Genomic DNA, 72,089 nt, shown 5'->3' on the forward strand with positions numbered 1-72,089 from the left:
ACCTCAGCGAAGATCCCACTAAACGTAGATTTTTTCAGGAGGAGAGAAACAAAATTAGATTGATTTTGCAAGATCGGGTGGTTCATCAAGTTACACCAACTTAATCCAAAACTCAAATCGCTATTTATCCAGTTCCCTTTTTAACTCCTGTTCCGGTTTAAATAAAAATTGTCGAGACATAGCCGATGTTATTCTGAAGGAGCAGACGAACATCACAATGCAGTTACAGATCCTCGAGAGAAATTATAAGAAGGACGACTGAGTACATATGGAAAAACGGAAAAAGCTGCAAGCCAAGGCCGATTATTGAAAGACGCTCGGTGTTCTCAAAGCAAATAGCCCATACTTTGACCTGCAAGAGAGAATGGAGGTGAAGGTTATCAATAGAGATCAAGCAGAACAACAACAGATAATTTAAGAACTGCTTCTTCTGCTATAACTTCAGGCAATGCCAATATTAGAGCAGAAAGTTCAAGGCCAGATTTGAGTGCCACTACGTTCATATACGAACAGCTACCTAAAGTGAATCCCTATCACCTACTGCCAATTAAAACACTCGTTTTTCAGCAACCAGAACTGGTACCAGTTCTTAGAACAGTGATCGACTTCAGTCCGTCGATTGAGAGCATTCAGAAATGCAATATCCCCTAGGTACTCACGTACTCGAAGAATGAATGACCGACTGCACACTAATCCCAAGTCGCCAGATAATTTGACTTCAGTTGTGTTACGATAAAGCAGTGTCATGGGGATTTTCAAAAGAAAAAGATGCCGGTTAGGAATACATCCACACCACAGTTTTATTCGACGAGACTCCAGTCACATTCCTCTCAATCAAGACATGATACCAGTTGGCTATGGGTGAAAGGAACAAACTATTGCGGCGTAGAAATTGGAAAAGATTTTTTTGCATCCACAAGTTCTTGGACAGAGCTGAGACAAGGAGGATGATTCAGTCCCTTAAACTTAAGAAAGTTGGCTGCAAATGATTTAGGATTGCTGTGATGAATCGGACAAAGTCGGATTGAACGAAATGGCATAAGAAACAACCATCACCACCCTATGACTGTTGTGGAATCCGCCGAGGAATGACATCGGATTCAAGGCAGTGAAATACAATTCAAAGAAGAGCCTAATGAAGCGAAAGATACTATCTAATATTGCTGCCATCTTCAATACTTCGCAACAACTTGCACCAATGATGATTGCAATGAAACTACTTGTTCAACAGATTTTGCAATCAGAAATTGGACAGTGTCCGAAATACCACAAGCTTCCCCAGGTGAAAGTTTAGCCTGCAGTGACCAGTGAGTATTCCCACTATAATGCGGGGGCTCTTCTTGGTGAGGTTTAAACAATCTTTCGAGCGCTTGGGTTGGATCCCCCTATGAGCACCCTGGTCTGTTCCATTCTTCGTAAGTTCGCCCAGTAAAACTCCTTCAGCCGTTCCTCTTCATTTTTCAATGTCGTAGCCATGAACCCATTTCCGACTCCACAGAAGCTTCTGGCGCATATAGCGCTGTCGCCACTCCCATCCTGGCTAGCTCGCCCGCTACCTCATTGCTTTCTAACTCATTGTGGCCTGGGACCCAAAGTATACAGACGTTATTGAAAAAACCGACCGTGTTCAATTTGTGAAGGCATTCCCAGGACAATAGATGAATATGGAAAGGGGTGTATATATCTACTTTGTGCGAGGACTCGTAGCAAGCCTTTGAAAGACGAGTTGGGCAGTTCCGGTTAGAACAGAGACTGAGTTTACTAAAGAAATCGAACATACCATGCAAGGAAACCCCAAATTCATACAAAAGAATATGGGATACCTGCATCCGTTAATCGACCATCAACGCCTGCTAAAAGTACCAGGTAAACTGCGTAAAGCTGACATTGCAAATGATCACAAACACCCATCTTGTCATCAGTCAAGGCAAAGAACATTGTTGGCACTAGCTAGTTGTTAATATACCTGTAAATACGAGTAAGGCCATATAGAGAATCAAGAATAAACTGCTTACCCACAGCTCAATGCGCTCCAACGACCCTGTCAATGGGCGTAACAATACGATATTCCTCCATTTCTTTCGCCAACATCATTAGTGATGAGGAACAAATCTAAGTAAAAGAAGACGCCACTGTTGTATGATGTTTATAGTTCGAAAGGGTTAACATAGGTACATTGATTGAAATTTTTCTATAAAAACTTTTCTATAAAAATAAATTATTCCGAAAATAAGTTTGCACATTTTATAACAGAGGCGAAGTTAAATTTTTGGAGACTTTACAAAGGATATATAAGATTCGATAAATTAAGTCCTTGTCACATGCAGTACAGAAATAGATCGTAATAATTTGGATCGTTACATAGCATAATACCAGGACCTAGAAAGAAATTGCACTCCCACGATATTAAGTTATGCGAGAAATCCTGCTTCCTTCCTCCCTCGCATCAGATCTGACTCTCTGCTCTTATTTGTCAATGTGATAAAGAATTTTCTTTTTTTTCCTCTAGTTTCTTACATTTTGTAAACTTTTGTCTATAAAACTAATGTGAGTGAAATTTAATACGAACACCTAAAACATGCTATTCATGGGATTGGGAGCATAGTGAAAATGTCTTCCAAATCAATCTATTCTATGGATTTTGTAGACTATGGCATGTACATAAAGGTTTATGAAAATAAAGGCACGGGTTCTGCGATCAACAAAGTCCGTTTCAACAGTTTCAGTAACAATAATCTCTGGAACAGAAACTTTACCACGTATCATGTTTAGCTATTTTAAATCGACTTATTCCAAATGACTGAAAAAAAGATCGCGTCACCTCAGAAAGATACATATTTCTATAAGAACCTTCACCTTGGCCCCTAAGTTAACAAGTACCAACTACTGTTCCGCCAAGTACCGGTTGAGAATCATTCTTCCTCGAAGCAATTGCAGCATCAATCACCACCCAAGCCGGTGACATTGCCATCAACCGGAACTTGTTCCTCACCGTCCAAGCACTTACTTATCTGGCTTGTCCGTTTCGTCCAAAACAAGCCAAAGCAGCTCTCCAAGAACGAGTTCTTGTAGTTCCACGTTCGCGGCTACATTCACGAGATAACGCCAAGATCGACCAGCGAAAACAATTATATTATTTTATGCCATCAAATGTGGAGTACTATGTACACACTCTCCAGTCTGCAGGAGGAGTGGTCGTAATCGTAAAATTGGATGATCAGTAAATTGCTGAGTCGGTCCCCGGTCCGCGATTGTACCCACGACAATGTATCTGGTTGCAAACCTTATGTGTAATGGCTCAAGTGGAAGAGAGCAAGGTAAGTCCAAGCCCGCGTGAGATAATAAGCGAAAGTGAACTTATTTATATTGTTTGTACGTAGACGTACGCTACTTATTTTCAGGGTCGTCAAGGTAAAATCTTAATGCGATTACGTGGATAATTTGAGTAAATGCACATATGGACAACGTGTGGCGGTGTAGGAATAGGAATAGGTTTGTGATGAATGACGCGGCTAACGAGTGCGCAAACTTGAACCCGGTAGAGGCAGGTCCGAAAAGAGTTGCAAACTGTTGCGGTGGAACTATAAAAGACTTGTGACGATCGATCAAAGGTATCAGTCAAACTTACGAGTTCGATTACTTCAGTGTTTTTGTCAGCACAGACCTTTAAACAAACCCTTCAAAATGTTCAAATTGGTAAGGATATGTGCACCCTTTTTCTGGATATCTAAAAAATGTTTTGAAATTTTTGTTTAATTTGAGTGAAATTCTACTTCTAAAATATGTCTTCCCTCAAATTACAGGTGGTGCTTTCCGTTTTCATTGCCGTCGCTGCTGCCAAGCCAGGAGTCCTCCTTTCCAGCCCTTTGGTCAAAACCGCTGCTATCGTAGCTGAACCATCCCATGTCGAAGTTCACGAACCAACCATTGCCAAGGTCGGAGAAGTAGTCCAAAGCGTCCCAACTGCCGTATCCCACCAAAGCTCAACCGTCATCCACAGCAAGGCTAATGTTATCACCCCAATTGTTGCCCCAGCTGTCAAGACCTACGCCGCCCCAATCGTCAAGACCGTAGCTCCAGCTGTTGTTGCTGCCCCAGCCCATTACGTCGCTGCCGCTAGCCCAGTTGTCAGCACCTACTCCGTTGCTGGTCCAGTCTTGAAGACCTATGCCGCCGCTGCTCCTCTTGCTGTTGCTCACGCTCCAGTATACAAGAGCTACGTCGCTGCCCACCCTGTAGCCTACTCAGCTCCCTTGGTTCATGCCTGGTAAATGAAAACTCGCGAAAACAAGTGATGTAATCTAGGACTGAAATGATCGATTCTATTGTTCGTAAAGGATTCAAATTGAACTATTTGCGAAAGATTAGGATTGTGAATAAATTGTCTATTTATTGAAATGAAATTTGACTTTTACTTAAGGCCTTTATGCTTTGGATTGTGTCTAAAGCTCATTACTTAATTATTCATTTTTCAAAGAATGATTTCAGGATATCGGAAGAAAATGGCAATTACCATCTGCTTCAAAAAATACCGTTTTAGGTTCTTCTTTTTTCTATATATGATATTGAATCTTTAGCTTTAACATATCGTCAAATCAGGATAGTAGGGTTAACAGTATTTGAGTAAACTTCTTCCTTGGCCATGCCTGAAAAAAAATGTACAATCCATAATAAGGAAAAAGCCAATGCTTAGAAAATTATGTAAACAAGAAGGTGTCTTCTTTGCACTGGAAATTGAGTTCCACCACAACCCACAAATAAAAACGCCAGCAATTCCCGGAGAACTAGGGATACATTTTTATTTACAGAAATACTGGACTAATCACCAAAGGACATCATTTCTTCGGGTGAAAGGATAAAGAAGAGTTTTCAAGCACAAAAAGAGAAAATCAGACAACTCCCATGTGGCCGCCAACTATTCAAATAAAACAGCGAGTTTATGCTGGTAAGGGTTTTCCATGTATGCGGATTGCACAGGAGAGGGGGGAGGGGGTGAGAAAGAAAGAAACTACTCAATTTTTAGGTCCTCCTCGATACAAAAGATGGTATATGATAAATACCAGTGAAACTCCCTAAGCATTAGCCAAAACTACAATTTATCCCAAGCCTTAGAAGGATATGTTGACAGGCATCAAGGGTTTCTAAGACAATAACAAAGTATCGCCAGCAAAGCAATATATAATTCGGGTGGCGGTTAATTGCACCTACGGTTAGATGAAAGGGAACAGAGAAAAGGGAGATCTTTCTGCCGGAAAGAAATCATCATTTTCGACCCCCCGCACTGCTCGCTTTTCCAAGGAATGTCAAAACTGAGAGTGGCATCGAAAAGTACTAATCGAGGCCTTGTTGGGTATTAAATACCCAACATGACTATATTCGGTGACAAAAAATGTATACCCCTCTTTTGCATGTATGAGGACCTCCTTGGAAAAATGTTACTCAGTGCATGTCTGGGCATTCACATTTTCCACCTTTTCACCAAATTTCGTGTCAATCGATAATTTGAGGATAAGAGCCAATTATCAAACTTAGATTAAGGGGGTCGTCCCGCGTGTCGAATCTGCGGAATCGATTTTTTTTTTTGGCATCAATTGTATCTAGATATAGTGTAGAATATATGGGTAAAGTGATTTTTTGATATTCGGAGTCGTTCGTTAAATACGTGGTAAGCCACATGCCAGATTTATGTCGATCGCCGTAATAAAGCTCGTATTTATCGATCCGAATGACGTTCGAATGACTTCGCTAAAAAGAAGAAACCTAAGGTTTCCGGACTAGGTATAGCAGATTAATGACCAGTTAAGGTTTTATGCTAAAAATCGCATTCTATTTTTTAAATTTGTTTTCCTCGAAACTACATGTTGAAAATCAACTGCCACCATAGCCCAAAATCTATCCTAAGAAATTCTTTGGAATTTTCACAACTTATTCAGAACATATTTCTACGGTCCGCAAATTAAGATAATTGCGATTCATTCAGTATTTCTTTTTATTCATTGAAGAAGCCATGAAAAAACACCAAAATTGACAAAAAAAAAGTTTAACAAGACACCAAAAATTTAGTTTTTAATATTTTTCAATAATCCTAGTTTGCGAACTGTAGTTAAGTCTGTACGTTAAAATGCCGTTTACTTTTTCCCTTAAGATGATCGCAGCGCCCTCTAGGGTGGCAGCAGAAAAACCCCTTTTTTTGGAGATGGGTGTATAAATTGCTCTGCATTTCAATAACGAACTATGCGATGGGGCTGGGAAACTTGCTATGCACGCCCAAGATATTAATAAGGCTAAGGTGAAAAATTAGTATTTGTATCTTTATCTAGTTTTTCACAAAAAAAAATCAAAAAAAGCCAAAAAAAACGCGCTTCACACGGGATGACCACCTTAAATTAGCTGTTGAGGGATAAAGGCTAAAACTGATTTCCAAATTTACTGAACGTTCAAACATACACCTTTTGCATAGCCCTTTGTGTCTTTTATGGTATAATAGATATTGCGGAGAAAAATTGTTGCTGAATAATGGATAATATATTGTACCTCATCTCAACTAATGTACCATTACTGTCTTAGCAAATCAAATGACGCGTGTCAATGCGAAGCCAACTTAAGCTCTATTCACACTTACCAGCAGGTAGCGTGTTAGACACAGTACAGACGAATGTATTTATACTACCTTCCAGCACACAAAAGTATCATCATCATCATCAACCGTGCAACAACCGTATCCGGTCTAGACCTGCCTTAATAAGGAACTCCAAACATCCCGGTTTTGCGCCGAGGTCCACAAATTCGATATCCCTAAAAGCTGTCTGGCGTCCTGACCTACGCCATCGCTCCATCTTAGGCAGGGTCTGCCTCGTCTTCTTTTTCTACCATAGATATTTCCCCTATAGACTTTCCGGGCTGGACATCGTCATCCATACGAATTAAGTAACCCGCCCACCGTAACCTATTCAACCGGATTTTATCCACAACCTGACGGTCATGGTATCGTTCATAGATTTCGTCATTGTGTAGGCTACGGAATCGTCCATCCTCATGTAGGGGGCCAAAAATTCTTCGGAGGATTCTTCTCCTGAACGCGGCCAAGAGTTCGCAATTTTTCATGCTAAGAACCTAAGTTTCCGAGGAATACATGAGGACTGGCAAGATCATAGTCTTGTACAGTAACAGCGAAACAGTCTTTGTAAGCTGAAATAGGCTCTGTTGGCTGACAACAACCGTGCGCGGATTTCATCATCGTAGCTGTTATCGGTTGTGATTTTCGACCCTAGATAGGAGAAATTATCAACGGTCTCAAAGTTGTATTCTCCTATCCTTATTGTTTGACCAATGCAGTTTGATGTTGTTGGTTGATTCGTCTTCTGTGCTGACGTTGTCACCATATATTTTGTTTTGCCTTCATTGATGTGCAGCCCAAGATCTCACGCCAATTTGCGCCTGCTCGATCTGGATGAAGGCAGTTTATACGTCTCGGGTGGTTCTTCCCATGATGTCGATATCGTCAGCATAGGCCAGTAGTTGGGTGGACTTAAAGAGGATCGTACCTCTTGCATTTACCTCAGCACAACGGATCACCTTCTCGAGGGCCAGGTTAAAGAGGACGCATGATGGGGCATCCCCTTGTCGTAGACCGTTGTTGATGTCGAATGGTCTTGAGAGTGATCCTGCTGTTTTTATCTGGCCTCGCACATTGGCCAGGGTCAGCCTAGTTAGTCCTATTAAATATGTCGGGATACCGTATTCCTGTGGCCGTGTTCAGTTTTACCCTGGCTATGCTATCTTACGCGGCTTTAAAGTCGATGAATAGATGGTGCAATTGTTGTCCATATTCCAACAGTTTTTCCATCGCTTGCCGCAGAGAGAAAATCTGATCTGTTGGTGATTTGCCTGGAGTGAAGCTCCTTTGGTATGGGCCAATGATGTTCTGGGCGTATGGGACTATCCGGCCTAGCAAGATAGCGGAGAATATCTTATAGATGGTACTCAGCAACGTGACACCTCTATAATTGCTGCACTGTGTGATATCTCCCTTTTTATATATGAGACAGATAATGCCTCGTTGCCAATCGTCAGGCATTGATTCGCTGTCCCATACCTTGAGCACAAGTTGATGAACCATTTGGTGTAACTGATCGGCTCCATATTTAACCAATTCGGGTTTAATTCCATCGGCTCCTGGCGACTTATGATTTTTAAGCCGATGAATTGCACGGACTGCTTCTCCTATATTTGGTGGTGGCAGTATGTGTCCGTCGTCTTCAGTTGGCGGGACCTCCAACTCGCCGATGTTCTGGTTGTTCAGTAGCTCATCAAAGTAGTCAACCCATCGCTCCAATATGCCCATTCTGTTGGAAATCAGATTTCCCTCTTTGTCTCGGCAGGATGAACATCGAGGTGTATAAGGCTTCATCCTGCTGACTTGTTGCTAAAACTTCCAAGCCTGGTGCGGTTGCTCCCTGTACTTTTCTAGTTCACAAACTTGTTGGTTCCCCCAGGCTTCCTTTTTCCGTCTGTGAAGTCGCTTCTCCGCTCGACGGAGTTCGTGATAAGTCTCTGCGCGTGCCCGCGCTCTTTGAGAATGCAACATTACTTGGTATGCGCCATTCTTCCGTTTCGTTGCTAGCTTAAATTCATCGTCAAACCAGCCGTTCCGACTCCTTTTGCGGCTGGGGTGATAACGTTCTTCAGGTGGTTGTGAAGATCATTTGTTGATGCTTCATCTCCAGGTCCTCTGTTGACTGCAGTTATTGCGACATTCATTTCCCTCTTACAGGTGTCGCGGAGGGTTGTGTTGTGGATAGCTTCAGTGTCAACTCCCACCTGATTGTCAGAGGGGATTCTAGGTGGTGTTGTTATTCGAGCTCGGAGCACCATGCCAATGATATAGTGATCCGAGTCTATATTGCCCCCTTATATCTTCTGACATTAATCAAGGCTGAGAGGGGGCGACGTTCAATCAACACGTGGTCAATTTGGTTGAAAGTGGTCCCGTCTGGAGAAGCCCACATATGTTTGTGGACCGCTTTCCGCGCAAACCAGGTACTTCCAACAACTATTTCGTGTGACCCTGATAATTGAATAACATTTGTATTTTCGTGTAAGCTATGGGAGCCAACGTATCGCCTGAATACGGGCCCCTTCCCTACTTGGCTGTTAAAATCCACAAGTATGATTTTGATATCATATCTGGGACAGGCTTCTAGGGTTCGTTCTACTGCCTCGTAGAAGGTATCATTCTCCGACTCTGCAGTCTCCTCTGTAGGGGCGTGAACGTTAATGAGGCTTATATTTCTAAACTTGCCTCGTAAGCGCAGAGTGCATAGCCGTTCGCTTATGTTTTCAAACCGGTCCCAGTCCAGCGCATTTCCTGTAACGCTGTTACATCAGCCCTGTATTGGGAGAGAGTATCGGCTAGCTGCTCATCAGCTTCATCTCTGTACAGGGAGCGCACGTTCTATGAGAAAATGCGCAAATCGTTATTCCGTTGTTGTTGTCGGGTTCGTCGTTGTATAATCCGTCCAGTCCGAGGATCCTGTTGTGGGTTCGTAACAAGTTGTTTTCCGTGTATGGTTGTCAGCCCAACCCAACCTCCAACCTGGAGGACCAGTTGGTACAGTTTGTCCCATTTTTAGGCGCGGGAGACTCGCTTTCATCCTTCTCCGTCTGCAGCTTTTCGTTAAGAAAGAGCTCCCAGCGTCACCACGTGGAGGTGGAGATAGGGTTTGGTAGTAGAGCTGTTGGTATTGGTTCAGCAGGCATTCCCCAGGTTTTATGCTCCATCGTGTGTACCAATCCACGTTTCGCCCTCGGACCTATACTACCCTTTGATCACAAAAGTATTCTTCCTTATATTCACTATGTGAGTGTCGATATTTACAAACAACGAGCATTACGTATACAGCACGGAGCGTGTCAAATACAGCACAGTTACAACTAAACAAGCCTCATCTTCCAATTTGAATTTGTATGGTGCGAGAAAATCATTGCGCATATACGCCGTTCTCCATTTTTACATCAATCATTTCATGAATGCAAACTGATGAAAAAGAATCCATGGAAAATTGGTATGGTTTTTATCGACAAATGTAGCTACCGTCTTTCTGCGTAAATTTGTAATCATTTGTTCATTTATCTTAGCTGTTAATATTAAATTCACTGATTGTACTACTCATTCTTCTAATTTTCCTGAATAATATATAATCCTTTGGGTAGTTCACTTGATTGCTGATAACTATGATTTAATTGATTACAAATTATTATAGATATAACTGGGGCTCATACTTTGTCAAGTCACTGATTTATAGACAAAAGAACGCTAGGTGCAACAATGGAGTTTCATACCTTAACTAGATAGTGGTCGATTCGGAAAAGTATACAAACCTAAGTTTCATTATGATTCAAGTTGATAGCAACTTTGCTAGAGAACAGATTCAACATAAATTCACGATATTTCTTTATCTACAAACATATACCATCACAACTCAAAAAAAAAAACTCAAATTCTCACCTCCTAGGCATGCAATGTACACATTAAAAAAATCTTTAAGATAAAATTAAAAAACATACCTGAAAAATTACAACTGGTTGGTATAAGATACAAGATATATATGTACATTTAGGATTCAGGACGGACAAAAAACATGTGACCTATAGGAAAATTTATATTTTTTCTACAGTCTTGGAAGAGAACTTAACAAAAATTCTAGGTGACAATAGCCATATTAAGAAATGTGGATGTAATTATGAAATTAAAATAACGAATTTACTACAGGATTCAAACGTGGAAGCGTTTAATGGTTGGCCAATGAGAATAATTTAAAATAGGATCTTCCCCAACAAAATAATTTTCGCTAACTCCACGAAATAATTAAAAACAATATTCGCAATTATTTTATACCATCCGAAATAATTGATTTGCTTAATAATTAAAAATGTTGAAGTGTTGAAACATTTCCATATAATTGCATCATAAATCTGTTCAACCTTGTGAATTTTAACGAATTCGCCTTCCCTTTTACTATTGTCTTTAAATGGAAATGGGCGTACAATGAATGCCTGATAAAATTAATATTTAAAAGTGAGAAATTGATGCAGTCAGGATATTGAAAAATTAATAAATAAATAAACTCGTCCTTAGGTCAACATTCAGTTATTTTCCTGTCATCGAAATTACTAAATGACATGAAGAAAAATTAATATCTCAATCTTGTGCTCATTCCATCAACAATTATTATTCGCTATCTGTAGACATTAATTTAAAATTTGTTTGCTTTCCAGTACAATATGATGAATTGCATTTAAGAAAAAGTTTTAATTAAGTATGTACACGCATGTGTAGATATTCATGCACATACGAGTATATGCTATTTCGAAAATTAAGTTTTTTGTTACTTACAATACTCTTAGGGTTTCCCCGTTGAATATCCATTATTTTCTTGAAGTGTATGTTTGATTGCTACCTACATACATAATTCATAAATCAATTTCCCTATATACTTTCAATTAAATATGCGATAAGATGGCTGTTCTACTTCCTACTTGTTGTTTTTTTTTAATTAAGGAAACAATGACGGTTTTGCCATCCCACCCGGAACTTCTTCTGACATTTTTTATTTGTCAAAAACTAGCCAATGGAATATATTTTCTGTTTTTGTTTTACATATATATAAAATTTATAAAATTTCAATTCAAAGTGTTGCTATTTAATGTTTTGTAGAAAGCAGAACCTTATTCAAATCGGTTTACTGTCTATATGTCTGACTGTCCGTCAATTGGTCTTCTTTTTTTTCATCGTTGAAAGAAGGAAAAGTTCACAACCTACCGCTGGATCTTGTCGTGTGGTTAAGTTAGACAGTTACTCCTAAAACCATATACGTCTTCTTCCACTCTCCCCGCGGGACAAATCTAAAGTCTTTCTTATTTTCTTCTCATTTAGCTAGTCTTGAATAACTCGCAACGCTCATTCGACTTTTGATCCCACCCACTCAAAAATTGTGCCCCCCCCCCCCCCCTCTAGTTTAATTCTCCACGACGAAAGGTATAGTACTTTTCAAATCTGTTCTCAGTCCAGACATTTAATGTGTACAGAGGGAGGGCGAGGTTGAAAAGTTGTCATTTCTTTTACGGACCCATTCTCAGAAAGTAAATATTCTGACATAGAAGGTCGCGGTTCAAATCTCACTGATGACGCAGAGATTTGTTATCATGACTGAAGTGCTCTAGCGCACTTCAAGACCCTGATCCAATATGAATTGTCGTGCAAGAATTATTATTATTAATGCGCAGTGATTGCATCGACAATTAACGCAGCCTTACGAAATCTGAGTTGCTTGTCAGAATGTCTCCTTCTTTTTTCACGATACATATGCACAGTATTTGTCCATGGAATTATGAACGGTAAATATGTAATCTTTGGGGGCATATTGGAGCGATGGGTTGGGTACTTTGATGAACTACTGAACAACCAGAACATCGACGAGTTGGAGGCCCCGCCAACTGAAGACGACGGACTAATACTGCCACCACCAAGTATAAGAGAAATAGTCTGTGCAATTCATCATCATCATCATCATCAACGGCGCAACAACCGGTATCCGGTCTAGGCCTGCCTTAATAAGGAACTCCAGACATCCCAGTTTTGCGCCGAGGTCCACCAATTCGATATCCCGAAAAGCTGTCTGGCGTCCTGACCTACGCCATCGCTCCATCTTATATCACACAGTGCAGCAATTATAGAGGTATCACGTTGCTGAGTACCATCTATAAGATATACTCCCCTATCTTGCTAGGCCGGATAGCCCCATATGCCCAGAACATCATCGGTCCATACCAAAGAAGCTTCACTCCAGGCAAATCAGCAACAGATCAGATATTCTATCTGCGGCAAGCAACGGAAAAACTGTTGGAATATGGACAACAGTTGCACCATCTATTCATCGACGTTAAAGCCGCCTATGATAGCATAGCCAGGGTAAAACTGTACACGGCCATGAAAGAATTCGGTATCCCGATGGAACTAATAAGACTAACTAGGCTGACCCTGACCAATGTGCGAGGCCAGGTAAAAGCAGCAGGATCACTCTCAGGACCATTCGATATCAACAACGGTCTACGACAAGGGGATTCCCTATCATGCGTCCTCTTTAACCTGGCCCTGGAGAAGGTGATCCGTGATGCTGAGGTAAATGCAAGAGGTACGATCCTCTTTAAGTCCACCCAACTACTAGCCTATGTTGATGATATCGACATCATGGGAAGACCGACCCAAGACGTACAAACTGCCTTCATCCAGATCAAGCAGGCGGCGCGAGATCTTGGGCTGCACATCAATGAAGGCAAGACAAAATATATGGTGGCAACGTCAAACCAAAAACCTACCAACCAACAACATCGAATCGCACTGGCCAAACGGGAAGAATAAATATAGAAGAATACAACTTTGAGACCGTTGATAATTTCTCCTGTCTAGGGTCGAAAATCACAACTGATAACAGCTACGATGATGAAATCCGCGCACAGTTGTTGTCAGCCAACCGAGCCTATTTCAGCTTACAAAAACTGTTCCGCTCGAAACGTCTCACTATAGTGTCAAAGCTCTTACTGTACAAGACAAGGATCTTGCCAGTCCTCATGTATTCCTTGGGACTTAGCAAGAAGAATTGCGAACTCTTGGCGGCGTTCGAGAGAAAAATCCTCCGAAGAATTTTTGGCCCCATACATGAAGATGGACGATTCCGTAGCCTACATAACGACGAAATCTATGAGCGATACCATGACCGTCCGGTCGTGGATAAAATCCGGTTCAATAGGTTACGGTGGGCGGGTCACGTAATCCGTATGGATGAGGATGATCCCACCCGGAAAGTCTATAAGGGCAATATCTATGTTAGAAAAAGAAGACGAGGCAGACCCTGCCTAAAATGGAGCGATGGCGTAGGTCAGGACGCCATGCAGCTTTTAGGGATAACGAATTGGTGGACCTCGGCGCAAAACCGGGATGTCTGGAGTTCCTTATTAAGGTAGGCCTAGACCGAATACCGGTTGTGGCGCCGTTGATGGTGATGATGATGATGAAATATGTAAACTTTCAACTTACGGCAGCAATAAAAACCAAAGTTTTTCATTTAAACTAACCAAACATGACTTCATTACTTACTGTGTCCAATATTGTTGAAACCCAAGGTAACTCCGCCCGCATTTCTAATTGCAACTCATGCGATCAGGTATACTGCGAATACAATTTCAAATTGTTGGTTTTAAATCAACGTCATTACACCATATATAATTAATGTTTTCTTTAAAATTTGCGGAGAATTGCCAGAACAAAGCAGTAGACCCAAGTCCAGTGAATGTTGATAATTCATGCTATGAATGTATGGCAAGATGCGACATCCTGCATGAAGACATATTCTGTACGCAGAGCGTGCAGATTGTTGATATATGACACAAATGCCCTTTGTATTAGGTTTATGTGCTGCCCAAATCGCAATGAATCTTGAATAAATTCTGTTAGATCAGGTCCGTCTTCAGAAATGCAGCCACAAATCATTATTGCTGGATATTTAATATTTTTAACAATACAGGCATCAGACAAACATAATTTGCCACCTCAGTCACCACCTCTAGACGACATTCGTCGCTAAAGATGACTTACAAAAAATTAAAAACAGGCAAAATTTGAAAAGAAGCCGTAAAAAAATATCTTTATTCAATTTACCTTTCTCTAATAAGAAAAATTATAATCCTCGTGCTAGCGGACACATAAAAATAGTCGTTGCATGAATTCACCCCCCTCCCCCCCCCCATCTCAGCGCCAGCGTCTCTTGCATCATCCAAATACTCTAGAAGGTTGCAATTTGAACCTATTGGGAGTTTCACAAAATTAGGCGATCTTCTTTTTTTACCGTTATCCCCCCAGTCTTTTTCGACTATTCTGAAAAACCTCTGGTTTATCATGCGAAATACTGAATTTTATCCCTATTCCCGCCACTAATAATTTGGAAACGCCCACATACATTTAAGGCAATCGATACAAAGCTTGACCTTCCCTCTTTCACAATTTCCCTCCTTATTTATCTTCTATTTTACCTTAATATCTCCTTTTTTACCCATTTTCTGTCAATTTGCCATTATCAGAAAACTAAGGTGTATATGTTAAATAAAATCAATATTTTTACTCGCGTGTACCGTTAAGGACACTGCCAACTTCGCAAATAACTATTCGAAAACCACAAAAAGCACAACAATATTGAAAAATCGACCAGCTTAAAATACGACTTTCGACAGAATGATGTGACTTCTAATTCTAATTCTATTCTAACATCCCACCCAGCCCTTCTAGGGTAGTAAACCTCCTTAAAAAATCATAAACTTGGGTGAAGGAATCGACGTACCTATCGGATGAATTATAGTGGCGTTGCACTGCATTTCAACAGCTCCTCACCGAATAGATTCTCTACCTTTGGAAGTAACCATGGGGTATTAAACCATAGGGAGGGGCTCTGTTGCAAGACTGATTGCATCTTTTAATATGACCCCAAGGTCACGAAGACAGTACCCAACACGGTTAAGATTCGCTCAATAACATCAGAGCAGCTCTTCGCTCTTCGATATTTTGGCAGTTGGCAGGGACGGAAGATCTATGCGGCGGCGGTTTGGGCGAACTAACTCAACGAATTTTTTGTCGGCGACTATCATCGTGTCACGGATTTGAAACGAAATTCCCTCAGGTTCAGACAGCGATTCCGTTACGCGTTCATAACCCAATTTCTGGAGCTAAACCATGTTCTGGAACGTAACGTCATCAACTAGTACCGGGTAATAACAACCGAGTCGCCCTACCAACTAGACAACAAATCTTCCATTACGTTTCACTTGAGCTCGTGGTGAAGTCATCCACTTACTAGACTAGACAAAGGAACAACACAAGTACTCCACCTGTAAGGCATTTTATGAACCCAGTAGTCAGGAGTAGTAACTGGGGTATGTCGACACAGGGATGGAGCAGTCCAGGGTGCTTATTGGGGGATACGAACCCATGCGCACAAAGGATTGCCTAAACCTCACCAAAAAGAACCCCCGAATCATAGTGGGAATTCTCACTGGTCATTGTCGGCTGAACTACCACCTAGGGAAGCTAGGGATATCTACGGACACTGCCTGCAGGTTCTGTGAGGAGGAGGACGAAACCTCTATGCACGTCCTGGGACAGTGTCCAGCACTTGTGCAAAGTAGGTCGATACATCTGGGAGAACACTTAATACCAGATGCAAAGCTGAAACTTCTGGAAGTGGGGAACATACTAAAGTTCCTAACGGTTACTGGCCTGCTTGAGATACTATGATCAACAGGTACACTATAACCAGTAAAAGGGGCACAATAGTTCTTCAAGGACGCGGTGCGACTTTCCCTTAACAAAATAATAATAATGTCGACACATTTTATAATGTGGCTTTGACCGCATTCCAGGTCGCATTCACAGAATATGCTGAGATTCTCCCAAACGCTAGGCCAAAGATCCCAAAACTTCAATTTTCTTCGGCAACTACCGACATCATTGGTGCCAATGACAGAATGACTGATCAAAATTGCTGCGACTACGGTTCATCGACTGGTCTACATTGCAGCTGCCACAATTATTCGTCACATTAATCAACAATTTGGAGGAAACAGCGCAGGGGAATTTATCGTTCTGGGTGTTTCGACTCAATAAAAGAGTCGAAAAGTTGAGAAAGAAGGTAGGACGTGTCACGAAAGCACTTCTGGGAATTTGAAATAATAACGCTAATGTTAATTTATTGGTCTTGCAAATACCCATATTTCGGGAACTTGTTCCCTTCATCAGTGCTAACAAGTCTGCTCATCAGTGGGTTTATTAACTATTTTTATACTAATCAAGTGATTCCCGAAATATTGGTATTTGCAAGATTAGCGAATAAGAACAAACAAGTTTTTATTATTTCAGATAATTTAATCACTAGAAATACGGCGCAATTATACTTCTTGGAAAACCATCACGAAGAGTGCACAGATGCATTGCGAACATCATCGAAGAAATCCTCGAGGTGCTGAAGCAAACATTTGCGGTATACTCCAATCGCATTCGTATGCATCTTGTTCTTCCCGAACCAAATGGGATTTTATAAAAACCTCACCAACTCAGGACGTGAAGTCGACCTATAAGCAACCCTTGAAAAGGCAGAGAATTGGAAAGCGCCAGCAGTTGATAAGGTTCAAGAGCACTCACAGGGTATTGGCAAATCATTTTAATCAGATGATTCATCATCAACATCAACGGCGCAATAACCGGTATCCGGTCTAGGCCTTAATAAGAAACTCCAGACAACCCGGTTTTGTGCCGAGGTCCACCAATTTGATATCCCTAAAAGCTGTCCGGCGTCCTGACCTACGCCATCGCTCCATCTCAGGCAGAGTCTGCCTCGTCTTCTTTTTCTACCATAGATATTGCCCTTATAGACTTTCCGGGCTGGATCATCCTCATCCATACGGATTAAGTGACCCGCCCACCGTAACCTATTGAACCGGATTTTATCCACAACCTGACGGTCATGGTATCGCTCAGAGATTTCGTCATTATGTAAGCTACGGAATCGTCCATCCTCATGAAAGGAGCCAAAAATTCTTTGGAGGATCCTTCTCTCGAATGCGGCCAAGAGTTCGCAATTCTTCTTGCTAAGAACCCCAATCTCCGAGGAATACATGATTACTGGCAAGATCATTGTCTTGTACAGTAAGAGCTTTGACCCTATGGTGAGACGTTTCGGACGAAACAGTTTTTGTAAGTTGAAATAGGCTCTATTGGCTGCCAGCAACCGTGCGTGGATTTCATCGTCGTAGCTGTTGCCGGTTGTGATTTTCGACCCTAGATAGGTCTCAAAATTGTATTCTATTATCTTTGACCAGTGCGGTTTGATGTTGTTGATTGGTTGGTTTTCGGTCCTGACGTTGCCACCATATACTTTGTCTTACCTTCATTGATGTGCAGCCCAAGATCTCGCGTCCATCGCCGCCTGCTCGATCTGGATGAAGGCAGTTTGTACGTCTCGGGTGGTTCTTCCCATGATGTCGATATCGTCAGCATAGGCCAGTAGTTGGGTGGACTTAAAGAGGATCGTACCTCTTGTATTTACCTCAATATCACGGATCACTTTCTCAAGGGCCAGGTTAAAGACTCTTTTTGCGGCTCGGGCCAAGTATGTTTGTAGCCATATTTATGATAACGTTCTTCAGGTGATTGTGAAGATCATTTGTTGATGCTTCATCTCCAGGACATCTGTTAGCTGCGGTTATTGCGGCATCCATTTCCCAATTGTAAGTGTTACCGAGGGCTGTGTTGTGAATAGCTTCAGTATTCACTCTCACCTGATTGCGCGGAGAACTATCCCAACGAAATAGTGATGCGAGTTTATATTGACTCCCTATAAATTCTGACGTTATCAAGGCTGAGAGGTGGCGGCGTTCAATCAACACGTGGTCAATTTGGTTGAAAGTGGTCTCATCTGGAGAGCCTCACGTATGTTTGTGGACCGCTTCCCGCGCACACCAGGAACTTCCGACAACCATTTCGTGTGACACTGGTAATTGAATAATCCGCAGTTAGTTATCATTTGTATTTTGATGTAAGCTATGGGAGCCAACGTATCGCCTGAATACGGGTTCCCTCCCTATTTAGCTAAATCCCCAAGTATGATTTTGATATCTTATCTGGAACAGACTTCGAGGGCTCGTTCTACTGCCTCGTAGAAGGTATCCTTCTCCGACTCTGCAGTCTCCTCTGTAGGGGCGTGAACGTTGAAGAGGCTGATATTTCTAAATTTGCCTCGCAAGCGCAGAGTGCATGTGTGTGTGTGTGTGTATGATAGGGTAGAAGCTGCAGCTTCTGAGCACTCAGGCCATGTTGGAATATTGTACTCGCCACCCCCGTCTAACGGAATATTCCGGACTCGTTAACGTATCGCAAGATTTCCGTTAGTGGATGTGATGCTACCCGTCGCAATTGAAGAACATCGGCACCAAAGATCTGATGTCTGATGCGTCCATAGGCGGGGCATTCACATAGAAAATGCTGCATGGATTCCACTTCCTCATTACAGGAGGGACACGTATCATCTTGAGTAATTCCTATTCGGAACATATGCCCAGCTAGTGAATTATGGCCTGTCAGAATGCCCACAATGCACCTGCAAGTCCTCCTGTCGAAAAACAGGTACGCATGTTCGGTTCTGGCAGGAAAAGTTTGGTGTGTCGAGCAGCATTTAGGCTCTGCCACCTGCCATTGTAGGAAGCTTGTTCCCAGTTTTTGAAAACAGACTTAGCCAATGCTACTGATACTCCAATTGCTGGCTGCGGTCCCGGCATAGAGCAGATTGACCCCTCTTTCGCTAAAGCGTGCGAGATTTCATTTCTCTCTACGCCACAGTGACAAGGTACCCAGAGTAGTTCCACCGTATTGAATCTAGACATAGAGTTCAAACGGTTTCTGCATTCCTGAACGATTTTCGAGGTGATCAAAGGACTGCTCAATGCCCTCAATGCAGCTTGGCTGTCACTGCAGATTGCGATGCGCCTGCCCTTCAACCACTCGTCAATCACTCAGTTTGCCGCCCTTAGGATCGGATAAACTTCGGCTTGGAAAACCGTTGCATATTGTCCCAAAGGAAAAGTCCACTTCTCGTTTTTATTCGAGAAGTAGACTCCGGCTCCAGAACCCTCTTCTGTTTTTGAGACATCGGTGTAGAAGACTTCCGTATATCCCGCCACGCTTTCCTCTGGGTCTTCCCAGTCCTCTCTACGCTTCAGAGTAACTTCATATCTTCTACCAAACAGATGTATGGGAACACGAGAATCGGAAGGCATTGTAAGAACTGGATTCAATCCTCCCAGTAACTCTTCCAATGCTCTGTGCCCCCCACATCCGTTGTTTCCCCATAAATTTAATCGAATTAGTCTATGAGCTGCTCTCATCGCAGTGGTTTGAATAAATATATCCAGGGGCTGCAAATTGAGTAGTGCATTCAGAGCTGCGCCGGATGTCGTGCTCATGGCACCAGTGATACCCAGACACACAGTTCTTTGCAGTGCGGCTAGTTTATGGTGAAAATCTTTTTGTCTCACCTTAACCCACCACACTACGGATGCATATACGAATATCGGCTTAATGATGGCAACGTATATCCACATTACCACATGAGGCCTGAGTCTCCATGTTGAGGCAAAGGTCCGTCTGCACAGCCCATAAGCTGTGAGAGCTCGTTTCATCTTTACCTCTACATGTTTATTCCAAAGAAGTTTTTTTATTTAGAATGACTTCCAGATATTTCACTTCTTCGGAGAGCTGAAGGATAAAACCCCTCATCTCAGGGAGGGAAAGTCCATCCAGTTTTCTCCTTTTTGTAAATAAAATCATTGTGGTTTTATTTGGATTAACTGACAGACCATGTCTGAGGCACCAGCTGTCTATCAAATCAACGCAGAATGCATAGCCGTTCGCTTATGTTTTCAAAGCCGACAACAGCAGGTTTCATTTTTTGGTTGACTAAGAAACCTACTCCGGCACATGGTTTACGGGATGGCCACTAGAATATACGGTGTAGTGACTCTCTTCCAGGAAACTGGTCCCTGTCCAACGTTGTCGTCGCCGGGTTCGTCGTTGTGTGATCCGTCCAATCCGAGGTTCCTGTTGTGGGTTCGTAACAAGTTGTTTTCCGTGTAGGGTTGTCAGCCTTACCCAACCCCCAACCTGGAGGAGCAGTTGGCACAATTTATCCCGTTTTTAGGCGTGGAAGACTTCCGCTCATCCTTCTCCGTCTGCAGCTTTTCATTGAGAAAGAGCTCCCAGCGGTCACCACGCGAAGGTGGAGATAGGGTTTGGTAGTAGAGCTGTTGGTGTTGGTTCAGCATGCGCACATAGAGCCAAAATAGACAAAAACTAATCGCGTGAAATACCACTCCTGATACTATTGGTATCGAATATACAGCTCGAAGCCTTTGATAGGACATTTGATTTCAAACAATTTGAAGACAACATCGATTCCTTCAACAGAACCGTCAATTGGTCAACATAGCAAATGTTTCCTTGAACTGTTTGTTTCAACTGTTTCCTTTCAACTGACTGTATCTCTCCAAAGCCATTTTCTCCTTCCAGTTCCCATGTTTGAAATTTTTATTTTAGTTTGCCAATTGACCATACCATACTACTCTCAGTTGTGTCCAAAGATCTTGCGCAAACTCATTTGCTTTTATTTTCTGTGTCCTTTCAATGCGACCACCGTGAGCTTTTCTAGCGTCGAACGAGAAATACTTTTTTCTTCACGTGGCAGTGAGAGCTGAAGCTATTGACAACAACAAAAAACAGGAACATAAATGGAAATTCCACTTCTGTTCACGACACTAACCTCGAATTTTAAATGTCCAGTTTCCGGTTTTCGATCCGTCTACTAAATCAAAGGGGAATTTGTTTTCTCCCCTATCCTAAATATATGCAATATTACCGATTTAGATTGAAGCACAAAGTCGATTCACAATCCTCAGTTCACATACCGTACATAAAACTCCTGAGATTATGCAAAGCATAGTAAACCGTTTTAACTTCCTAGACAACAACCTCCACAGTCAGCCCCTCCCAATTCCCAATTGCTACTTTCTGTGCTAATATTCGCCAAATCTTGAAAACCAACTTATCTCATCCTTTTGATCTCAACTTCATAAAGAGTTAGGATAAACAAGGCCTCCAGTAGTTAGATGACTTCAGATAGACTTCAGTTCAAATATTTACCCTAAGTCTCATTTCCATAAAATCTAATCCAAATTCTAAAAGCAAAAAAAAATGCGGGTTACGGTAGAAATTACGCTTGATCTCCGAAGTAAATGTGTCAATCAAGTAGTTTTCTTTTGCAATGAATGGAATAAAGAAACCAGTTTCACGTTTGCACATGTTTTTCTTTCTTTGTAAATAATATTATAAAAATTTCGTTAACAATTTAGCTTCTAACTCAGCGAATTTTCAATTCTTGACAAATAAAATTATTAAAAATATAAATCCACTTAGTTATGTACTTTGACATTGTAATTACACGAAAACTTAGTCGCTACAAAATTGGTGTACACTTGTTCCGTCTGTTGTTTATCTTTTGATCAGTTGTTCAAAATTGTGTGTTACATATATTAAAGGCAGTATAGATTTACTTTTCTCGTTACTTTATATATTATTGTTGCTGTATTTCTCTTATTATTAAATGCTTTGTATGTGTCCGTAACCGAATATTCTCCGCGTGTAACAAATTAAAATATCGCCAGATGGATACAAACGTTCAGAGTTGGAAATTTAATTTGTTTTCTTGCGTCCCCTCTTAAAAGTTAATCGATTCGCTTGTTTAAATAAATTATGGACTAGTATTGTATAGTTAATCTTAGCGTCCCATTTGTAAATGAGATTCATTGTAAATTTGGTTCTTGAACGTGACAAATAATAAGAATTTTTTACGGAAGAAATTGTTCCTATAAAAACAACTTAATGCTTTAGTTTTGGGGTTTAATTAGTAGTAATAGGTTAGTTTTAGCTCCAGGTCGAGATTATTAAAAATTCGCCTGGATAAAAGGCACATAACCAAAATGCAATTAAATTTTGGCATTATTGTTATCAGCTCTTCCTTATTCTCTCTAAGCTTGTGTTTTGCGTTTCATTTGTGCTTCTTTTTCAGAATCGAACCATCTCTACAAAAACAGCGCAACAATAAAAAATACCGTTGCCACCAGCTGCCAACTCTACTCAATTGTTTTTATAAAACACAACAACGTGTTTTATTCTTACGTTTGTAAGTTTCTTCGATTAATGGCCGCTCGGCCAATTGAAATTTCCGCACGATACGGACTAACTCATGAAAAGCTTGGTCGACGTTGACTCGTAATTTGGCACTACATTCAATGTAGGGAATTCCCAGTTGTCGGCTCATCATTTGTGCCTCCTCCAGGGATACGCGACGATTGCTCTCCATATCCGATTTATTGCCGACCATTAACATGGGGAATTCATCGCGATCCTTGACGCGTAGAATCTGTTTTTGGAATTTAGGAATCTCTTCGAAACTGGAGTGATCAGTCAGGGAGTAGACAAGGAGGAATCCTTCACCGGAACGCATGTACTGTTCACGCATTGCACTGAATTCTTCTTGCCCCGCTGTGTCGAGAACTATAAGAAAAAAAAACGCACGTAAATGAGAGATGATCAACTGAATATCTGGAGAGAGAAAGATGAATACTTACTATCAAGTTTAGCCAGCGTGTCGTCAACGATGCATTGCTTTGTGTAAGAATCTTCGATAGTGGGGTCATAGTCGGTTACAAAGTAACTCTGTTCAATAGAGAAACGAATTAGGGTTTAAAATTAACTTTACTTTGTCGTTGTGCGTGATATACATTAAATTAAAACGAATTACAGGACATCTTTTTCGGCTTTCCCTTAACTATATGTGCAGTTTAAAAATGCATTCAAAGTATTCCTCGCTTGTCGTAAATGGCGGCTAAAAAGAATAGAAATTTGTAGGCGAGCAACCTGAAAATTTCGAAACTCTATTGCTACCGAAACATTAACAGTTCCTCGGAAAGGGACTGATCTCACGACTACGACTTTTGGCTATCGAAAACGGCTAATGATTGGTTTTTGGAATGCTCGAAGGCACTGAGGACCGCCAGAATGCTCACTATAGATTCTCCGCCTAAGCTAAGGAACATGGTGGGGCTTTGGAGAAGACTCCTCTCCCTCTTGCGACACTGTTTGTATTCTGGAAAGTCTAGTGGTAGCGGGCGCAAATCCAATGTTGAACTATCTCTGACGACTACTACAAGCCACGCTCTCCTGACCTGAGAGACAGTTTTTGACAGGATCTTGAATGCATACGCAGGCCCTGACAACACTTTGCTCAGGCATGTGAAAGGGTGGCATGGTCTTGATGACTGGGACTTTCACCGCCTTGTCATTGACGACACAGTGTTTAGTTAAAAGACCAGTTAGTTTTCGGCTGACCAGCTATTAGCGTCTAAGCAGATCGGCCGTATCACGATCAGCAGCAAATTTAGAGTTACGTTATGAATGTGGGCAACAAAAGAAAGGGACAATCATCTGATAATCCATAACCTTCGGTTGGCAAAACGCGGGCCTTCCAAATTCAATATTCTCCTCGATCAGATTGTTATCCCGTCGTGTGTGTGTGTATGTGTTTGAGGTGGGAGAGAGGCAAAGCCTAGTGGTCCATTATCCTCGATTCTAACGAAATATTCCGGATTCGTTTAAATATCGCAGGATTTCCGTTAGTGGATGTGATACTACCCGCTACAGTTGGAGCACATCAACACCGGAAATCTGAAGTCTGATGCGTTTAGAGGCGGGGCACTCACAAAGAATAATGTTCCGTAATCATCTTCGAGAATTCCTGTTCTGAACATATGCCCGATGAATTATGACCTGTCAGAATGCCCACAATACTTCTTTAAGTCTTTCTGCTTTGCGGCAGAATAAACTTTGCCGTATATTTGTTTGGTTCTGACAGGAAGCTTGGTGTGTTTAGCAGCATTAAGGATCAGTTCCCAGTTTTTGATAGCAGCATTAACCAATGCTACTGAAACCCCCATTGCTGGTTCCGGTCCGGGTATGGAGAACAAGAAATTAAACCCTCTTTTGTAAAAGCAGCCAAGATTTCATTTCCCTCCACATCACAATGGCCGGATACCCAAAGCAGTTCCACCGTATTGAGTCAAGAAACAGAACTCAATCGATTTTTACATTCTTGAACGATCTTTGAAGGCTGTTTAAAGTCCACAATGCAGCTTGACTATGGCTGCAGATTGCGATGCGCTTGCCTTTCAACCGTCACTCATCCAGTTTTCCATTCTTAGGATTACATACACTTCAGCCTGAAAGACCGTTGTATAATATATTGTCCCAACAGAAAAGCCCACTTCTCGTTTGTATTCGAGATAAGAGTCCTGCTCCAGAATCCTGTTCTGTTTTTTAGGTATCGGCGTAGAAGACGTCAGTACATCCTTTCTCTTCGTTTCAAGATAGCTGCTTGTCTTCTACCAAACAAATCGATCATCTTTACCTCTACATGTTTGTTCCAAAAAAGCTTCTTGTCTAGAAAAACTCCCAGATATTTCACTTCTTCGGCGAGTTGAAGGGTTGTACCCCTCATTTCTGGAAGGCAAAGCCCATTCAGTTTCCTCCTTTTTGTAAATAATACCATTGTGGTTTTATTTGGATTTACTGAAAGTCCATTCCTGAGACACCAACTGTCAATCAGATCAACGGCGCGTTGTGTATTTCTACACACCATTCCGAGATCTCGACCAACAGCCAGTACAGCCACGTCATCCGCATAAGTTCGAACGTGTATTGGCAGATTTTGCAGTTCGCATAGTAGTGAGATGATCTGCATACTCCACAGAAGTGGCGATAGCACACCTCCTTGAGGGCAACATTTCGTCGTTTCGGTTGTTAGGTAGCGATTAACACCCACTTCAGCATACAACAATCTCTGCGTTAGCATAGCGTAGATCCACTTTATTAGAGTTTCGTCAACACCATGCTCTCTGGCTGCATCACAGAGCTTTCGGAAGGACGCACAGTTAAAAGTCCCGTCAATGTCCACGAACACCCCCATTGCGTACTCACCCTTCAGAGCTGCATCCTCTATCTTTGAAACCAAAGAATGAAGAGCAGACTCACAGCAATTTCCACGTTGGTAAGGAATTTTGGTTTTCATTTAGAGGGTGCGACTTTAGCTCAACTAGTCTCTCCAGACAAAAGCGAGCGAAAATGATGTTAGGCTGATTTGCCTGAAGTTCTTTGGATTTGAATAGTCATCTTTCCCAGGCTTTGGTATGAAGACTACCTTCACCTTCTGCCAAGAGGAAGGCCCATAGCCCAGAGCAAGACATCCTAGAAAAATATTTCTTCGAAGTTTCCCTAAGTGCTCTATACCCTCCTTTAGCATCGCTGGGTAGATGCCATCCATGCCAGGTGCTTTAAAGTGTTCAAATGATAGTATAGCAGCTCTCGCTTTTTCATTGGTATTTCCTCTTGTTCCGCTAGATGGCCAGCGTGAGGTTTTTAAGGCTTTTTTATAGGCCTACTCCTTTTGAGTCTGATTGATCCTACCTGCCACCCTCTGAGCCGTTCGTCTTGCTTGGTGACAGGTCGACAGAAGACTAGCCAGTTAACTATTGCACCAGGAGTTTTGTCTACTGGAAAAAATTAATCTCCTAGGCATGAATGCATCACACTCTTTGGCGATGCATTGCGTTATACGGAGAGACCTCAACAAAGTCGTCATTGACGCATATGATAATGTACCCTGGTGGAATAGGAACATAGACAGAACCGGGCATAACAAACGCGACACAAGGAACAAAACGGAACAGCTTCGGGGAATTCTGTGAAAGGACCTTACAAACCACAGAAGCAACAAGGTTATAAAAAGCTGTAGCCAAAGACGGGGCAATATCATTTGTCTGTCTGAAAAAGGAGGATGGGACATTTACCGAGAGTGAGGAGGACAGTGTACACTTGCTTCCCACAACTTATTTCCCGGGGTGCTACCCCATGGCGGAAGGCGACAACATTCTGCCTGGCACCCCAACAACGAATAAAAGGGGAAGAAAGGAGGACTGGAAACTAGCAAAAGAGATATGCTCGGAAACTAGGGTAAGGTGGGCAGTGGCGGTAGGTTCGTGCGGGGGTTGTTCGCTGCCAATGCAGACCTCCGCATCGATATAAGGTCACATGAAGTTTTGCAGAATGACACGTGAGTGACTGAAGTGTGGCGACGGAACACTTCGCTGGATCTTCAATATTTGCGGCCGAAATTTCACCTCCAATTTCGCCAACATTTTAAGTTGTTGGGATAGCTTTTCCCTCTTGGTCGTCTCAGACTATTCAGGATGGTCCTTTGACCCTCGACCAAACCCGATAAGTCATTACATGGTGTCAAATGAAACGCCCCGTTTAGTACTTTCCAGAACCGTTTCTGATATTTGATGCAAGAGGAGGAGTACGGGGCTAAATTGAAAGATCTGAAAGAAAATCTCGAAGTTGCCACTGTACAAATGAGCATGCAAATGTACAAATGAGGTAAATAACAATATAATATTTTTTTGGAAATCGGATAGGAACCCTCCTCAAATTCACCATAGAAACCTGAAATTTTATATATACCATAATAATGTAGGGCATAGTATTACTAAATTTGGTGGAAATCGCACTATCATTATCGAAGTTATAATAGGTCAAAATTGTCGCTTTTGTGCAAATTTCCAAGACTTTGAATGTCAGTAGCTTCACATAATATATACATACACTCGTACGTTATGAGTGAGACTCAATTAACTATTGAGATTGAATTTCGAAGAAAAGAATTGATTTCGTATGCACGCTACTTGCAGAAGTGACTATAATCTTACTGTACAGAACATTCAACGTCGAACTAGCCTCTTTTTCTTTAACCTTTGTTCCGCTCACAAGCGGGGTCTTCGTGATCAGTTGCGCCATTTTATTTTATCCAAGGCCTGATCTGAACGTAGTTGTGAGGCCTTCAAATCACCATTCAGCGTATTAAGCCATCGTTGTTTCGGTCGGACATTGGATGCCCTGTGTGGTGAGTGGGTACTTCATCGCTGAACACCGACTGAGACACGGATCGTGGTAGAGCAATTTAAAACATCGAACTTCTGGTAGAGGCGTTTCTTTTCACGGACCTTTATTTTAACATCGCCATTCCAAGTATCTCGGTTGATAAACCGCTTACTCGACTTGATGACCCTGCGGATTGCAGAGGCCGCTTTATAGATTGTGCCTTTAATTTAGTTCCACGATTCTTCCACATTCGTAATGATTGGTAATCGCGTAAGTGAGTTAATTTCGTCTTCCTTCTCAAGAAATCGCCATCATTTAATGCGCGGCGGGCCAGTGCGTTCCTCACGTCGTTTTATCGGTGGCTTGATTTGCAAGACGACAATTAACGGTCGATTTTGAGGTGCGATGGTCTCATAGGGAGCGACTTTGCGCTCAGTGACGGTAATAAAATGTCGGCGTCTTACGAGAATATAGTCGATTTGTATTTTACTGTTCTCACTATAAAATGTAAGAAGATGAAACAATCCTTTGATGAACCATGTGTTCATAATTACAAGGTCATGAATGTCCACAAAATCGTCTATACCCTCACTACCCTCATTGAGCGCTCAAAACCATTTCCCCCCTTGAAACCTGTTGCCGTCTGCCTTTCCACTCACATAACCATTAAGGTCGCCTGCGATCATGTCATAATTATCAGCAAGCACGTTACAGATTTTTGCATCGAGAAGTTGCCAGAAGGCATCCTTTTCGGAATAAGGTCGTGTTTTTTCAGCAGCGCTTAGTTGCTTGCTCTAAACACAGTCGATATCGTTGGGCCTCCGTGCAACCATAGCCCCAGGAGTATGTTTCATATTTACAGAATCAGCTAGCTAAACTACATGAGTCAGAATCATGACATAATAACGCTTTAAAATCCAACGCTATAGTTCGCCAGAAGTGCAGACTTATCGTTTTTTTAACGTCAAAATACGGTCATGCATATTTATATTTCCTTGTTGCCTCACTTAAATACTTGATATACTTTCAGAAACTGTCCAACATATCTGCATAACCATAAAAAGATATTTTCCTAGAAAACGTATGTATGTTAATTTGCCATGTGCAGAATATACATATATGAGTAATCTGTTAATATTACGCAACATTGTCGTTATAAAAAATGCGATAAATGATAAGAATAATTACAAGAAAATATTAACTTTGATAGTCGACAGTGATGGTATTTATATCAATTCCAAAATATTTATGACCAAACTTATACAAATTACGCATACGTAACAAAACAGTTTATCATCAATTCAAGGAAACTACATAATAATGATTACATTTTCAGTCCGTAAACGATCTTATCATGGTTTTAATTTATAGATTTTTGAAGCGTTTGCAGATTGTAGTATCTGATGAATGATCTTTTATTTTAGCAGAATTTTTATCTTCATAACTTCGCGATAGATGACCCAAAGCTCGTTTGGAAAAGGAGAAAGGAAAGTTATTATAGCTTAAATGCCTGTGTAACATCTAAGCATTGCAGAAGTTAGATGGGAATTAAGAATTCACTCAAAGTATTCCCTGCTGGCCGTAAAAGGCGATTAAAAGACAGAGATTTATGGACTAACAACGTAAAAATCTCGATTTTTATTTACGCTTTGTTAGTACGTTTCTGAAACGGCTACCATGCACTTAAGGCGAAGTGATTTCCGGCTAGGACGTTTTGCTTTCACCAACTATCTTTGAATGGATTCTAGAATTTTCGAGGCTGCCCAGAATAACCATTTGCTCTGACTTCAGCAGAAATTCCAACGTTACAACGGTTCTGGGGTTAACGCTTAATGCATCCGCAAGGTGCGTCCTCAAGTATGAAAACCACCATCAGGCAAAATGTTGAGCTTAAAAGCCCTGTGCGATAAGGTCATCCCGGAGAAGCTTATAGTATGTAGTTATCAGTGAAATATGAGAGTAATTTGAAGTCTACAATAAAGTCCGCCAGATTTGCATCCTGTCACCGATATTATTTTCCCGCATTATTGGTTGACGTTCTCCATGCGTCCTTATCCAAGCAGGTAGGGAGCTTCAATGAACTGGCGCTGATGACATCGGAGAAGAACAATGCGTAAATCTCTCAGCCTAGCAGGTCGTCGCACTCTTCCTATCTACATTAAGTGGCAGAGCAACGAAAGCGTTGATCAATTTATATGGCTAAGAAGCTTTGTTTCTGCCCATGGCAGCACTGAACTTTATGCCGATCGACGCATGAAAATTACTAAATTCGCTTCCGCTGTTTTGTCCAAAATCTGGAAATGCAGCTTTCTCAACACACATGAAGTTTCATGTTGAGACTGTTCCGTGCTAATGATTTTTCTAGGTTGCTATATGGGAGCAGTACATGAAAAATGACTGCCGATATTACTTGAAAGTTCCAGATCTTCGTCAACACTTAGCTTCGTCATGTCATTGCTGACTATGATTTGCAATAAATTCAACTGTCCCAGTATGGCCAACGTATGAGTCGCCCTAGAAACGCTGAAAGCTTATCGGGAAGTCCTGGCGAGAGTTGAAGCACATTTCATCAATTCGACGGTGACAAATAGAAGTAATTGTCGAGCTATGTTCCATTTAAGCGTCAATGACAATCATATATATACCAAACAGTTAGGAGTTATACAATGAGAGAAAGTAAACAACGAATATTCAGGGTAAGAATGGAGACGGAATTATCAATTGACGCCAAATTTGTATAATTTAACGACTCTAGAATTATTAGAGAATGCCAGTCCAGTTCCATATAGCAAATTAGTAGTTACGTGGATGCCGGGAATTCCGAACTCGGATTGAATATCATTAGGTAAAAGCCTGAGACTTCCCAACATTACCGTAATCGTATCCCTTACACGTAATTGCAAGCGTTAGTACAAATCGCACACACTATTTCTGTGGATTCATAGCGTAGCATTATAACAGAAACCTATTCTATAAATTTCATATAATATATAACGTCATCGAAATAGCTAAAAGTGGCGAAACATTTTCGGTAAAAAATCATCTTGAGCAAAGAAACTCATTTCACGTTTACCAGAATCGAAAACAAACGAAATTTTCACTGAAATTCTTCAAACGTTCACGAGGTATCCCTTTATGACCAAAAAATTACTATTTAGTGTACTGTGTGTGTTGATATTGGGCTGTTCTTTTTCTTCTCCAGAGGTTTGCCTCCCGTTTCAAATCAAGGTTGCTAACATTATGAGATTTTTATAAAATCTCCATTGGTTTTGGAAGAACAAGGGGTTGTCTGTACTTCGCCGAAAGCTACTTTAATACCTGCGTATGCAAGAGTTCTGGTTTAGCACCTCGAGAATTTCTGTGATTGCCATATCATTGAAGAGGTCGCAGCCAATCTCCTTTTTTAACTTTTTGAGCAAGTCGAAACACCTACAACGGTAAAGCCCTCCTGTGTTACTGTATGTTGGGACAAATAACTGTGACAGCCACAACGTAGGCCGGACAATGAACCTATGTTGCAGTAATCTCACCAGCCCAATATCTGGTTGCCTTTCATTGCTTGGTGCGGTATAGCGCGTCAACCACACCTACGAACTATCGCTCGCGGTTACCTGAAATGTCCTTCAGCTCCCCGAACGACCTCCCAAGACGATCGCTCTGCTCTACTCTTCTGAGCCAAGTGCCCTTGGAATGACCAACTCGTCTGCCATCTTGGGAAAGTAGATTCCACAGCATGGCGTAGCCCGCAATACAATTGTCCCCCCTTCTTAAAGTGTGACCTATCCACTGCCACTTCCGCATTTAGCGATGATACAAAGCAGACAGGTAATGACGAAAGCTTGGAACTTTTGGGTAACGATGAAATTCACTTTTCATGTCTACTCCCATACAACAACAACGAAAGAGCACTAGCACAGAACACAACTTGATTTTGGTATTGAGATAACAGCATTTCTAGACAGGGTAGCGAAAGCGAATCTAGTATTTTTAATGCATCAGGCAAGATTTGACGCTTTCGATGCTCTGCCCATTAATGCAAATAGGGAGAGTGTGTTGACTGGTCACACTGAGAAGCTTGGTTTTGTTTGTGTTTCTCTGTAGTCCAACTCTACTTGCCTTTCTTTCCAAATCCAGAGCCATTTGGCCAAGGTCCATGACTCGGTGGGAGAGCAACCAAATGTCATCAGCGTAGTCGAGGTATTTGAGGAAGGATGTGATTGTCCATTGAATTGCTCACGCCCTCCAGACAAGACAGCATGAAGAACGTCAACAATAACCAGAAGAAACAATATCGGTGACAGGATGCAATCCTGGCGAATTTCGCTTAGGACCTCAAAATCCTCTGAGATTTTGCCTCGATGCAGTACGTGATATTTTGTGCCATCATATGTCGCTCTAATAATAAGTCTTAGTTTCTCTGGAATGCTCTTCCTGCCTAGAGCACTACAGAAACAATCCCGAAGCGGAAACCAGCCTGCTCTCAGTCGATCAAGCTTTCGAGATGTTGTTTGATGCGTTCCAGAATTATTTTAGCTATTATCTTTGTGACGGCAGGGAACACGCAGATACCCCTCCAATTGTCACACTCAAAACGGGTTTCCTTCTTTGGGATCTTGATCATCATCCCCTTCTTCCACTCTCTGGGAGAGATCTCAGATTCCCAAGATTTCTGTATGAGTGATGAATAACTTTGCGAGGAGACCGCCAAATCCAACGGCTTAACTCCGTTTGAGTGTATTGATGGCCGAAATGATTTCTCTTCTGCTTGGGGAAACAGTCTGCATCCGCATGTTACGGTGACTAGCCATTTCATCCCCAAGAGGAGTAAACTCATCGGATGTGATACGGTTAAGAACCATGGTGAAATATTCTTTCCAGTGAATCGTCATCGCGGATGAGAAGTCGACCATTGACTTCCTTTACAGGACGAATGAAAGATTTCCGATCACATGCAAGCGTTTTGCCGAAACCCTTGGAACAGGTGAGGCCATGCTGGAGGGTACTCCTGGGAACGGTGACGCTGCAGCCGACACTGTCGAAAATTCAGTTATGAACTTGGTAACGACGGCCTGCGGAGCCTCCATGCCCAGGAGGGCATCGATATGTGGCAAACCTTCTATGTATTGGTGGACAGTGGAAATCGCAGAGCTCCGGAAGGAGTGTCGCAGAGCTCCGGAAGGAGTGTCACAGGCTTCGCGCTTAACACAACGTCTAAGCGACCGGGAGGAGGTATGTGGTCAACGAGCTGAATAGGGACCCGTGGGGACTCGATTACAAACTGGTAACTCGAAAGATCGGGGCTCTGCGGAAACCCGATCCACTTAAGGCCGAGCAGATGGACCGCATTGTAAGGGCACTATTCCCTGTGCACCCCGTATGGAACGTCGGCGCGGAGAGCGCAGAGGACTGTCCACTTTTCCCTATAAAAGAGTTGGAACAGGCAGTCTTCTCTATGAAAAACAAGAAGGCGCCAGGACCCGATGCTATTCCAGCAGAGTTATACAAACTGGTATTCCAACACCGGCCAGACCTACCGCTTGGCTCATTCAAGAAGGCTCTTTCCCTGCTCGTTGGAAGGTGGCGCGGCTTACACTAATCCACAAAGGGAAAGGCGCCGACTATGTATGATTGACACTGCTGGAAAAGTACTCGAAAAGCTCATCTAAAGTAGACTCGGTAAAGCGATACGCGTTGCCGGAGATTTATCTCACCGACAGTTTGGTTTTAGAGCAGGGAGATCTGCAGTTGTTGCTGTCATACAAGTCGTGCATGCCGTTCGACGAACGGAAGCACATAGCCGCTGAAGTCGGCGGGTGCTGCTCCTCGTAACTCTATGAAACACTAGAGAGTCAGAGGAGGATGGAGGTCACGTCGGGGGAAGCACAGGGATCTAGGGCCGGACCTCAGGAACACTACCTATGATAGTCTACTTAAACTCGACATGCCAAAAGAATCGCGCCTGGTCGGTTGTGCAGATGATGTCGCGGCGCGTGCTGCTGGACGCACTGTCGAACAGGCGCAAAGCAGACTTAGCATATTGATGCGACGGGTAAGCGGACGGATTCAACCTTGCAACTAGAAAAATCGTGATTAAAAAGAAAGTTCCGAACCTATCGTCCGGCGAGTCGATAATCGAGTCAAAAACAGCGGTAAAGTACCTCGCGCTGACTCTTGACTCAAAGATGAGCTTTTTTGAGCAAGTCAAAGCAGCAGCGAACAAGGCTGCAGCTGGAGTTTCCGCGTTAAGTAGGCTAAATATTGAGGGCCCAACGCAGTCATATGCATATACAAGCAGTGGCCAGTGGCAGCTCTCTTGGCAAAATGAAACTGGAGGCAAATGGACTGCGCGGCTCATCGGCAACTTAGGTCCGTGGCTGAATCGGAAGCGTGATGAGACTGACTATTTCCTTACCCAATTTTTAAGTGGGCATGGAAGCTTTCAGTCTTACCTGCATAAGATTGGAAAGACGTGATCTCTGGATTGTGTGTTTTGCAATGGAGTTGGGGACCACGCCCATCACACTTTCTTTCTTGTGGAAGGTGGGATGGGGTTCGTTAGCAGCTCTATTTAAACACAGGAGATCTCCCTCCAGAAAACATTGTCGAAGAGATCTGAGGAGTGCTGACAGGTGGAGCCGTATAGCCCATTACGTTCGGGCTCTTCTCGTTGCTAAGAAGATAGAGCACGACCGGTGGATGAGCCGGATGGCAGTGGGTTCCTTCAATTGACAATTCCCTTCCTCGTCTCCCCTTCCGTTAGTGACAGGAACTCCCTAATTTTAGCCCGACGTAATGTGACAAACGGTTCCAGGCTACCTCTCTGACGATGAGGTGTGCAGTTGGTAGTCCGACGCCGTAAAGAACCGGAAGTCCAATAATGTATGCGTAAAAGAATTCGAAACGCTAGTTCGCACATCCAATCAAATGCAATCAACAAAATGAACATCGCAGAATAATCAGACCAACTAAATGAAGAATATGATTCATCATAAGCCACAACCGCATGTTCTGGTTAAAAGTGCAAACCGACCGCCAGCCTTCAAATTCTCGTCAGTCAGCTAAACTCCGCTGGAGTCGATTTTGCGTAATTTTCCATATTAGTGCAAAGCATTCCTCACCAACAACCAGATAAAAACGACTCCATATCGCGCATAGCGAGCAAATAGAAAAGTAGCGAAAGAATGTAAATATTTGCCCAAGCTCCACGCGATAAGGGGCGCAATGCTTCAAATCTAACCGTTAGCGCAATCATCCACTGTTTACGTTCGCCGCAGTTTATTTACTCCTCGAGTAAAAACAATTCAACCACTCGACGTCCATATAAGGCCAAAAGTGGTCTGAATGAAACATCAGACGCTTGCGGTTCATTGAAAGAATTCTTTACTAGCATTGAATGCAGTAAGTAGGCCGCCCGCGACAGTAACGTAATGAGCAGGAGATCAACAGGTATGCAGCCAGATGCAACAGGTGAACTACAATCCGAGCACATCGACGAGCCTCGAGTGGCGTCCGAAATAGACTTCAGATGCGCTCGTGGCGTCACACGACAAACGCTCCTCTTGGACGCGTTCCAGACGCTGACTAATCAGTCTGAAGGAGTCCCAGATGATAAACACAACAAGCACAGCTCGCAGTGGGCCCCTAAGACAAGAGCCCGTCTGTGCGGCAATCGCTCACGACCCAATAAAGTTGGACACCGCGCGGAATATAAGGCAAATCAAGTGTTCGCTATAAAATTCTGTTTTAAATTGAAGTCCAAATGGGAATGACGTCAAAACTAAAAATAAATGAGAAAACTTCACACAGATCTGGGTTACAGGCAGATTGCGATCCGATCCCGAGGGCGACCGCTGGCAGCTCCCTAGAGAACTTCATTCCGTTCCGCTTCACTTGATATCCTTTTCGAACTGAAATTGGCGCCACAACATTTCAACTCACAATCAAGCGACTTCACTACTTCCGCACCGTAAAGGAATTTAAGAAAAATTTACGATTTGTGTGTAGGAGGGTCGCATACGAGCGATTTCTTGGGCGGATCACGACACTTTTCCTCCCCGCCGACATGCAATTGTACAAACCTGAATAAATTGGATTGTTATTGAGGACTTTCCCACGCCGCCGCCACCGACAACAACCAATTTGTACGTTTGAACTGGCGGTGGACCACTTTGATGATGTTTTGACATTTTTACTCGAGACTTTTGGGGTGGAAATCACTTCAGAAAAACTCCTCCCTGCTGTTCAACACGACAGACACGAAATGACAGCAACGGATGACTTTCTTCCAATTTGACATCTGCGCGCATCGGGCAGCACCCTGGGCAGATGTCAAAAGTAGGGTGGGTAGTGCAGTTCGCGGGTATTCTGTTATGCTTGTTCGTTCCTGAATCCCTTCGAATCACGAAAATGGGAAGTGAATAGTGAATTCTTTGGAAAATATATCCTGTTTGCCTAAACAGTCTCTCATAAGCCCATGGGCATGTGAAACTTAAATTGTGCTCTCAATACCTAAATACGTTCTGAACCACTCCACAGACCCTTGACGTGCTGGTCAAGAAAAAGACGCACTGTCCTTGTCAAGTTTGTTGTATAGTTCTCGTCGGAGTTCTTGAGTTTATTTCACGCCATTCTGCTACTAAGCGATCAGGATAAACATTTTGGGGAACATATCACTCGCTTGTGAATGTGTTTCGGGATAAATTCATGAATTGCGACTGCTGTTGTTGTTTACGTGGTCTTAACCTCGAAAAGCCGCGACTGGCGGACGGATGACGTTCTCGCAAAGTGGAGGAGGCGCAGCGCAATGACATCGGGTGACACAACAAATAGCCGGGCGTACCTGCCGGTGCCTGAGTTCCTGGATCATAACTTAAGGCACTGTCAAAAACGGGTAAGTAGACCACTTGCCGAGATTAAGAAAACGTTTCTCATAGTAGAACTAGAAACTGGGCGGAAAAAAGTTTTCGCGCTTCAGTGACTCCACAGTTGATTGCTCAAAGTGAGAACAGCTTTTTTCCGAATGCTTCCAAGATCCGATTATGTCTTTGGTTAAAATTGGATCATGGTTGCTCCAGCCGCTAAGTGAGGCAGAGTCCATCAACCACACCTAAATTCAGCCATTGTCCGTCCCGCCCTTTTTCTTTTTTTCATTTGGTGCTTCCTGAATAGCCTACTTTCAAGCTACGTCGTATGCTGAATGATTCTTAGGTGATCCATTTGTCGGTCTTAAGGAAAAAATCAAGTTTCCTCCAGAGAACAACGAAGAACAAACAGCATCCGCTCTAAGAAGGTGGGTTATCCATTACATATTCTAGTATCTGCCATGGGCGATGTGATAGGAAGGCGGAAGTGGCAATGGATAGATCACACAATAAAAAGAGGCGAGAATTCCATTGCTGGCACGCCATGCGATGGAATCCACTTTCCCAAGATGATCGATGAAGGAATCGCCCCTAGAGCACTTGGCGCAGAAAAAGAGTTCGGACGTCTCCTGAAATCCTAGGGGGAATTGAAGCGAATTTCAGGTAACAGCAAGCGGTGGTGCATAGGTGTGGTTCACGCACTTTATCTTACAAGGGGTGAATAACAGTATATCTAATGGGCAGTACCGGATTTGGGAATGTATTGAGGTAGCTTATCCGTACCCATCGTCGGCACTAAACCATAGATAGATACTGCTAAATGGTGGAGTCTACGTTGTGCTCGGATAGGCTACCTCAATACATTCGCAAGTCTGGAACCACTGAATGTGGGTACTACCAGGTGGGCTGAAAATTTCGTAGGCTAACATAGAAAAACAAACAATTTTTGATAAAATTTGTTTTTATTATTCAATATAGTTGCCTTCGAGGGCGATCTGACAATTTTTCGATACAATTTTTATAATAAGAGTTGGATTAAGCCTGAGGACAGGAAAAAGTCACTGAGGGCCAAATATGAAGAATACTGTCGTTGAGGAAGCAATTCGAAGCTCAACTCATGCAATTTTGTCATAATTTTCATTCATTTGTGACCCGGGTCATTGTCTTGATGAAACAGTTCTTTCTTTTTCTCCAAATGGGGCCGCTTTCCACGATTTCATTCTTCAAACGCTCGCATAATATTATGTAATAGGCGCTGTGGATAGTTTTACCCTTCTCCAGATACTCGATGAATTTTATTCCATGCGTATCCCAAAATACTGATGGCATAGCCTTGCCAGCCAACTGTTGCATCTTTTCATGCTTTGGGAGTCAGTTGACCACATGCCGTCCACTCAGATAACAATCGTTTTAATCCTGGTTTGAAATAATGGAGGCATGTTTCGTCTATTGTCACAGATCGGCGCATAGAATCGGGGTTTTTATGGAGTAAGAGCTTCGAACACTGCTCAGAATCGTCAATTCGTTGTTGTTTTTGGTTGATTGTGAGCTCGTGCGGCACCCACTTTGAACAGAGCTTTCGAATACGGAATGCGTCCAACATGTTCCTTTGATATGTACGCATCACAGACAAGTCGACCCGATGAAAGATGCCTTCTGACTATATCATTGCCAGCGACCTTAATGATCATGTGGTTAAAAAAAAGCAAACGGTAACAGGTGCCATATGGGAAAGGGGTTCGGAGCGCGCAATGAGGGTGGCGAGCGTATAATCGATTTTGCGGACACCCATAACCTTGTTCTTATGAATACATGGTTCGTCAATCGATTGTCTCATCCTCATACATTTTATAGTAGGAACAGTAAAATGTAAACCGACTATATTCTCATAAGACGCCGACATTTTACCAATGTCACTGATTGCAAAGCCGTTCCCTATGAGACTATCGCACCTCAAGATCGGCCATTGATTGCCGTCCTGCGAATTAAGCCTTCATTCTCAAAACGAATATTAAGCCACCGATAAAACAGCGTGAGGAACGCACTCGCCCGCCGCGCATTAAATGGTGGCGATTTCGTGTGAAGAAAGAAAAAATTATTTCACTCACGCAATTATCGACCATTACGAATGTGGAAGAATCCCGGAACAAAATGAAAGACATGATCTACAAAGAGGCTTCTACAAACCTCGGGATCACCAAGCCGGGTAAGCGGTACATCAACCAAGATACTTGGCTTTGGAATGATGATGTTGAAATGAAGGTCCGTGAAAAGAAACGCCTCCACCATAAATTTCTTGACGATAAAACGCTGGCCAGTTGGCAAATTTATAAGAATGCCAACCGGGAAGCAAAAAAAGCAGCTGCTGTCACCAGAGCGGACCATTACAAAAATCTTTACGGTAAATTGGACACTCGGAATGGCGAGAGAGATCTGTATCGACTTGCTAAAAGCCGTAACGAACGCACACAGGATATCGAACACTTCTGTTGCGTTAATGACAAGAACGGTACTTTGCTTACCAACCGTTGAGCCACAATGGATAGATAGCGAGAATACTTCCAGCAGATTTCAACTGAAGAATTTGTCCATCCTCCACTTCCACAATCATTGCCGACATTTGGAGCAGTTCCACCTGTCAGCGCAACTTGCTCAAGCGAGAAGAGACCTTCGGGCCTCGGCGTGGGGTTGCACTTCAACACGGGTGCCGTACTCCTCAGTTCGGTAGAGATTTAGGCAGGTCTTGCATCCACCAGTATGAATGCGGAACTCTGATTGGGGTCACAAAATCAATCCGTGTCTTAAGAAGACCGTGGGTTTAAATCGTCCAGACAGGTGCTCACGTCAAACCCTCAAGGACTTAATTGTCAACTTAAACTTAAATCGAGGAGACAATAAAACGAATGAAATCGTGGATAGCCACAGGACGGCATTCCATCTGCGCTCTAGAAAGCGAAGAGCTAGGACCCAACTCTGTGACTCATTGAATTCTTTAATCGGGTTATTCAAGAAAAAAGAACATCATCTGACTGTCAAGAAAGTACCACTGTTCCAATATGGAAAAAGAAAGGTAGTCCAGCAGAATGTTCAAATTACCGTCCGATCCGGTTACTTTCTCATACCATGAAGATTCTTGAACGCATTTTCGTCAACTGTATTCACGAAATCGTTGAAATAACCGTGAATCAATCCGGATTTGTCAAAAACTGCGGAACTACTGACGCAATACACGCTGCGCAGTTACTGATCGAGAAACATCGTGAAAAGCATCGCCCTATTTACATTGCATTTCTGGATCTAGAGAAAGCGATTGACCGTGTACCACACGAACTCATCTGGCATGCTGCGCTGGGTTCAATTGCTCTACCACGATCCGAAAAGTAAAGTTCGAAGAGATTTAGGTAGGTCTTGCATCCACCAGTATGAATGCTAAGCCATGCATTTTGTATATACTGGTACCTTTGTTGCTTGTTTCAGCGGGGCTCTGATTGTGGTCACAAAATCAATCCGTGTCTTAAGAAGACTGGGATTAAGTCGTCCAGACAGGTGCTCACGTTAAACCCTCAAGGACTCACATGAGTATATCCGCGATTGTTATAGGAAAAATTGCGAGAGAGGCGTCTTCGATGGTATGGTCATGCAATTTGTGCTAACGAGGATTCACTTGCCAAGATTAGTGTGAACATTAAGTCGGTGGTAAACGACCAAAAGGCAGTCCGAAATAACGGTGGCTTGATCGCTGGATGGGAATTTAAAAGCTTCGAGATTGCACTCAGATCAGGCATTCGATAGAGCCAAATGGCGAAAGCGACCTCGGTTATGAACCGGACAAAGGCTGAAGAAAAAGAAGAAGAAGTTCCTTTGATATCTTGACAGCCTCAGCTATCTCGATCAATTTTTCTTCTAGGGAGTCTATGTGGATTTGGTGTTTTCCTTGGTAGCAGCTTCTTTGCGAGTTCCCGATCCACCTTGACGTCCTCCGTCGCGTCTTAATCTTCCGCTCCTACTACAAAATTAGACGGCGGGGAAGGTGCAACATTTTATAGTCGAGTGTTTCCCGGAAAGACCAATTCCGCTTTACTACTAGCAACAGGAGAAACTGCTGGAGCCAAAGGTGGAACCATCAACAACACAACGCGGGACTGCGGGTAACAGTTTCAGAACTCACCGAAGCACCCTTCTTCACCGTCAACCTGAGACCTCTACTTAGGTTCAAGGCAAATTTCAAGGAGCGTATATAGAATTATCGGAAATGGATCCTTTGCGTAGACCAGGTGTTCGTAGGCTCTATACATCTCCATCAAGTGCGATCTAAAATCAACGATTAGATTGCATATCCACCGTGTGCCAATGTGTCGCTACAGCAAACCACAGTCCCTTGTATATTTTGATACAATTCTTTTGTCAAGTTGCGCTGCCACAAATTCGATTTTGTGTTTTTGGTATGAGTGAACAGATGTGAATAGATTCATCATGGGAAATTTGTTTGCAACGTTGGCGCGACTCATTAAGGTCAAGCATTTCTAGGCGTCTCTTGCTTGTCCTCAGGGAATAGTCTCAGAAAAATCTTTAAGAAGTGGTTGGGACACATTATCCAGGAAAATGCGTTGGACACGAATTTCAATTTGCAAACCTATGGGTGATTTCTCGCTGGTTCATATCCACAAGTTGAGTTACCCGAAGATCTCACTCTTGCCTTACAATGAACGTCTTCGTAGATGCGTTCCTTAACCTCGTGGTCTGTCTTACCTATTGCTTTCTTGGTAGCTCGTCTAGCATGGCGACATACCGACCATCATTTTACGTCACAAGGACGACAAGTCTTCACGAGAATCCTACACTCTCCTATTTTGTACAGTGACCCATTCGTGAGCCAATCTGGGATAATGGGTTCCTAACTGTGCCATGCATTAATGTTGTCGACCGTTTTCAAAGTGTCGCCTATACACTGCTACCAATATCTTGCCCATATGCCAACGTTCTTTATTCATGATTGCGTCAGGCTATAGTACTCGATAAAACGACAGGCAACGTTTGTAGTGTTTCAGTATCAGCAGCGGTCGCCTTAGAAGTACAACGGGAACGGTTCCGCTTAACAATCTACATTTGATGTCTTTGTTTGAAGTATATGCATTTCCAGAATTTAGACAAAGCAAGGAAAGTTGATTCCAACGCCTACAATGCCTCGAATATCATTGAGTTTGATCCATCATTAGCAGGAAGAATGCTACTAAACTGACGGCTTCGATGTTATGTCCATTGCTGTGAATAGAAAGTGTACGATGACCCATCAAACTACGTATCTTGTTGGTGTGTTGATGTTTATTTCCAGACCCACTCAGTTTACTTTCCTCTTTAAATCTAGTGTCCAACAAGGCAGCACGAAAGACGTCCCAGCAACGATACAGGATAATATGGGTGACAAAATGCAATCGTGTCGGAATTCACTTTGGACTTCACATTTCCCGAATGCATTCAATTGTTCATAGTAAGCCTCATTCTCACCTATATCGGAAATCTCTGTTGTTGCATAACACTGTACTATTGAGTATTCTTCATTCTGGACTAGAATTTCGTAGTCAATATTGTGTTTGATACCGGTACCCTGGACGCGAGGGCGCCTTGTAGATGCATTTAATATTAATCCGGTGACCGATTCATACTCACTTCCAATGAGCTTACATTGGAACATTGCTGCAAGAGGGAGAGGAATGCTCTTCAGAGTCTCACTATCTTAGCACACTTAGCCCCAGAATGTTCGGTCGCTCTCTGATACTTTTAGTCGCTTTTGAATGAAGGGCTACTATTCAACCACATTAAATTTTTTTTTTCTGTCAATTGCAGCCACCTAATCAGAATGATCCCAACCGCACAAAGAAACCACCGAAACTTAATCCGAAGCACGATTCGAGTTTTTGCCGCAGTCCGAATTCCAGTTCAGCTCATCTTGTTTCATTCAAGGATTCCAGCGCGTACAATGACATCCTGCTCTCATCCCATTACAGCAGGGACTTCACAGAAACATACTACGATCAATGTTTTGAAACGATTTCCAAAATTGGCGAAGGTTCGTTCGGCGAAGTATTCAAAGTTCGAAGCAAGGAGGATGGCCTTCTCTACGCCGTGAAAAAGTCAAAACAATTTTTTCGAAGTGAAAACTATCGCCAAGAACGGCTGGAAGAAGTTCGACGATATGAACAGTTTTCTGGACATGATCACTGTGTAACGTTGTATAAAGCATGGGAGCAAGATGATCGACTCTTCATGCAAATGGAACTGTGCAAAGGAAGCTTGGAATCATATCTGGCCGAAAAGCGGAATCTCCCCGAATCAACTGTTTGGTCGATTCTCCTTGACCTCTTATTGGCATTGAAATGCCTTCATGATCGGAATCTCATTCATCTGGACATCAAATTAGAAAATATCCTAATAACAGATGACGGCACTTGCAAACTTGCGGATTTTGGCCTGGTTGTGGATATAGAGAGTGCCAGGCGCATACATCCAACAGAAGGTGATAACCGCTATATTGCGCCGGAAATTATGAAAGGGCATTTCTCGAAGGCCGCCGATGTTTTTAGTCTAGGAATAACTATTTTAGAATTGTCATGTAATTTAGAGCTACCACCGAACGGACCACTTTGGCAGGAGCTGCGAAGTAACGTCCTCCCAGAAGAGTTTATTAAAGGTATACGAAGTTAGCTATGATTTGAACAAGTCTTTTAGTCTCTTGATTTTCTAGTACTGTCACCCGAACTGCAAAATGTGATACGATATATGATGGCTTCAGAGCCCGCGAGAAGGCCAACAGTCGATGATTTGCTCATAACCCCGAAGCTACTTGCATTGCAACAGAGCCGAAAAAGATGGAAATACGTAAAATATTTTGTAAGTGAAAATCAATTGATAATCACAGAATTTAAGACGTAATCGGAACTTTTTCCTAATCAGAAAAATTTTCTGCGTTCAACGCGGCGATACATATGGACGAAATTGTGCAATTTGAAAAATTTCACATATAGTCTCATAGATCCGGTCATCAGAGGATTTCAGCTGACCGACAAGCAACACTCATTGAACAACTCCAGTTCTGACTGTACCACAGATAGATCTTTTGAAATGTCGGATTTGGATCATACTCCGAATCTAAGTGATTACGAACATTCCAGCTCATTCGTGAACTCAACCCCTCTGAATCACTACGAAGTTCGAAAGTATCGAAAAGATGCGACAAAGTCAAATATTCGGTGAGTTTTTGACGATTATTTTTCCTCGGTCAATGTCCCTTCCAAAACCATAATTTATTCAATTTGTCTCAGTCTCCGCCATATACTTTTAAATTAAATTTCCATGAATTTCTCTCTTTTTACTTTTCTCAGATCTGAACTTGTATCGCACGAAACTTCTGCGTTGATATGTAAGAAATTATTCACTAAAACGGATGATTACGAATAATTAAGTATAGGAAAGAGATTGTGCAAGTAAAAAGTTTCACACATATGCCGGTTTTATTTTTACTGTATTTTATATACTTTTCCATTTTTAAACATCTCAAAAAAGTTGAACGACTATTATGAACTAAAATACTGAAAATTGTAAATACAAGTAGGGTGGACATTGTAGATACAAACAGAAAGGAAACGAAATAATAATGTAAGGGAGTTTCCAATGGAGCTGGTTTACGCTAGGTTTAATGTTTGTTAAAAAGAAACATAACTTTTCCCAGAAAAAAATTATAAATTGTAAATTTACATTATCAATAATTGTGATATGAAATTAAATGAATAAAAAATCTGATAGAGTTTATTTGGTTTGTATATATGGACGCTTTCTATTTTTCTTTTGTCAGTTAATGACGAGTTTTGTCTACCACGAGGCCCCATACTAAACACTCAACCTCGCAGTGTGTTTTGAGAATAGGAATGTAGAGATTGGGAGTTCACCGTTTGAACCGTTGGAATAGAGTCGTAACCGAATCTCAAACTAGTCTAGGGGCGTTTAGTTGCTGTCAAAGGTAGATTAATGTGGGTGGGTGTTATAATTACCCAATAAAGTGATATTGATATCCCAGCGGCCATTAGTTATTTGGGGCTATTATCCGAACAGCATTTTAGCTTCGTGGCCCACAATTGGCGACCCCAGAAGCTTTCGTCTGCTTGATTATATGCGCGGTGTGCAGATCACTATGCTGAACCACGCAGTTAACATCTGCCTTGCATGTAGAGCTCCAGACCTAGTGATGATCTGCATATAGCCCAATTATAAAAGCAAGCGAGAGGAGGAGGACGTGCCTGAAGGAGGCTTTATCAAAGTAGTTTCCAGGACCCAAAAGAAGAAGGAAACAACTGACTACGCCCCCAGAGACCCGTCTGTCATTAAGCGGACGAAAGGCAAGACATTTGCGGAAGTCCTTAGTGAAATCCGCTACAGGAGACAACGGAGCAGAGGTGTCTTTCATACGGAGAACGAAGGATGGTGGAGTTATCGTCGAGCTAGGCCCGAAGACGACTAGCAAGAGTACGTTTTGCGAAGCGGTCAAGGGAATATTGGGAGGAAAAGCTTTTGCTTGTAGCCTAGAGCCTATGTGTTCTCTAGAAATCCGAGATCTTGACTGTTTCATAGAAAAGCTCGAAGTGGAGGAGGCTACAAAGCGTGAATGTCCAAAGGTAACCAATTCTCGGAAAAGTATCACCTCTGTAAATGCTCGGAGCCAAAACCTCGCCGTGGTGGAAATCCCCGAGCAATATGCGAGGAAACTCCTTAGCAGCGGGAAAATCATAATTGGATGAATAGTATGCAGGATACGAAAGCGGATAGTCCCCACCAAGTGCTACAACTTGCAAGACGTCAGACAAGAGGACAGCATGCTGAAGATGCGGCCAGATAGGTCACTAAGCGAAGACCTGCAATGAAAGCGAAGGTTGCTTTCTCTGCAACTGCGCGTCTGGTGAAAGCGTCGCACACACTGCGGGCTGGAGACGGTGTCCAACTGTTAGGACGGAACTGGAAAGGGCTAAGGCGCGAATGTCATGATCCGCATTTTACAAAGTAACATGCACCGAAGTGTAATCGCTCACCAGTTGCTAGCGCAGTTCGCTGCGGAGGTAAAGGCTGATTTAGTGCTAATCAGCGAGCAATACCATAATAGGGACCCAACTTAATGGTACCTCTACTTATCAGGTATCCCTGCCATCCGTGTTCCGGACAACGTCCGACTTCATGTTCTTACCCAAGATCAAGGGAATGGGGGGGTTTGTCTGGATTCGCTGTTCATGGATAACGTTTTTTAAGCGTTTACCTGACACCGAATGAGACGATGCCGGCCTTTCGGCGCCAGCAACACAGGGGGCAAATCTTGGTAGGCGGAGACTCCAAAGGGAAACGGATTCTGGAAACGGCGGTGAGAACCGGGCTGGTAGCTTTAAACACCAGATCTACGGCAACGTTTCAGTGCCCAGGCAATGAACGAAGTATACCTGACATCACTTTTGCATCGGAATCTCTGGCACCTTCCATGGACGGGTGGCAAGTCCTCGAGGACTCCTCGGCAAGTGATCACCAGTACATCCCTTGGAAGTGGTTGACGCTACTTGCCGGCGTGCACCAACCCAACGCTCCTCCTGCCTGTGGAATGTCGCAGAGTGAACACGGGGAAGTTGATCAAAGCTCTTGGAGTAGGCACAGTCTCACTAGAGGGCGCTCCAAAGGTGGTAGCGTCGCAGCTGACACTATGGTAAATTCAGTGATAAACCCCAGCCTTGACAAGTCTTCTATGTACTAGCGAACGGCAGAAATTGCCGACCTACGAGAGAAGTGTCGTAAGCTCCACCGTTTGGCGCAAAGTCTACACGCCAACGAGGAGGCATGCGTTATAAACGCACAGCATAGATCAGCGAAAAGGAGACTCCGCAGGGCGATAAATAAAAGCAAAGATTGCGGCTGGCAGAACCTGGTGGGGGCTTGGCTATAAGCTTGTCACCTGGAAAATCTGGGCTCTGCAGAAGCCCTGCATTCTAAGTACCAATCAGATAGATCGCATTGTACGGACATTATTCCCCAGACATCCTGCACGGGTTGATGTCAATGGCGCGGAAAGCGTCGAGGATGCTTGGAGCGTTCAATGTTTGCTTGAAGGGGGACATTTTTCCTTGTCACTAGAAGATGGCCAGACTCGCACTGATCAGCAACGAAAAAGGACACCCTGAGCTCCCGTCTGCTACCGACCGCTGTGTATTCGTGACACGGCCCGGAAAGTGCTCGAGAAGCTCATCAGAAGTAGAGTAGAAGTAGTCGGGGACTTATCTCTAAGGCAGTTCGGGTTCAAAACGGGGAGATCCACAGTGGATGCTATTATGGAGGTCATGGATGCGGTTCATCGAGTAGAGGCACACAATCGCCGATCTCGACGGGAAGTGCTACTAATAACGTTTGATGTCAGAAATGCCTTTATTTACGTAAAATGGATAAATATGTTAGGAACACTAGAAAACTCATTCCATGTCCCAAGCTATCTCTTGCGGATATTGTGGGATTCTCTGAAAGACCGCTCCTTGTTCTATAGGACGTTAGAGGGCCAGAGGAGGATGGAAATAATGTAGAGGGAAGCACAGAGACCCATCCTAGGGACGGGCTAGAAAGCTTCCTACGATAGTCTGCTGAGACTCGATATGCCCGAAGCGTCGCGCCTGGTCGGTTATGCAAAGAAACGTTGCGGCATTTATTGCCGGACGCACTGTTGAACAGGCGCAAAGAAGACTACGCATATTGATGAGACGGGTAAGCGGATCGATTACTGCTCATGGTTTCAGTTTGCGCTGGTAAAAGCCGAAGTAGTCATCTTGACCAGAAAGAGAATCCCGACCCTGCATCTCATATCGATTGGCGAGTTGACTGTAGAGTCAAAACCAGCGGTTAAATATCTTGGTTTAATGCTCGACCGGAAGATGAGCTTTTTCGAGCAAACTAAAGCAACAGCGGTCACGGCTGCAGTTGGAGTTTCGGCCTTGAGTCGGCTAATGGCGGATGTTGGGGGCCCTATATCTGCTAGGAGACGTCTTCTTATGCTGCTCTATGCCGCGGAGGTATGGCTGATGCCGTTGACAAGGAAAGAGATGCATCATAAGCGTCTTGCTCAAGTGCAATAACGGGGAGTTTTGCGAGTGGCCTCTGCTTATCATATTATCTCAGAACCGGCCGTGATGTTGATCGCGGTTGCCCTCCTTATTAAGGAGCGTAAAGCTATCTACCGCCTATAAGGGCGAAAACTTAAGAGAGTGACAACTCTCTTGGCAAAATGAGTCAAAGGACAGATGGACTGCGCGGCTCACCGACAACCCGTGGTTGAGCCGAACGCACGGTGAAATTGGTTACTTGCTTATCCAACTCCTAAGCGGGCATGGAGGTTTTCAGTCTTACCTCCACAGGATTGGAAAGGCGCGATATCCTGATTGTGTGTTCTGCAATGGAGTAGCGCACGACGCTAAACACATCTTTTCTCTTGCGAAATGTGAGATGGCTTTGGTCAGCATCAGCGGCTGGAGTCGTGTTGCGCATTATTTTCGGGTTCTTCTTATTGTGAAGTAGATTGAACTCGACCGGCGGAGGAACCGAATGGTAAAGTGTTCCCTAAACTAACAACTCCCTTCCTCCCTTCCCTTCTCGTTGGTGAAAGGGATTGCCTGACTTAAAGGCTCCCAAAACCGGGATGGCGGGAGGGCTAGCCAGAAGTAATGTGTCAACGGTTCCAGGCTAGCTCTCTGATGACAGGGAGGTGTTTAGTTGGTATTCCGACAGCGTACTGCTGCGATTCTCCAAGACGTCATAGCAATTTGAAAAATCCAGTAAAGTATTCAATTTAAACCGAATACCAGCTCTGCAGTACCTTTGGGGAGCGAAGTGATATATTTAGAGCAGAATACATTTTCAAAGCGTCTCGCTATTTTCCGGGAGCATTCCTAGTAGTGATCAAACCCCTAATCGATGCCTATGAGCGATGCTGCGTCGTTGACGATTGTATAATATTATACTTTTGCAAACTTTTCAGTTAATTTATATTTGAAACACCGTTTCGCAGCCAAAGTGTTACAGAAGTCGTTTGTCATTCTTAGTCCCCTGGAGTTAACCTAATTACAAAACTGGGTTATGGGCCGATATTTATCATACCTTCTACCAAGTGGTCGTTCCCATTTGAAAAAGTTGCTCCTTTTCAACTTTTTACATTACAGCCAGTCTGAATGTTTTTGTGTTCACTACATTGAAATTCGATATGGTAATTTCGGATAAACACACCTTTCCTTATGCCAATCCATTGGTAGTAATTGACAGAACTTCTGCTGCAGCGTGCAGAGTTCTTCATATATCGTGTATCATCCAAGCTATCATGTGGTTCATTTGTTAATTAAACTACTAAATGTATTCGGAATTGGTACTAGAAACCTGAAACGAGGTTGAATAGCGGCAACGAGCTATGTACATTCGCTTTTCAAACGATAGCCAACCAGAAGTGGATAGCACCAGGTCTTCGCCGATGCAAGAGAAGACCCAAACGGGAGAAAAGAAAAGTGCATTAAGCGGATATGAAATGCACTTGTTGTCCATCTAATCGAAACCTAAGGTGCGCAGCCATAATAATATGTAATAACTAATCCCCCAAAAACCCGTAGGAATTCGAGTGGGCATGAAATATTCGCTGCCTTCTAATAGGCATGAAATTGATCAGCTCAAAAGGCTGTTTTTAGTAGATCATCCGTCGACCCGACGACCACACTCGCACTATACGGGCTGAGCAATAAACCCCCATTAATTTTATACTCTAGTTGCAAACTGACAAGAAAACTAAGAAATTCCAATTAAAATGCTTTTCATTACATGAAAGCCGAGCCCGCTTGGTCGGCAACAGGTAGCACCTTGATTTCCCAGTCCACCTCGTTGCACGGAAGCCATGACGGAATCAAGTTTATAATGTTTTCATTTCGGCTGTTCAATGTGCGTTATTAAAAAGCGAAAATTGCCATTAACGAAAGATAAAAGGTGAGATCTAGAAACCGTTTCCGAAATATGACTTTAGAAATGCTTAGCTTCGGAGCGTTGAATGCTTGTTTTGAGTTGGCGAAGAAACTACCAAGTTGGTCTCCCAGTACATGCGTAAGATGCAGAAAACGCGATTGAACCGTTATTTGGATAAGACATGAGGTCTTGGATAGCATGTGCAGGCTAGGAGATTCGGACCATACATCACATGTACTGGAAAATCCGATCGACAGCACTATTACTGGCTGGGACTGCAATTGCATGCACTTCAGACAATGATCAAAAAACCATCAAAAATTACTTACTTCAAAGTATAGCAGGCAAATTCCGAGCGCCAGCGTATAAAGATTATAATTCGTCACATTTGTGGTAAAACTAAATATATATAAATATTGAATATTGCAATACAAGAAAGTAGAGAAAGGCGCTCCAAAGCTCGTTGACTGTGAACTAATTTGCTGCCTTGCAATCATTTAGCCCTAAAATTAGGAGAGGGTAAACCTGCGGTTTGTTATTCCCTGGCCCTGGAGTAGTTGAACGTTTGAGGAACAAGTAATCATCGTAATAAGTAGAATAGACACAAGCACCAACTTCGTAGATTTTCTCTTAGAAAAAAATTTACAGCATTTTCCATATACACAAGTTTGCATCCCAACAGAACTTGTGCGTCTCCAAATAGACCGAGTTTTAACCAGATTTGGTTTGGGGATTTATATGAATTGTCGATGGCCAAAATACTAAACATATTGGGTAATTTTAAACTTTTATTAATTCTAAAACATAATTACAAAATGTATAATTTGCACCCTGGGCGTTTTTTTGCGAATATATACCTGTTGCTGCTCCCAGGGCAAAGGTGAGGCAGCGTCTGATAAGTTGCCTCTGCCCTGGACGAAACTGTTAGTCCCTATTTTTAAATGCTTGGGTGCCATGCCCCAAACGAGGGCCTCATGACTGTCAACCCGCCACCAACAGCTAGAGGAGCCACTCAGGTCGGTGAGTTTCACTTTGTGGTGAGTTATATTATTCTAGCGTGCTGCTTGGACTTATTCTCGTTAATCAGCTTGTACCTCCGCACTACTCCATCCTCAGCTGATACTGGGTTTCAGCGACAAACCCGATTCCAGGCCCGCCAACTTTGGGAGCCTACATCGAATCTCACGCGCCGTGCACCCTTTCTACCCGAACACCCACCTACCTGGACACGGAGATATTTTTGGGCCTGCCGCCGAGGTCAAGCCAAAAGAATTGCTCGCTTCTGTTCAATAATTCATATGGACCCTCATATGGCGGTTGTAAGGACTTCCGGGAAACATCCACGCAAACTACGACGTGTGTGCAAACATCCAACTCCCTGGGGGTGTTACCCCTCGTCGAAGAATGGTGGGATATCGGAAGTGATTTTAATCTTGGTACGGTGTCCTGGAGCAAATGGAAAAGTCCATTGGTGGAAAGGGCTGACCGGGTATCGAACAACGAATCGCTGGGAAGTCTCGAATTCTCCCCGTATACTAACTCGGAAGAGCTGGCGGCAAACTCTTTCCGATGGGTCGTTCGTAGGTCAAGTAAAACGAAAGACAGGACTTGCGACCACGAGGAGTTATGTGTGTTATTATAGCGGCCTTCAATGTCCTATGCCAGTGCTCCAGTATCCCATTGGATTGCGGGTGTTGCGCAGTCGCCCGGCAGCATTTGAAAGGTAGAAGTTTGCTCAACTCAAAGAACAGGATAGACTCTAAGTCCATTCTCTGGTGAGTAACGACTTCGGCCAGCACTCCATAGCGTGGGATTCATTCACGGCAAACTGCCATTGGTGCACGATTGTGCAGGAATGTCGGCCCGAGGCATTGCTTCAGGCCACTGCATGAACCTACCGATGATTGTGAGGTAATACTTGAAGTCGTGCGAATCCGGCAAGGGACCAATAATATCGATGTGGACCGTGTGAAAACGCTTTGTACACCGAGGGAATACGCCTACCTCTTTCTGTACGTGCTTGGTAACTTTACACTTCTGGTACGCGATGCCGTGTCTGCCCCAGGAGTTAACATTCTTTTTCATTGATAGCCAGGAAGATTTATTAATGACAAGCCGATTTGTTGTACCAAAGCCTGGGTGCGCAAGATCGTGTACTGCAACTCTCGCAATTTGTATTTGGAGTTATCCCTGCGGCTCTGAGCACTGCGTCATCCTTCTGTGCCCCGGCGATTGTCGAAAAATCGACCGTGCGAAAGATTTTAACCTCTGAAACGCGTGACAAAGCGTCTGCAACTATATTATCCTTACGTACGTATCCCTACACGTGCTGGATGTTCCAAGTAAACTAGCCTATAGGGCTCAGGTACCGGAGTTGGCGAGGGAACGCTTTGTCGGGCTTCTGCTTAAAAGCGAAAGTAAAAGGCTTGTGGTCTGTGAATACTGTGAACGGCCTGCCTTATAGGGAGTATCGGAAGTACTTTATTGGCATGTACGCGGCTAATAGCTCACGATCATAGATACTGTAGTTCTGTTGAGCTGTATTCAATTTTTTGGAAAAGAAGGTCAACGACGAATACGGTTAGGGGTGTATCTGTTCGAGGAAATGACAGAAGTTCAGCGTCAGCCAGCTGTCGTTTGACTAGCGTGAGTCTTTAGTCTTGGGTCCAGACCATTAGGCATTGAGTATCGCTTGATGTTGTGCGGCTTCAAGCAACAAACGACGATAGAAATTTAACATTCCCAAAAATTTTCGCAGATCTTTGACCGTTTTATGTTGTGGGACGTCTATGATCGCCTGAACCTTATTTGGCTGCTGGATTCCGTCAAAGGAAATCATGTGGCCTAAAAACTTCGCCTGCTGCTGAAGGAATTTACACTTTTCAAACTTAACCACAAGACCGGTCTCAAGAAGACGTTGAGAAATACTCGGTATATTTTCTGAAGGGGTTTAATGGTACGTCTTGGCTGAGCCCAAGGTCGTGAAAACACGACAGTTAACGAGGTTGTGTGCACAATCGTGAATGAGCGATATGGGATAGCGGTCTGGAATTGTCTGAGCATTCAGACGTCTGTAATCGCTATATGCTGTCCATTCGCCATTAGATTTTGGGATCATGTGTTGTGGAAAAGACCAGAGAGCTTCTGGCGTGGTAATGGACAACAGCGAGCTTTTGGGGTGGTAATGGACGCACCTGCGAGAAGATAAAAGGGCCAGTGGTGCGGATGCAGTGCTGTATATCATGCTTAGCTGGCTGCGAAAGATTGCTTTGGGTAGTAAGGTTGCTGTATTTTTGAAGAAGCGCGCGAATGTGAGGGTCGGCTATTTCTTTAAAAATGATCGAAAGCTGACAGTACAGCAGGTAGCAAGTTTATCTGAAGACCTGAGCGAAGTTACGGGATCTATATCTATACTATAGATCCATAGTGACCTAGAAAGTCTGCGCCTGGTATGGGACTGCTGATATACGCTACAACGAAACGCCGTGACAACATTCGTCAAATTCCCAAACTTATGTTTACTTGCCTGTAACCGTAAGTGTATATGGTTGAAGTTTGAGTTGAGTTGATGCGTAATCAGTTTGTGATTCCGCGACACTGGTAGAACTGAGATGTTTGCGTCTGCGTTGATCAGGTAATGGCGCTTACTCAAGGGATCGAATATTGTAAGCGACGTGGAGCTGCGTTCTAGGTAGCCGTTGCAGGAGCTCCCAACGAGTTCAGTTCTTTGAAGTCGTGAATCTGCATGCGCTGACACATTTCTTTGCTTTATCGGGAAAAATACGGTAGTACCAGCAAGCTGCTGGATTGGTTTAGGAAACCGGTGCACGACTACCCGATCGCCAATTTCGGTTGGCGAACGGCAAACGAGTTCGCAAAGCTCCAACTGTTGCCGCTAGTTTGAAGATGGTAGCCACGATACTTCACTGACCACGGAGCGCTTACCCGAATAATGCAAATTGCTGGTGCTCAGTCATATGCTCTTTGGCATATTCTGCTGCGAATCATGAAAGGTGGACGCATTAGTTTGAGTTCATAGGGGCGCCGGTTTTTCAAGTACGTCTGGATACCTGGTAATTGACGGGTTCGCTGCCGTGAGTGAGAATTGAAACAAAGGTGGGGGAATCTTCTGACAGTGCGAATAGCCGACTCTTTCCATTTTCGCGTTCCCTTCTGTTAACGTCACAGTCATTGGAAATGAACTGCTCTCGGTCACATAAGTAATGGGATCTAAGAATTTTGTTTTCCTTCCACTTTCTGCTGATAAGCTTCTCACACTGCATTTGTACCGAAGCGTATCCTTCACAGGGGTCACCAATTATGATGAAATGTGTTTAAAATTATGTAATTTTAAACATTTATTAATTCTAAAACATAATTACAAAATGTTATTTATTTTAAATTCCAAAACTCAATTCAACTTTTTTCTATGACAACTTATTATAGCCTAAACTTCCACGATTGCTCTGCTAGCTTTGCTACCAACAGGTAGCGAGCCACTCAGGTTAGCGAGTTTCACTTTGTGGTAAATTATATTATGGTGCGCAGTTGGGACGAATCCTCGTTAATCAGCTCGCGCCTCTACAAGACTATTCTAAATGGCTAGAGACGACCAAGAGGGGAGAGCTATCCCAAAACCTACAAAATTGGCAAAAAGTATTGAATTTTCACCGAAGTGTGCCGTCGCCTCTTTGCTAAACAAGCTCGGAAAGTTTTTAGTCTCATTTTTGGCTCAAAATTATACTGATCAAGTTTCAACTCCATTTCGAGGCACAAGTTTCACTAGTAGTCATCAGTGCAAATTGCGGATTAACTTAAAAGTTATAAGAAGAACCCTTCGACTTTTGGTGTTTATTACGTCATATGACCGAAAATGCCTGGGGCACATTGCATTGGTGTCGACAATTCAATGTACTAAAATGCAGGTCTCAGATTTCACTTCACCCAACGGCGATGTCAAAGTACCAGCTCTAATAATTTTGTATGGACTTAGAACTGTTTTTGAAACTGACCTAACTCCGACGAGAACGATGACGATATTCAAACACATATCCCTAAACCCCGCAGGATCACGAACGCGACACTCCACTATCTGACCTGTCCGCTAGAATACTCGGAAAACTCTAATGCCTTTGTACCAATTTTTATATAAACGTTTTGCCTTTTGCAAGAAATCCTTAATGTCGACGTTTCAATCGAGGCTGTAACGAAATCGCAGGTATGATCACCTAATGTAGCAAAATTAAAGGAGATAATGAATTTAATTAATAATTAATTAAAATGTACAAAACTGTCAGTATTCTTCTTCCTCGAATGGTGTTGGAAAGGTATGGAAAGGATCACCGAGTGTGTCGTTTTGGAGCCATCACGAATAAAACTTCCTTGGACACGATGATTATTACGCGTAGCACCAGGCAGATTGCAAAGGAGAAAAGTTCCGCGATTTCCGCCAATGCCACCGGCATCGCCGGGAGCAAATCCAATGGAGATGGAGAATTCACAAATTATTCGGGAGATTATTAGCCAAAGAAGTGATTCATTCTTTGATTTTATTATTCATCCAAATCTATCGTTGTGTAACAAGGGGCAGCACACAGTTTGGAAAACTATTGGGAGAAATTCCTTGATATTACCCTATGGAACCCGACAATGGGATTCTTAGGGTGGAAAACTGAGGAGTGTCTGCCCAGAAATTCTTCTCAGATCATAGTTGGATACTTTTCAGTCTAGATCTGGCCGCAGAGTACTCCAAACCTTTCAGATACCCCAGGAAGATCGACTGGAGGAAGTTTGGTCGAGTTATCAAGAACAAACTCTACGGTGCGTAAATTGGTAAGATTGGCACCACAGACGAACTGGAGTCAAAAGTGGGGGCTCTGGAAAAACATTCGATACCGCCTTTAAAGTCTCGTGTCCTGATAAATACAGCAAAAAGACACTGCCATTATGGTGGAATGAAGATGACCAAAGAGGATCTTCAACATCTACTACAGGTACAAATATAAGCAGCCATACAAGGACTGCATAAGAAGTACAACAGGCGGTCATGGTTGGACAATTATCGGAACATTGAAAGCACCAGCAAATCTGCAAAGCTCAATAAGATTCTGTCCAAGGAACACAGCAGCAAATTCTTTCTTAAAAACCTTGGAGCTGCTGGTTTAGACGCACTTCTCCGTCAGCGAGGAGGATTGAGAGTCAGAGCCTTGCTTGGAAGCTATGCAGCCGCCCCAGTCGTGCGAGACTATCAAAACGGTAATTACCGTGGTTAAGGCTGGGCTATAAAAAGCTTCTCGGCATATAAATCTCTGCGGTCAGATGCAGCAGCACAAAAGCAGCAGGAAATGGTTGTGCCGTAGTTTGTCGAGATTTACCGGAGCTATATAACTTTGGGATAAGTACCACAGTCTTTTTCATACCGAAAGCGTTCAGACGCAATCGTAAAGACTTTCGACTAATTAGTCTCACCTCTTGCGTGTTGAAGACCTTAGAGCGCGTCAACAGCGAACGTTAAGAATAAATAGCACTCTCCAAGTAATAGGGGGTAAGTGAGATTTGGTGTAGCAACCAATTCTGTTGACTCCTTCGGGGAGCTTGTTTTGCTCCAGCAAAGTGAGGCAAATAAAAACCGTAATCGAAATTGAAAATATTATGTTTGAAAGTGGAGGAATTTCATTATGGTGTTGACTAAATTAGACGAAGTGGATAAAGTCGAACGAAAATGAAAGTTCTTGACAAATCCGGCTTGATTCACGGTTATTTCAACGATTTCTCGAATACAGTGTCAAAAATTCTTCAAAAATCTACATGATATGGGAAAGTAAACGGATCGGACGGTAATTTGAACATTCTGCTGGACTACTTTTCTTTTTCCATATTGGAACTGTGGTACTCTCTTGCCAGTCTCTACTTTCCTGAATAAATCCATTAAAGAATTCACTGAGCCACAGTGTTGGGTCCCATCTCTTTACTTTCCAGAGCTCAGATACGATGTCGTCCGGTCCTGTTGCTTTCACCAATTTCATTCGTTTTATTGCTTCCTCGACTTCAGGTGTAACTGCTCCAAATGTTGGCAATGATTGTGGAAGTGTAGAATAGACAAATTCTTCAATTGAAATCGGCTCGAAATATTCTCGCCATCTATCCGTCGTGGCCCGACGGGTGGTAAGCAAACTACAGTTCTTGTAACGCAACAGAAGTGTTCGATATCCTGTATGCGTTCGTGTTGCCTTTCTGCATGCCGATACAGATCTCTCTCGTCATCCCAAGTGTCGAGTTTATCGTATAGATCTTTATAATAGACCACTCGGGTGACAGCGATCGCCTTCTTTGCTTCCAGTCAGTGACGGTGGTAAAATGTCGGCGTTTTATGAGAATATAGTCGATTTGCGTTTTACAATTCCCACTATAAAATGTGGGAAGATGAGATAATCGTTTGTACAAGGTACAAGGTCATGGATGTCCGCAAAATCGACTATACGTTCGTCATCCTCATTACGCGCTCCAAACCTTTCACCCATGGCACCTGCTACCGTCTGCCTTTTCACCCACATGACCATTAAGGTCGGCGGCAATGATGATATAGGCATCAGCAGCCATGTTGCAAGTCTTTTGCAATCTTTCTCGGCATTAGATCCACCTGTCTGTGGTGCATAAGCGGTGAAGAAGTGAAAAGTGTAATCAGCTGATATAATGGTAAGCTTCACGAGCCGATCATTAAATCGGTCGACTTCTTTAATGGCACTATGGAAACCCACTGAAATGGCAATGCCAACACCGTATTGAGCGTGTGGAGTACCAAAATTAACAAATTTACCACGATCGCGTTCTAAGTCGCAGCTTTTGGTTACTTACAGGTCGCAGATATCAACACGCCTTTTCCGAAGGGTCCTGACGTGGTTCATGCGTCAAGAACCCTTGCCTATTTTTCGACAGGATCTGGGCCCGTCCTGTCGCGTAGACTGAGGTGAATGCCCTAACATTTTTTTGAGGCTTGTTAATCGATCCGATCATGTTAGTTCTAACGACATTGGATGCATTTTCTTTCGGCCTGTCGCGAGTCTTGTCACCAAGAGAGTTCAGGTAGGATTTAGCATAGTGGAGTAACTGCAACTATACTCTATTTATCTCTTTCCCTGATCTCAGCATGTTATTTTTGTTTTACTGAGGATAGTACAAAGTACGTTGCCCTAAACCCTCCTTCTTTACCTGGGCTTGGGACCAGGATGCTATATTAATATGTGCGACGTTAACTTAAATTGTAGTCATGGCAATTAGTCAGGATACCAAAATTGTATTATAGTAGAGCGGATACTTATTTCGAATGAATGATAATAGATGGCTCTAATATCAGTAAGGAGATCCTGTTAAAGGTCCATGCCTTTCTGGAAAGTTCCGCGGAGTATAAAAGAACCTGAAGTTTGCCTCCAGTTCTTCATTTAGAGCAGCATGCGTCGGTTATAAATACGCCTCGAGTTGTTCTATAATTATATAATAAATTGTGCATAATATTGTATAATTAATTTTGAAATAAATGTTTCCGTTAAAGTTATAGAACGGGTTTTTGTCTAGTGCTACCCTATTCAGTGATACGAATCCACGGAAATAGAGTCTGTAATTCAAACGGGTTCTATGAATTACGTGTGGTTTCAAGCAGGAAGTCCCTGATTTTTATGTGAACGAGTCCTTGTACGGAAGTCTCGGTATCCAAATGGACATCTACGTAAAGCAAGTAACACTAAGTATATACAACCAACATTTTTAATTTTCAGTTTCTAATTTGATGAACGGGGACTACGCTTCAATCTTGAAATTCATGTGAGATTTTACGTCGATGCTTTCGAAAGGTCCTTGAAGAAGCAGCAGGTGAAATCTAAATTGCGTGTATTCATCCACGCGTTGCAGTGTTACTACCATTACAACAGCAAGAAGCAAGTAAATACCCCTCCAAGTACTGCAAATGGAGTCAGCCTTAGTTCGGAATTTATATGTATTTTAAAATAAGCGAAAGGTGCAATTCTTCAGATACTACAAAAGTTGCATTTGGCAGAGGGACCGCAATCTCTAAGGAACTTTATTTCGCTTAAGGGCATTGTTTGTGAAGATGATTTTTCTTATTTTATTTTTTTTTTTGTTAGGAGGATCCGCATCAACACAGTATTTAATCTAGGAGAGATTGAAGTTTAGTGTATGTTATGACTTTGAGAATCGCGATGCAGTGGTTATTGCTCATCGTCATGAATAAGAATTCTACCTTTACTGCTTCTGACTGAACTATTTAAAGACTTCCGATTATTATAAGATTTGTGGGTATGCTCAAGAAAGTCATTCATTAGATCAACAACGCAAATAATGAACAAACTCGAGCTACGAAGCCTCTGAAACGGGGTACTTGGTAAATGGGTCAAGTTGCCCAGAAAGGATGCACTTCCGAAGCAACTTGGCTTAACTGGAACTGTCGCTGTGGGCACCAGTTAACCCGTTGGGAAGTGCCGTCCCCACGTACTCGAGGATGGCGATCAGACCCGAGTCTGCAAGGGACTCATCTGAAGTGGCTCTGCCACGAAGCCTCACCGGAGGTTATCTGCTACCATGGGAACCGGGATAGCCCTCTGAGAGCATATGCTCCAGGAGAATTCCTGGAAGGCTGGGGGGGGGGGGGGGTGTTGACTGTTTCCATCCACATATATATTCAACAAGCTATATTCGAGAAATTGAGAAACACTGTTAGATATTATTGATAACGATTCGGAACGCCAACTCAAATGCACTCGGTACGATCAAAGGAGTTCGGTTCATAGTGAAGAGGTTAAGAGCACACAAGATCTAGAATTCGTCCCCATATTAGCGTGAAATGGTGGTGTTGAAGTAGGTGAATACGGAAGGGAAACGATAACAAAGCAACTCGCTGACTAAAAGAGCAGAGGAACGAATTCCGCCAGTTTCTAATATGATTGATTGAAAAAACAACCTTGCATGATGGTAATTGTAAAGACAACTGTGCAAATCACAGTGTTATCAATAATGCTAACAAAAATTATAGCCTATTTGAATACTTTCCATATAGGCAGGATGTACAACTTATTTCGCCTGGATTATCATTGTAAAGCGTCTGTTGGAATTAACATTTTATTGAGGTGTTTTGAATGTTAGCAATGCACTTTTAGTATTCATGAAGGTGATCTGTTGGTTACAAACAATCATATAACATATAGGTAACTTATGTATATTCACTGAAGCCAATAACCAACATTGGTTATTTGACGCTATTGTTTCCACCAGCATTACTTATGCTGTTTACCCCGACCAACCACACTCCTATGATACTGATATATGGCATGCACTCCAATGGAAAAGCTCTTAACGGTCACTACAAGCATCGCAAGAAATCAGCGCAAAATGCGTTGCTGCCGTCGATGGTAATAATAATGATGATGGCGCTTGAACCGGAAACCAAACCGACCGTTTCTTCTTATTGAAAGAAATCTTCGAAACCGTCTCTAACTTAAATGACCTTGAAATCATAACTAACGAGCAAGGTATATTCGAATGAGGCGTTTCTCCAAGCCGTGGTATGTAGTCCCACGTTCTTGCATTCCGTTCGGCCTTTAATAGTGGATGCGTTGGTTATAGGCTGTCGGCAAGCTCTTCTGCGTTTCTGATAAAGAGCTCATAACATCAACAATGTAGAAGTACGAGTACAAAATTGTGTTGATCTCGGAATTGATTCGATTTCGATTTTGCTAAATTATATTTCACCTTCCGAAAGCGCTTTTTGATCATCTTACACGAGAGCGAATTATCCGGGGTGATTTATTACTCCGAATAGTTGTAGAGTGTTTTCGGACCATACGCAACTTTCTCCGGATCGTTTGGGATTTGAATCAGCAGCTCAGTATTGGTTTATGGAATCATAAATCGCAATTCAATCGAATTGGTTATGTGCAGTGATTTATTGAAATTTCGTTTACAGTGAATATTTGCAGAATGGGCCGGCCTCTATTATTACGCTGACGGATGGTGAACATTTAATTTTGTATAGCTATTCTATAATTGAGTAATGTCCTCTTCACTTGAGGTACTTACATCAGTTCGGATGATACGAGGGAAAGTTGAAAGACAGTGGATATCCTTTCTTTTAAAATTACTCGTTCGCTTTATTCAAAGAATAGTGAGGGAGCAGTGATTCCGACTCCTCCGGCCTTAGTAATCCGTCAATTCACTTTCATAGATTAGGTATAAATATCCAGAAAAGCTCATAATGAAGTCTAGAATACTTTTAACTTTCTAACAGAAAGAGGTTTGGCAATACCAATATCGAGATACCATGAAATCTGATCCGAGTTTAAATCCACCCTACATGTCATCATCATCATCAACGGCGCAACAACCGGTATCCGGTCTAGGCCTACTTCAATAAGTAACCCCAGACATCCCGATTTTGCGCCGAGGTCTACCAATCTGATATCCCGAAAAGCTGACTGGTGTCCTGGCCTACGCCATCGCTCCATCTTAGGCAGGTCCTGCCTCGTCTTCTTTTTCTACCATAGATATTGCCCTTATAGACTTTCCCGGTGGGATCATCCTCATCCATACGGATTAAGTGATCCGCCCACCGTAACCTATTGAGCCGGATTTTATCCACAACCAGACGGTCATGGTATCGCTCATAGATTTCGTGGTTATGTAGGCTACGGAATCGTCCATCCTCATGTAGGGGGTCAAAAATTCTAAGAAGGATTCTTCTCTCGAACGCGGCCAAGAGTTCGCAATTTTTCTTGCTAAGAACCCAAGTCTCCGAGAAATACATGAGGACTAGCAAGATCATAGTCTTGTACAGTAAGAGCTTTGACCCTATGATGAGACTGTGCTAATCTGTTCAACCAGCCCAAATTGTAGGTCATAAAACATTCAAAGGAAACTTCACAATCAATAATTTATTTGATTGGAAAAGGATCAATCACCAATCCGTCAAATGTAAATCACTACAAATTAATATGATGTTTTGAGGAAAAGCAACGCACTACAAATTAGCTTAATTCACTTTATCACTACAAAGCGCAAGCGATCTGTCTTCGTTCTAGGCTGGAGGCAGAAGAGACCGATTGTTCTCCATGCGGTCCTTCTGCCGCCAACCAACGGCACTTTTTCACCGCCGGCTCTTCACTCCTGTGGCGAGTTCTAAAATGTGTGGAGAGCGCCGGTGGCGTCATCTAATCACTCACATTCGCAACATTCGAAATTTATTTTTTGCCGCCTGCTCCATCTGGATGAAGGCAGTTTGTATGTCTCGGCTCGTTCCTCCCATGATGTCGATATCGTCAGCATAGGCCAGTTGTTGGGTAGACTTAAAGAGGATCTTACCCCATGCATTTACCTCAACATCACGGATCACTTTCTCTAGGGCCAGGTTAAAGAGGACGCATTATAGGGCAACCCCTTGTCGTAGACCGTTGTTGATGTTGAATGGTCTTGAGAGTGATCCTGCTGCTTTTATCTGGCCTCGCACCTTCGTTAGGGTCAGCCTAGTCAGTCTTATTAATTTCATCGGGACACCAAATTCTCTCATGGCCGTGTACAGTTTTACCCTTTAAAGGCTTTAAAGTCGATGAGATAGCGCAACTGATTTCCATATTCCAACGGTTTTCCATCGTTTGCCGCAGAGAGAAAATCTGATTTGCTTCTGATTTGCCTGGAATGAAGCCTCTTTGGTATGAGCCATATGAGCCAATGATGTTTTGGGCGTATGGGGCTATCCGGCCTAGTAAGATATTGAAGAGCAACGTGATACATCTATAATTGCTGCACTGTGTGATATCTCCCTTTTTATGTATAAGACAGATAATGCCTCGTTGCCAGTCGTCAGGCATTGATTCGCTGTCCCATACCTTGAGCATCAGTTGATGAACCATTTGATGTAATTGGTCGCCTCCATATTTAACCAATTCGGCTGTAATTCCATCGGCTCCTGGCGACTTGTGGTTTTTAAACCGATGAATTGCACGTCTGTTTCTTCCATCCTTGGTGGTGGCAGCATTTGTCCGTCGTCTTCAGTTGGCAGGACCATCAACTTGCCGATATTTTGATTGTTGAACAGTTCATTAATTAATACTCAACCCATAGTTCCAATATGCCCATTCTGTCCGAAATCAGATTTCCCTCTTTGTCTCGGCAAGATGAACATCGAGGTATATAAGGCTTCATCCTGCTGACTTGTTGGTAAAACTTGCGCGCCTGGTGCGGTTGCTCCTTGTACTTTTCTAGTTCACAGACTCGTTGGTTCTACCAGGCTTCCTTTTTCCGTCTGTGAAGTCGTTTCTCGGCTCGGCGATTCTTTGCGAATGAAACACTATTCGGTATGCAGCATTCTTCCGTTCCGTAGCTAGCTTACATTTACCGTCAAACCAGCTGTTCGGACTCCTTTTGCGGCTGGGGCCAATTATGCTTCTGACCGTATTTATGATAACGTTCTTCAGTGGATTATGAAGATCGTTTGTCGATCCTTCATTTCCAGGATCTCTGTTGACTGCGGTTATTGCGGCATCAATTTCCCTCTTATAGGTTTTGCGGAGGGTTGTGTTGTGGATGGCTTCAGTGTTAACTCTCACCTGATTGACAGAGGGGATTCTGGGTGGTGTTGTTATTCGAGCTCGGAGCACCATGTCGACGAGATAGTCATCCGAGTCTATATTGGTCCCCCTATATGTTCTGACATTCAACAAGGCTGAGAGGAGGCGACGTTCGATAAACACGTGCTCAATTTGGTTGAAAGTGGTCTCGTCTGGAGAGGCCCACGTTTGTTTGAGGACCACTTTCCGTGCAAACCAGGTACTTTCAACAACCATTTCGTGTGACACTGCTAATTGAATAATCCGCAGTCCATTATCATTTGTATTGTGATGTAATCTATGGGAACAAACGTATCTCCTGAATACGGGCTCCGTCCCTATTTGGCTTTTAAAATTCGCAAGTATGATTTTGATATCATATTTGGGACAGGCTTCGAGGCTTCGTTCTACTGCCTCGTAGAAGGTATCTCCTCTGTAGGGAGGTGGACGTTAATAAGGCTTATATTTCTAAATTTGCCTCGCAAGCACAGAATGCACAGCCGTTCGCTTATGTTTTCAAAACCGATAACAGCAGGTTTCATCTTTTGGCTGACTAAAAAACTCCGAGCACATAGTTTACTGGATGGCCACTATAATATATGGTGTAGCAACTCTTCTCCAGGAAACCCGTCCCCGTCGTGCATCTCCTGTAACGCTGTTACATCAGCCATATATTGGGACACGGTATCGGCTAGCTGCTTGGTATCTCTGTACAGGGAGCGTACGTTCCATGGGAAAGTGCACTAATTGGTATTCCTTTGTCGTTGCCGGGTTCGTCGTTGTGTTATTCGTCCAGTCCGAGGCTCCTGTTGTGGCTTCGTAACTTCGGTTTTCTGTGTAGGGTTGTCAACTCTACTCAATCTCCAACCTGGAGGGCCAGTTGGTACAATTTGTCCCGTTTTTAGGCGAGGGAGACTCGCCTTCATTCTACTCCGTCTGCAGCTTTTTGTTAAGAAAGAGCTCCCACCGGTCACCACGTGGAGGTGGAGATAAGGTTTGGTAGTAGAGCTGTCGGTGTTGGTTCAGCAGGCGTTCCCCAGGTTTTATGCTTCATCGTGGGTACCAATCCATGTTTCGACCTAGGACCTATACTATCCTTTGACCACCCTTGATACCTTGGCATGGACGCGTCAAGTCCTCGACTTAACTTTCCGGGGGTCTGTAAAGCTTTATGATCTGCGTTTCCTTCGAGCGTTGTATTTTGCTATAAAATTTGTGGAAAGTCTTCTCATCAAGCTCGTTTGCTGCCAATCTTTCAGCTGTCTTCCGAGGCCACTGTCTTCCCTAACATACCACTGGAGGTCCGCAACTAAAGTGTCACTAACAAATGTGACATCCACCACTCAACTGTGGCAAGTACAAGATCCAGACGGGAAAGTGCTTCATGAGTAATACACATTTTCTTGTGTTCGCTTTTCGACTGTCCCACTTTTCAGTCCAGTCGTAGAAATCGCTATTATCTTAAAGTTGTGGTCGTTTGCATCCATCACTAGCCTTTACCATAGATTGGAACTCCTCTCTCGTAAGGCTTGGTACAGTATGGTAACTGTAGATGGACATACCACCTATTATTGCTGTCGTGAAGCTACTCTTGACGCAGTTTGGGGTCTTAATAAGTCCAACTCTTCAAGCTGCCAAAATACAACTCACTTTCAGCAAAGTCCAGACCGATTGGGTCGTCTGTCGACTGAAAGAGTAGATAACTCTAAGAATATGTTTTATGTGTTTGGAATTTCGGCTGGCAAAAATATACTAGTGCCGCCATGCGCCTTCTTTAGCCGTAGAATATGTCTCCTGCATGGACTGAATTCCTCACTGGGACCACAAAATTTGCCAAACTTCTTCCTTTGTAGTAATTTCGTCTAAGTCCTTACATTCAATGACTACTAGATTTCAACTGTTTTACTTCTGCCGTCTCACCCAGCGACGACTCAATTTTCAGCCGCTGGGACTTTCACATGGCAATTCCATATCTACCTTAGTACGAAGAGGAAAATGAAGTTGGCAATGCTTTCTATTGTTTTTGCTTCGATGCTTTCAGAATTTATTATAAATTCACCGTGCCACACTTCAAATTTCTCCTAGCACATTTGATTGTTGATCACACTGTCTGTCAGTTTACCTGTCTGTCTATCTGTCACACGCACTTGCCTCAGAAACAGTTATACTTCGTGAAATTTGGTGGGACGGTTGGAACTATGGAAGTTCTATATTGAGGATACATTCAAAAGGGAGAGTTTAATGTTTCTAGCAAGTGGGCACTTATTTGAGTTAGTTTGGCAGAAATCTTCACAGGATTCTTCTCTCGAACGCGGTCAAGAGTTCACAATTTTTCTTGCTAAGAACCCAAGTTTCCGAGGAATGCATGATAACTGGCAAGATCATTGTCTTGTACAGTAAGAGCTTTGACGCTATGATGATACGTTTCGAGCGAAACAGTTTTTGTAAGCGGAAATAGGTTCTGTTAGCTGTCAACAACCGTGCGCGGATTTTATCATAGTAGCTGTTATCGGTTGTGATTTTCGATCCTAGATAGGAAAAATTATCTCAAAGTTGTAGTCTCCTATCTTTATTTTTCCCGTTTGACCAGTGCGGTTTGATATATTTTATCTTGCCTTCATTGATGTCCAGCCCAAGATCTCGCGCCAATTGCCGCCTGCTCGATCTGGATGAAGGCAGTTTGTATGTCTCGGGTGGTTCTTCCCATAATGTCGATATCGTCAGCATAGGCCAGTAGTTGAGTGGACTTAAAGAGGATCGTACCCCACGCATTTACCTCAGCATCACGGATCACTTTCTCAAGGGTCAGGTTAAAGAGGACGCATGATAGGACATCCCGTTGTCGCAGACCGTTCTTTCGTTGGGATACCGAATTCTCTCATGGCCGTGTACAGTTTTACCCTGGCTATGCTATCATACGCGGCTTTAAAGTCGATGAATAGATGGTGCAACTGATGTCCTTATTCCAACATCCGCACAGAGAAAATCTGATCTGTTGGTGATTTGCTTGGAGTGAAGCTTCTTTTGTATGGGCCAATGATGTTCTGGGCGTATGGGGCTATCCGGCCTAGCCAGATAGAGGAGAATATCTTATAGATGGTACTCAGCAACGTGATACATCTATAATTGCTGCACTGTGTGATATCTCCCTTTTTATGAATGAGACAGATAATGCCTCTTTGCCAGTCGTCAAGCATTGATTCGCTGTCCCCCACACCGTGAGCATAAGTTGATGAACCACTTGGTGTAATTGGCCACCTCCATATTTAACTAATTCGGCTGTAATTCCATCGGCTCCAGGCGACTTATTATTTTTTAGGAACTTGAAGGAAAGTTCCTTGAAGAAAATTGGAAATATTGGAGTTGAAACGTCTGGCTTATTCGACAGATGATTAATGTCATAGGCCGTCTGCTGCAATTCAATGCTTTCTGTTCCATGACTGGGAAAAGTGAACTACCATTATTAGATGACGTTCTCCCACCGTATTGTCTACGCCTGGTCGCGATAGTGAAGAAACGGTGCTCTAAATATATGTTTACATATTTTAGGAGGGTTACATTCAGCACATGGTATCCATCGTCTTATCGGAGTCGTCAGACCAAAACTCAGAAGAAGAATTGGCGAGAATATGATGGAAGTAAGTTAAGCCCAAGCGTGATCTCCATACGATTCATACTCGACATAAGTCTAGATACATATGTATTGAGGTGGAAAATAGTTTGGGAATAAATAATTGTTGATTGTAAAAGCTTGATATCATTGTCTAAAATTTTAGAGGTATTGGAATTTCACCAGATGTCTTACCCAGCTGGGCGAAAATGGTCTGATTATTTCATTTCTGATTCAACTAAATCAGTGGCAAGAGACATGGATTTAGTAATGAAAAGTGAAATAATAGTTTCCGCCTTAGAAGCTACAAAAGATAAGTTTTCTCAAATTGTGTTCTCATGGAACATTTAGTTCGCACAGTAGCATTTCTCCACCAGCAAATTATCTGCCTTCATTCGCACAACAAACCCGCAATAAACCATTACAATGAACTTACTTTCCCCATTACAACGAAATTGCAATGCAATAAATGTACTTTACGGAACTAATAGTGTCCGGGAAGAAGTACTTCTTTCGTTCGTTCAAAAATAAGATTTTACCATTCCTGAGAAATTTCATTTTACCTACTCGTCGTAGACTGGCTAATTTCAGCGACATTGCGAAGGTCGGATGAAAAGAAAGCACACATTTTTCGAAACTATAAAAATCGTATCACGCTATAAGGCGCTTGAAAAAATCATAAAAAGATGAATAATAGTAAGAGATACATTTTCCGTTAGGCATTTGTACGTTTGCATTTGTTGTCCGTGGCGTATGTAGCTCATTTGAATGGAATGGTTGCTTCTGGTCGGCAAATTGCCATGACTTCTTGGGCCGGTGGTCGCTCCACAGCGGGGCTTTCGCTTTTCACCTTCACCCAGTTTCCACAACCGTCAGACTCCATAGTATCATTTTAATGAAATTGAATCTACATGGATGTTCGTAGCGACACTACAAACTTAATCCGTCTCCCTGAATTTTCCTGCAACGAGCGAGGAACCATGTGCGGAATTTTAATTAGTTGTCTGATTTCTAAGAAAATAGTGTAAACAAGGAAAAGTTTGTCGTGACATCTGCATGTTACTCGTCTACACTAGTTTTGTGAAATAGAGAGCAAATCATTGGATGGTTACTATGTCGAACTTTCTTCCTGTTCTCGAATATATTTGTATGTATTGTTGCATAACGTTGATGAAAAAAGAAGGAACATTTTTAGATTATTATTGCAAATATACATATATATTGTATATTTCCTTTTCGTGAGAACGGTATATAATAGTCGCCTTGTGTTGGCAATTTCCAAACGCCATTAGAACTGGAGGAGAATTCTATGTCAACAACCTGCCTTGCTTAAGATGTTCAGAGCTGAGCTCAGAAGCCGTTTCTACACTAAGATCCGGGCAATCCTAAAAGTTTTTTGTCGAGGATGCTGGGAGTCCTGAGTCCGCACCCACTTTGTGAAGGACCGGACCACTTGGGAAGCAATTTCATCATCATCAACGGCGCAACAACCGGTATCCGGTCTAGGCCTGCGTTAATAAGGAACTCCAGACTTCCCGGTTTTGCGCCAAGGTCCACCAATTCGATACCCCTAAAAGCTGTCTGGCGTCTTGGCCTACGCCATCGCTCCATCTTAGGCAGGTTCTGCCTCGTCTTGTTTTTCTACCATATATATTGCCCTTATAGACTTTCCCGGTGGGATCATCCTTATCCATACGGATTAAGTGACTCGCCCACCGTAAACTATTGAGCCGGATTTTATACACAACCTGACGGTCATGGTATCGCTCATAGATTTCGTCGTTATGTAGGCTAGGGAATTGTCCATCCTCATGTAGGGGGCAAAAAATTCTTCGGAGGATACTTCTCTCGAACGCGGTCAAGAGTTCGCAATTTTTCTTGCTAAGAACCCAAGTTTTCGAGGAATACATGAGGACTGGCAAGATCATTTTCTTGTACAGTAAGAGCTTTGACCCTATGGTGAGACGTTTCGAGCGGAACAGTTTTGTAAACTGAAATAGGCTCTGTTGGCTGACAACAACCGTGCGCGGATTTCATCATCGTAGCTATTATTGGTTGTGATTTTCGACCCTAGATAGGAGAAATTATCAACGGTCTCAAACTTGTAGTCTCCTATCTTTATTCTTCCCATTTGACCAGGGCAGTTTGCTGTTGGTTGTTGGTTGCTCTTCGGTGCTGACGTCACCACCATATATTTTGTCTTGCCTTCAGCAACTTACTTCCTCCTTTGTAGTCCACGGACTCTTTTTTTTTTTAGGTTAAACACCCAAGTTTGCAAAAAGGAAACGAAAAAGTTGACTGACGATTTCTACACTAAGACCCGGGCAATCCTAAAAGTGTTAGGAGAGCAAAGCCCCGATCCATAGGGGATGATCTGAAATATAAATTCATTCAAATCGGAAAAAGTAGTACTTTTCCAACTTAAAAGGACGAATTGGGGAACGCAAACTGAAGTACTCGGCCGGCGGCTAATGTTCGAAAGGAGAATTCAATATTTACTGCGAATCACAATATGATTGACTCGTTTGTATGTTTCCCTTTATCAGGGCGTTCGAACGAAATATCAAAATATTTTACTGTTCACCCTTTTGTCCGAACCACTTTCGATGCAAAAGTGGGGACATATTAAGAAGTCGTGGAAGAATAAATTGTGGATGGAATTTAAAACGTGCCAACCTCAGAATTCTGTTACAATTTCCAAGTCTTTTTTCAGTGCACAATATTACGGTTTGTGTTTTTGGACAATTTTGAACACCTACCGTAAACTTCCTCTAAATTTCCAAAATGGTTTCTGAGGCAAGTCTATTCATTTTAGGGGACTAGTACCGGTTTATAATCTAATTGATTTTTTTCTCAAATGGCGCAAAGATAATCTCAGAATTGGCAAGTCTAAAACAGAAAATTCAAAAAGTTTTTCAAAGAGAAAGGGATTTTGCAACATAATCTACCAAACCTTATAAAAAATCATTTTAAAAACAAAATGGCGGACATGTGAAAAAAAAAGTTGGGAAAAAACATTTTTGCCGCGTCAAATTTTTTTTTAAATTTTTACGAATATAACAAACAAAACACTTCAAGAAGTAGAAAGAGCTATCGAGAAAAACGCCTTTAAAGTTTTGATTACATTTATTTGTTATATATTTAAAAGAAAAAAGTTTTAGCACTCACAATTGAGCCATCCCTGGACTATATAAAAGCACTCCTGAGCTTAGATATTGCTTTTCTTTTACTTGCTGTTGATCAAAAACAAACGAACTTCCTTCGATGCCGCTGTAGTCGCTTTCTCAGCTATGGCAATTCGTTCATCGTCTTGTGATGGTCCAATGATGCAGCTCATTTCCTCTAATATCTTTTGGAAAGGTGTTCGCCCTTGGCTGAAAATGGCCAGTGACATTTAAGTCGCCAGTTCAGTAAGATCCCCCTGCAAACGTATGCTGAGGAATTATTGTCAAAGTGTTTTGTTATAACACTCGCCACGGTCCCTGCATAGGACGCAGAATTTTTCCAGCCTAATCGCATAGTTTGTTATTGAAATACAGAGCAATTTATACACCCATCTCCAAAAAAAGGTGTTTTTCTGCTGCCACGCTAGAGGGCGCATCGATCATCATAAAGAAAAAAAGTAAGCGGCATTTTAGAGTACAGACTTAACTACAGTCCGCAAACTAGGATTCTTAAAAAATATTAAAAGCTAAATTTTTGGTGCCGTGTTAAACTTTTTTTGTGAATTTTGGTGTTTTTTCAAAGCTTCTTCAATGGATAAAAAAAAAACTACTGAATGAATCTCAATTATCCTAGTTTGCAAACCGTAGAAATATGTTCTGAATAAGTTGTGAAAATTTCAAAGAATTTCGTTGCATAGATTTTGGACTATGGTGGCAGCCGATTTTCAACATACAGTTTCGAGAAAAACACGTTTAAAAAGTAGAATACTATTTTTAGCTATAAAACATTAACTGACCATTAATCTGGTATACCTAGTCCATAAACCTTAGGTTTCTTCAAGAAACACATGCACAGCCTTGGCTTCAATTCTTGTCCTTGTAGCGAAGTCATTCGAACGTCATTCGGACTGACAAATACGAAATTTATTACAGCGATCGACATAAATCTGACATGTGACTTATCACGTGTTTAACACTAGAATTTCCGAACGACTCGAATATTATTATAAAAAATTACTTTGCCCATATATTCTACACTATATCTAGATGGGTGGTCAAAGGGCAGTATAGATCCCAGGGCGAAACGTGGATTAGTACCCACGATGGAGCATAAAACCTGGGAAATCCTGCTGAACCAACACCACCAGCTCTACTACCAAACCCAATCTCCACCTCCACGTGGGGACCGCTGCGAGCTCTTTCTTAACGAAAAGCTGAAGACGGAGAAGGATGAAGACGACTCTCCTACTCCTAAAAACGGGATAAATTGTACCAACTGGTCCTCCGGTTGGGGGTTGGGTAGGGTCGACAACCCTACATGGAAAACATTATTACGAAGCCACAACAGGAGCCTCGGACTGAACGAATTACACAGTGACGAACCCGGCAACGACAACGGAATAACGATTTGCGCATTTTCTCATGGAACGTGCGCTCCCTGTACAGAGATGAAGCTGGTAACAGCGTTACAGAAGATGCATTGGACAGGAACCGGTTTCCTGGAGAAGAGTTGCTACACCATATATTATAGTGGCCATCCAGTAAACCATGTGCTCGGAGTAGGTTTCTTAGTCAGCCAAAAAATTAAACCCGCTGTTATCGGCTTTGAAAATATAAGTGAGCGGCTATGCACTCTGCGCTTGCGATGCAAGTTTAGAAATGTAAGCCTCATTAACGTTCACCCCCCTACAGAGGAGACTGCAGAGTCGGAGAAGGATACCTTCTACGAGGCAGTAGAACGAACCCCCGAAGCCCAGCCAGATATGATATCAAAATCATACTTAGGGATTTTAACAGCCAAGTAGGGAAGGAGCCCGTACTCATGAGATACGCCGACTCCCTTAGCTTACGCTAAAATACAAATGATAACGGACTGCGGCTTATTCAATTAGCAGTGTCACACGAAGTGGTTGTTGGAAGTACCTGGTTTGCGCGGAAAGCGGTCAACAAACATACGTGGGCAACCAAATTGACCACATGTTGATCGAACGCCGCCACTTCTCAGCCTTGATGAATGTCAGAAAATATAGGGGGCCAATATAGACTCGGATCACTATCTCGTTGGCATGGTGTTCCGAGCTCGAATAACAGCACCACCCAGAATACCCTCTGACAATCAGGTGAGAGTTAACACTGAAGCCATCCACAACAAAACACTCCGCGACCCCTATAAGAGGGGAATGTATGCCGCAATAACCG

At 42.8% G+C, this 72,089-nt stretch overlaps 3 protein-coding genes across 3 annotated transcripts; 2 read left to right on the forward strand and 1 right to left on the reverse strand.

Moving 5' to 3' along the window:
• Window positions 1–3,535: 3,535 nt before the first annotated feature.
• Window positions 3,536–4,403, forward strand: LOC119648270 (cuticle protein-like). The gene is made up of 2 exons (XM_038049925.1): window positions 3,536–3,696; window positions 3,804–4,403. The coding sequence occupies exons 1-2, from the start codon at window positions 3,685–3,687 to the stop codon at window positions 4,269–4,271; spliced, it is 480 nt and encodes a 159-aa protein (XP_037905853.1). The 5' UTR covers window positions 3,536–3,684; the 3' UTR covers window positions 4,272–4,403.
• Window positions 4,404–21,936: 17,533 nt separating this feature from the next.
• Window positions 21,937–35,918, reverse strand: LOC119647855 (ras-like protein 2). Its single transcript, XM_038049123.1, has 3 exons — window positions 35,722–35,918; window positions 23,281–23,368; window positions 21,937–23,206 (listed from the first exon to the last, which is right to left on the reverse strand). The coding sequence occupies exons 1-3, from the start codon at window positions 35,827–35,829 to the stop codon at window positions 22,797–22,799; spliced, it is 606 nt and encodes a 201-aa protein (XP_037905051.1). The 5' UTR covers window positions 35,830–35,918; the 3' UTR covers window positions 21,937–22,796.
• A 100-nt stretch (window positions 35,919–36,018) lies between these two features.
• On the forward strand, window positions 36,019–44,310 carry LOC119647854 (membrane-associated tyrosine- and threonine-specific cdc2-inhibitory kinase). The gene is made up of 5 exons (XM_038049122.1): window positions 36,019–36,533; window positions 42,349–43,192; window positions 43,247–43,392; window positions 43,456–43,751; window positions 43,884–44,310. Exons 1-5 carry the CDS (start codon window positions 36,447–36,449, stop codon window positions 43,957–43,959), a joined length of 1,449 nt encoding a protein of 482 aa, XP_037905050.1. The 5' UTR covers window positions 36,019–36,446; the 3' UTR covers window positions 43,960–44,310.
• The last annotated feature ends 27,779 nt before the right edge of the window (window positions 44,311–72,089 follow it).

Source organism: Hermetia illucens, chromosome 2, assembly GCF_905115235.1.
Source record: "Hermetia illucens chromosome 2, iHerIll2.2.curated.20191125, whole genome shotgun sequence".
In the NCBI taxonomy this organism is placed as follows: domain Eukaryota; kingdom Metazoa; phylum Arthropoda; class Insecta; order Diptera; family Stratiomyidae; genus Hermetia; species Hermetia illucens.

Excerpts from the sequence above, each read along its gene's own strand:
- LOC119647855 (XM_038049123.1), bottom strand. The coding sequence starts at position 35,829 with ATGTCAAAACATCATCAAAGTGGTCCACCGCCAGTTCAAACGTACAAA. Across the intron at positions 23,369-35,721 it reads TAACAATCCAATTTATTCAG|AGTTACTTTGTAACCGACTA; the intron begins GTTTGTACAATT and ends TCTATTGAACAG. Across the intron at positions 23,207-23,280 it reads CACGCTGGCTAAACTTGATA|TTCTCGACACAGCGGGGCAA; the intron begins GTAAGTATTCAT and ends TTTTTCTTATAG.
- LOC119647854 (XM_038049122.1), top strand. The coding sequence starts at position 36,447 with ATGACATCGGGTGACACAACAAATAGCCGGGCGTACCTGCCGGTGCCT. Across the intron at positions 43,193-43,246 it reads CCCAGAAGAGTTTATTAAAG|TACTGTCACCCGAACTGCAA; the intron begins GTATACGAAGTT and ends TTGATTTTCTAG. Across the intron at positions 43,393-43,455 it reads GGAAATACGTAAAATATTTT|AAAAATTTTCTGCGTTCAAC; the intron begins GTAAGTGAAAAT and ends TTTCCTAATCAG.